The 72,089-nt window shown below is 43.2% G+C and overlaps 4 protein-coding genes across 18 annotated transcripts in view; 3 read left to right on the top strand and 1 right to left on the bottom strand.

Annotated features, from left to right (window-relative positions):
• LOC124040958 overlaps positions 1 to 242 on the top strand; it is a 9,480-nt gene extending 9,238 nt beyond the window's left edge. For all 3 annotated transcript variants that reach the window (XM_046358090.1, XM_046358091.1, XM_046358088.1), the window contains one exon: positions 1 to 242. This exon is cut by the window's left edge and continues 544 nt beyond it. The gene's annotated coding sequence lies outside the window, so the exon portion shown is untranslated.
• Positions 243 to 27,362: 27,120 nt separating this feature from the next.
• On the top strand, positions 27,363 to 58,680 carry LOC124041933 (period circadian protein homolog 2-like). 13 transcript variants are annotated; one of them, XM_046360127.1, is made up of 21 exons: positions 27,363 to 27,498; positions 31,945 to 31,994; positions 34,739 to 34,989; positions 35,143 to 35,264; positions 35,557 to 35,758; positions 36,295 to 36,346; positions 36,730 to 36,872; positions 37,022 to 37,100; positions 38,423 to 38,529; positions 38,674 to 38,827; positions 39,027 to 39,321; positions 39,629 to 39,740; positions 40,005 to 40,200; positions 40,667 to 40,785; positions 41,935 to 42,165; positions 42,860 to 43,126; positions 50,038 to 51,044; positions 55,018 to 55,237; positions 55,556 to 55,724; positions 56,784 to 56,934; positions 57,173 to 58,680. In XM_046360127.1, exons 2-21 carry the CDS (start codon positions 31,990 to 31,992, stop codon positions 57,350 to 57,352), a joined length of 4,062 nt encoding a protein of 1,353 aa, XP_046216083.1. In that variant the 5' UTR covers positions 27,363 to 27,498; positions 31,945 to 31,989; the 3' UTR covers positions 57,353 to 58,680. The 13 variants fall into 13 exon arrangements, 12 of the variants coding, with proteins under 12 accessions (XP_046216083.1, XP_046216078.1, XP_046216076.1 ...); XM_046360122.1 differs by having other exon boundaries at positions 31,945 to 32,567; positions 39,632 to 39,740; positions 40,008 to 40,200; positions 42,860 to 43,114; XM_046360120.1 differs by having other exon boundaries at positions 31,945 to 32,567; positions 39,632 to 39,740; positions 40,008 to 40,200.
• Positions 58,681 to 63,349: 4,669 nt separating this feature from the next.
• On the bottom strand, positions 63,350 to 65,598 carry LOC124040957 (transcription cofactor HES-6-like). The gene is made up of 4 exons (XM_046358087.1): positions 65,231 to 65,598; positions 65,047 to 65,133; positions 64,850 to 64,931; positions 63,350 to 64,479 (listed from the first exon to the last, which is right to left on the bottom strand). The coding sequence occupies exons 1-4, from the start codon at positions 65,306 to 65,308 to the stop codon at positions 64,016 to 64,018; spliced, it is 711 nt and encodes a 236-aa protein (XP_046214043.1). The 5' UTR covers positions 65,309 to 65,598; the 3' UTR covers positions 63,350 to 64,015.
• Positions 65,599 to 69,657: 4,059 nt separating this feature from the next.
• LOC124041932 (integral membrane protein 2C-like) overlaps positions 69,658 to 72,089 on the top strand; it is a 7,395-nt gene continuing 4,963 nt past the window's right edge. Inside the window, exon 1 of the mRNA XM_046360116.1 lies at positions 69,658 to 69,880. Coding sequence (XP_046216072.1) covers positions 69,788 to 69,880 — 93 coding nt within the window. The 5' untranslated portion in view covers positions 69,658 to 69,787. The remainder of the gene's footprint in view (positions 69,881 to 72,089) is intronic.

The raw sequence follows: 72,089 nt of genomic DNA, 5'->3' as shown, positions 1-72,089 counted from the left end.
CCTACCAACGGAGCACTTGGAACACATGTCAAGCATTTGGATGCAATCAGATAATGGTCCACTCTTAGTATTTTTTATTTATTGTTCACTGTAAATTACATTACTTTTATAACTGTATTTTTTTATTAATTCATTAATCAGGCTATATAAATATGATTATATTTGTATGTCATTATTAAAATTAAATCCTCAAAGGAAATTATAACTGTCCTCAAAATGTCATTATACACGTTTTAATTAAACTTTTCTGAAAGTAATACAAATATTGTCTGAAACCAATTAGCTGTGTCAACAGTTTTGGGGTCACGAGGCCAAGGAGGAAGCATAACTGATTGGATTAACAAGCGAAACATTACAAATGGCGCACAGTCAAAAAAAGATTGAGTGATACAATGGAGAATCTCAATTGTATACTCCTCATGTCCTCTCTCCTTGCCGCCTCCTCAAAACCCATTGGATGAGAAAGCCAGAGGTGCCACCCCTTTCACATTATCCTCCAATGGGTATACAATTTACATTTACATTTAAGTCATTTAGCAGACGCACTTATCCAGAGCGACTTACAAATTGGTGCATTCACCTTATGACATCCAGTGGAACAGTCACTTTACAATAGTGCATCTAAATCTTAAAGGGGGGGGGTGAGAAGGATTACTTATCCTATCCTAGGTATTCCTTAAAGAGGTGGGGTTTCAGGTGTCTCCGGAAGGTGGTGATTGACTCCGCTGTTCTGGCGTCGTGAGGGAGTTTGTTCCACCATTGGGGGGCCAGAGCAGCGAACAGTTTTGACTGGGCTGAGCGGGAACTGTACATCCTCAGTGGTAGGGAGGCGAGCAGGCCAGAGGTGGATGAACGCAGTGCCCTTGTTTGGGTGTAGGGCCTGATCAGAGCCTGGAGGTACTGAGGTGCCGTTCCCCTCACAGCTCCGTAGGCAAGCACCATGGTCTTGTAGCGGATGCGAGCTTCAACTGGAAGCCAGTGGAGAGAGCGGAGGAGCGGGGTGACGTGAGAGAACTTGGGAAGGTTGAACACCAGACGGGCTGCGGCGTTCTACAATTGACATTCTCTCATTGTAGCCACCATCCATTTATGAAACTCCAATTGACCGAGTATACAGGTGGTTGTAAACTTCCCAGAAAGAGGATACAGGTGGAGGTTGTAAACTACTCAGAAAGAGGATACAGGTGAAGGTTGTAAACTACTCAGAAAGAGGATACAGGTGGAGGTTGTAAACTACTCAGAAAGAGGATACAGGTGGAGGTTGTAAACTACTCAGAAAGAGGATACAGGTGGAGGTTGTAAACTACTCAGAAAGAGGATAAATCAAATCAAATCAAATCAAATTTATTTATATAGCCCTTCGTACATCAGCTGATATCTCAAAGTGCTGTACAGAAACCCAGCCTAAAACCCCAAACAGCAAACAATGCAGGTGTAAAAGCAGGTGAAGGTTGTAAACTACTCAGAAAGAGGATACCGGTGGAGGTTGTAAACTACTCAGAAAGAGGATACAGGTGGAGGTTGTAAACTACTCAGAAAGAGGATACAGGTGGAGGTTGTAAACTACTCAGAAAGAGGATACAGGTGGAGGTTGTAAACTACTCAGAAAGAGGATACAGGTGAAGGTTGTAAACTACTCAGAAAGAGGATACAGGTGGAGGTTGTAAACTACTCAGAAAGAGGATACAGGTGGAGGTTGTAAACTACTCAGAAAGAGGATACAGGTGGAGGTTGTAAACTACTCAGAAAGAGGATACAGGTGAAGGTTGTAAACTACTCAGAAAGAGGATACCGGTGGAGGTTGTAAACTACTCAGAAAGAGGATACAGGTGGAGGTTGTAAACTACTCAGAAAGAGGATACAGGTGGAGGTTGTAAACTACTCAGAAAGAGGATACAGGTGGAGGTTGTAAACTACTCAGAAAGAGGATACAGGTGAAGGTTGTAAACTACTCAGAAATAAATCTCAAACTTATGTCTAGGCCTACACATTACATGCATATGTAATAATAGCTCAAACTTAAGTTTAGTTTCTTTGACTTAAAGGAGGTGGCTTGTCTTGCAAATGTCTTTTGTGTGATGAGTATATTATGTTTGTCAAAAGCATATGTATTAGCCCAGAAAAATAATCAACCCTTTATTAGTAGTTGTGGGGCAACTTTTACTTGCTTTGCATCCATACTCTAACTATAATCAACCAGACATGATCAGTCGAGCTCTGGGGCCAGTCTGGACGCAGCATTGGCATCATGTTCTTCTATGACAACGTGTGTGGCAGTGCCCTGTATGTGCTAGGCCTAGTCAAAGCCATCATCGACCCACCCCCCGCCGTGCGCTTCCTGTATGTGCTAGGCCTAGTCAAAGCCATCATCGACCCACCCCCCGCCGTGCTCCTCCTGTATGTGCTAGGCCTAGTCAAAGCCATCATCGACCCACCCCCCGCCGTGCGCTTCCTGTATGTGCTAGGCCTAGTCAAAGCCATCATCGACCCACCCCCCGCCGTGCGCTTCCTGTATGTGCTAGGCCTAGTCAAAGTCATCATCGACCCACCCCCGCCGTGCGCTTCCTGTATGTGCTAGGCCTAGTCAAAGCCATCATCGACCCACCCCCGCCGTGCGCTTCCTGTATGTGCTAGGCCTAGTCAAAGCCATCATCGACCCACCCCCGCCGTGCGCTTCCTGTATGTGCTAGGCCTAGTCAAAGCCATCATCGACCCACCCCCGCCGTGCGCTTCCTGTATGTGCTAGGCCTAGTCAAAGTCATCATCGACCCACCCCCGCCGTGCGCTTCCTGTATGTGCTAGGCCTAGTCAAAGCCATCATCGACCCACCCCCGCCGTGCGCTTCCTGTATGTGCTAGGCCTAGTCAAAGCCATCATCGACCCACCCCCGCCGTGCGCTTCCTGTATGTGCTAGGCCTAGTCAAAGCCTTCATTGACCCACCCCCAGCCGTGAGCTTCCTGTATGTGCTAGGCCTAGTCAAAGCCATCATCGACCCACCCCCGCCGTGCGCTTCCTGTATGTGCTAGGCCTAGTCAAAGCCATCATCGACCCACCCCCGCCGTGCGCTTCCTGTACGTGCTAGGCCTAGTCAAAGCCATCATCGACCCACCCCCCGCCGTGCGCTTCCTGTATGTGCTAGGCCTAGTCAAAACCATCATCGACCCAACCCCCCGCCGTGCGCTCCTGTATGTGCTAGGCCTAGTCAAAGCCATCATCGACCCACCCCCGCCGTGCGCTTCCTGTATGTGCTAGGCCTAGTCAAATCCATCATCGACCCACCCCCGCCGTGCGCTTCCTGTATGTGCTAGGCCTAGTCAAAGCCATCATCGACCCACCCCCAGCCGTGCGCTTCCTGTATGTGCTAGGCCTAGTCAAAGCCATCATCGACCCACCCCCCCGCCGTGCGCTTCCTGTATGTGCTAGGCCTAGTCAAAGCCATCATCGACCCACCCCCTGCCGTCGCTTCCTGTATGTGCTAGGCCTAGTCAAAGCCATCATCGACCCACCCCCCGCCGTGCGATTCCTGTATTTGCCCCGCACTCCGGCGGACACGAGGCGTTACTCCTCCTACCTGCACCAGTTGGATCTGAGTAGAGACCTGTGACCCACCCTGCTCATCCATGGGGTCATGCCTGTCATCACCACTGACCTCTAACCCCTGAGCCCTCACTTCTAACCCCATCACCGGTTAGATCTGCTGGGTAGAGACCTGGGACTCACCCTGCTCATCCACGGGGTAATGCCAGTTGTCACCACTGACCTCTAACCCATCACCTGGCTCTGACCTTATCACCAGCTGGGCCTGCTCAACAGAGGCCTGGGCCCGACCATACCCAGCCATGGGGTTACACCTGTTATCAATATTGATCTTTAACCCCTTACCTCTCACCTGTATCCCCTCACCACATCCAGTGGGTTATGTTCCTATGAACATTCTTTGTGAATGACACCAGGCACTTTTATAATGTAAGCTGAGGGGCAAGAGGATGTGTGTATGTTTGTCTTGTTTTTATTATAGATGTTGGTTGACTGAAGCACTCCTGCTGTTCTGGTGTGGATGTTCTGATTACTGCACACTGGGCTTTACTAGAGGTGTGGGCCGGATCCATGAGGTCACAATTTATTACGTATTTATGTAACATTGGCACAATTCTCGTCTTTTCTATGTACCACTAAATTAAAATACATTATAAATGGTATTGTCAATAACAGAATCCTTTTCTCCATCCAATGTGCAGAACATGCATGCTGGTGTGAACTATTTCCAGACCAGAAGGGGGCGATATATGCTTTGCAACGTCACCAGAGCTGCAGTGATTGAAGGGGAACAGCCGATGCAGTGCTTGAGCCAGTGACCGTACAGTTACAGGGCACTACATCATGTGCCATCTGTGTCCTGACCTCTCAATGAAGGCTGTCAAATCCTAGCATCCAGGGAGGCTAGCCGCTAGTCTTTTCCCACTCAATCCCTACATTACTATGCACTCTATATAGGCAAGCCAGATGACTCAGTGATTCAAGGAAACCAGCTACACATAAACGTCACAATATAGTTTCTGTTCTCACCAAGGAAGACCCCCAAATAATTACTAATCTTTTGGGATTCTTTTTTACCCTACTTGTGATTAGCAGGTTTTTCTCCACTATAATGATTAACATAAGGAGAGTCTCTAGTCTACACACCCATCATCCACAGTGTTTAATGCCACATTGGAGGTTACTGTAAAACATTTGCTATTCCACAGACTGACTCAACTAGCACTTCTGTGAAGTTAACCCTATGTGGGATCCAACCATATTAATTGAATGGTAAGTAATACACTACTCAATGTGATGTGTGTCTAACCCATTCGCAAAATATTCGCTACCACATCTCATCTGACGTTTCCATTGGTTTACAACCTACAGTCATTTTACACAACATGATGGTAAGTATCAGAAATACCCAGTTGATGCACGTCACTGGTTAACACATGGTGGGTGGGTGACTGGGCAGTGGGCATTGATGCCTCCAGCAGGCAGTAATGGTGCCAAGCCTGGCTGCCTGTGCCAGCGAGACGCGACACCAAACTGCGTCACGTTTGCTATAGAAAACCTCTGAGTTCACATATGTGGGTGGTCGCACCCACCACTGCCGTTGCCAATGCAGGAAGACAACCAAGCCAATGCAGGAAGACAACCAAGCCAATGGAGGAAGACAACCAAGCCAATGCAGGAAGACAACTAAGCCAATGCAGGAAGACAACCAAGCCAATGCAGGAAGACAACCAAGCCAATGGAGGAAGACAACCAAGCCAATGGAGGAAGACAACCAAGCCAATGGAGGAAGACAACCAAGCCAATGGAGGAAGACTTCCAAGCCAATGGAGGAAGACAACCAAGCCAATGGAGGAAGACAACCAAGCCAATGGAGGAAGACAGTCAAATTGTTATTCCATTTCTATGGCTTCCGTTTGACGGGATGAATACCACAGTGCAGTTGGTTTCTTAGTCATGGTGATGATGACGTTTGTGATAATGATGATGGTGATAATGATGGTGATAATGTGACTATACTGATTATCATGAGGATGATAATGGTGATGGTTAGGATGATGATAATAATGATGGAGAGGATGATGTAAAAATACTAAACTTCTTTTGATAACTTTTCTATTGTTATGATCTGTGTAGCCCTAGGATCATATACTGAACACAAATAGAAAGGCAACGTGTAAAGTTTTGGTACCATGTTTTCATCAGCCGAAAGAAAAGATCCCAGAAATTTTACATAACCTCAAAAAGCTTATTTCTCTCAAATTGTGTGCACAAATTTGTTTACATCCCTGTTAGTGAGCATTTCTCCTTTGCCATGAAAAATCATGCACCTGACAGTTGTGGCATGTCAAGAAGCTGATTGAACAGTATGATCATTACACAGGTGCACCTTGTGATGGGGACAATGAAAGGGCACTCAAAAAATGTGCAGTTTTGTCACACAACCCCATGCCACACATGTCTCAAGTTTTGAGGGAGTGAGAAATTGGTATGCTGACTGCAGGAATGTTCACCAGAGCTGTTGCCAGAGAATTGAATGTTAATTTCTCTACCATAAGTCACCTCCAACATCGTTTTAGAGAATCTGGCAGTACGTCTCACAACCACAGACCACGTGTAACCATGGCAGCCCAGGACCTCCACATCCGGCTTGTTCACCTGAGGAATCGTCTGAGGGGGGAGAAGGGGTGGTGAGGAGTATTTATTTCTGTAATTAAACCCTTTTTGGAGGAAAAACCCATTCCAGTAAGCTGGGCCTGTCTCCCATGTGGTTAGGCTTATGGCTGCGCCCCTGCCCGGTAATGTGAAGTCCATAGATTAGGGCCTAATTCATGTATTTCAATTGACTAATTTCCTTAAATTAACTGTAACAAAATCATTGGAATTGTTACCTGTAGTGTTTATATTTTTGTTCAGTGAATGTACTGTCAGGATTTGGCCAGGGTTGTTCCGGGTTTTGGTCACTAGATGCCCCCATTGTGCTTTTTGACCTTTTGTTTTCCCTTGATCCCCATTATTATTTGCACCTGTGCCTCGTTTCCCCTGATTGTATTTAAACCCTTAGTTTTCCTCAGTTATTTGCTCTGTGTTTGTATGTTAGCACCCAGCCCTAGTATTCTGTGTACTCTTGTTGATCCCGGTGGACTCTCTTGTGGAATTCTGTTTTTTGTTCTTGTTTATTTATTTTTGAGTATCTTTTGAGGCTTTTTATGCTATACCTACCACCTTGTGGATTTTCCTTTTTGTCTTGGAGGATTACCTTTGTTTTTGTGGAATTCCTTTTGAGGTTGTGGAGTTACATGTTTTCCTGAAGGACTTCACTTTTTTACTTCATTAAATACACTGTCTCAAGTACTGCTGTGTCTGCCTCATCTTCTGGGTTCTGCCGACTATTCGTGGCTCAGTTGGTTAAGTGACTGTTTCTCACTCCGGAGACCCAGGTTTGTAACCGGGTCCTGACAGAAACACAGAGCCAAAAATGAACCCAGAGGCAGCCAGTTCCCAGGACCTTGTTGCCATGCTGTCCCACCACCAGGAGACTGTCCAACGCCACAAAGCCGCCCTGGTTCAGCAAGAGGCCTTAATGGCTAGACATTCTCATCTTCTGACGGAGATGCTGACTTCCATAAAGCAGATATCTGATCGACTTACCCCGGCAACAGTTCCCGTCCCAGTACCTCAGATTCACGTACCCATGGCAGTTAACCCCCTGGCTGAACCTCGTCTTCCACCTCCCCAACGGTTCTCAGGTGATCCAAGTGCTTGTAAAGGGTTTCTCACCCAATGTTCTCTCTCCTTCGAGCTGCAACCCTTGTCGTTCCCCACCGACCGGTCTAAGATCACATATATCATCACCCTGCTGTCGGAAAAAGCCCTGGCCTGGGCTACTGCTGTGTGGGATGCCCATAGTTCCTGCTGTGCCAGCTACTCTGCTTTTGCTGAGGAATTCAAACAAGTGTTTCAAGGCCCAAGCAGTGGTCCTGACTCAGCCAAACAGCTCCTGACTCTCCACCAAGGTCGGCGCAGCGTGACGGACTATGCCATCCAGTTCCGCACGGTGGCAGCAGCGAGTGGCTGGAACAACGAGGCGCTCACGGTGTGCTTTCTGAAAGACCTTTCCGACACTATCCAAGATGAACTGGCCACTCGGGAACCACCGGACAATCTCGAGTCCCTGATCAAGTTGGCCTCACGCATTGACCAGCGTCTGAGAGAGAGAGAACTCAACCGTAGACCTCTAGCCCCTATCAGTCCCAGCTCCGAGTCCCCACCTTTATCCTCGCTGGCTCCACCGGAACCCATGCAGATTGGACGCATCTCCCAGGCTGAGAGAGACCGCCGGATGAGGGAGCGACGCTGTCTATATTGCGGCAAACCGGGCCATTTCCGTTCCACGTGTCCTGGGCTCCAGGGAAACGCTCTGTCCCGTACAGACCGGGGGGAACTGTAACGGGAAACATAACCTCCTCCCATCCGTCCAACTCCCGTCTGCTCATTCCAGTCAACCTTTCCTGGGACAACCACAAGCTTCACCTTCAAGCCTTGGTAGACTCTGGAGCCGCAGGTAACTTCATGGATGGTGTCTGGGCGAAGGAGAATGGCGTTCCCTCTGAACCTCTAAGTGACCCCATGAGGGTTACTACATTGGATGGAAGCCCTTTGGGATCTGGACTTGTCACTCATGTCACTACCTCCTTGCGACTTTCAGTTTCACAACACCAGGAATTGATGAACTTTCATTTGATCTCCTGTTCCGAGTTCCCTCTCGTGCTTGGATACCCCTGGCTTCACAGCCATAACCCTCACATCGACTGGTCTGTGGGCACTATCAAGCAGTGGGGTCCTACGTGCCAAGCTACTTGTATTTTCCCGAATTCCCCGAGTTCTACTCCCGAGTCTTTAGAATCCATCGACCTGACCCGAGTTCCCGAGTGTTACCATGACCTCAAACTGGTATTTAGCAAACAGAGGGCCACCATGCTACCACCCCATAGACCTTATGATTGCCCCATCGAATAGTTTCCGGGCACTTGCCCCCCCCAGGGGTCGGATCTTTTCCCTATCTCCACCCGAACGAGCTGCTATGGATACCGACATCAAGGACGCTCTGGAAGCAGGCCTCATGCCTCCATCCACCTCCCCGACGGGAGCAGGGTTTTTCTTTGTGGCCAAGAAAGACGGTGGATTACGTCCTTGCATCGACTACCGGGGACTCAATGCCATAACCGTCCGTAACCGTTACCCGCTACCCCTTATGGCCACAGCCTTCGAGCTGCTCCAGGAAGCAGTTGTTTTCACTAAGCTTGACCTGCGGAACGTATACCATCTTGTGCGGATCAGACCTGGTGACGAGTGGAAGACTGCTTTCAACACGCCTACTGGTCACTATGAATACTTGGTGATGCCCTTCGGCCTGACCAATGCCCCAGCGGTGTTCCAAGCGCTCATAAACGATGTGCTTAGGGATATGCTTAACATATTTGTGTTCGTTTACTTGGATGACATCCTCATCTTTTCGAGCTCTCTTCAAGAACACACTAAGCATGTCAGACAAGTACTCAAACGCCTCATAGACAGCCATCTGTACGTTAAGCCGGAAAAATGTGAATTCCATTCATCCCGAGTACAATTCCTGGGATTTGTAGTGGAACCTGGTCGAGTCCAAATGGACCCCAGGAAGGTAGGGGCGGTAGCGGATTGGCCCACCCCCAAATCCGTTAAGGAAGTTCAGCGTTTCCTGGGCTTCACTAACTTTTACCGCAAGTTCATCAAGAACTTCAGCTTGGTGGCAGCCCCTCTCTCAGCTTTAACCAAGGGTGGCAATGCAAGGTTTTTGTGGGGAAGAGAAGCTGAGACGGCCTTCCAAGGACTCAAGCAGCGCGTCCTCTCTGCTCCCATCCTGATACTACCGACTACGGATGAACCGTTTGTGGTGGAGGTAGACGCCTCAGAGGTTGGTGTTGGAGCTGTCCTGTCTCAGAGGGGTGAAGACAAGAAGGCCTTCTGCCAACTCATGGGGGCTTCTGCCAGTCTATCTTCAGGGTACCATCCGGAGTCCAACGGCCAAACAGAGAGGATGAATCAAGAGCTGGAAACCACCCTCCGATGTATGACTCGTAACAACCCGTCCACATGGTCGTCCTTCATTGTTTGGGCCGAATACGCGCACAACACCTTGCGCTCCTCCTCCACTGGTATGTCCCCGCACGAGTGTCAGTTTGGCTATGCCCCTCCATTGTTCCCGGACCAGGAGGCAGAAGTCAGAGTGCCTTCAGCCTTGAAGTTCGTCAGACGCTGTCAGCTTATGTGGAGGAAGACCCGTCTTAATCTTATGCGTTCCTCACAGAGGTACCAACGACAAGCCAACAGATGTCGCCGTCCCGGGCCTACCCTGCGCCCCGGCCAGAGAGTCTGGCTCTCCACAAGAGACTTACCACTACGGGTGGAGTCTCGCAAGCTGTCCCAAAAATACATCGGTCCCTTTAAGGTTGCCAGGAGATTAACCCAGTTTCTTATCGCCTACACTTACCCAGATCCCTTAAAATTAATCCCACGTTTCACATTTCCTTATTAAAACCTGTTGTTTTTTCTCCCCTTGTCCCGGCAGACAGACCTCCCCCTCCGCCTCGTGTCATTGGAGGCCAGCCGGCTTATACCGTCCATCGGATACTGTATTCCCGCCGGGTGCAGCGGTCCTGGCAGTATCTGGTGGACTGGGAAGGCTACGGTCCCGAGGAGCGCTCCTGGGTTCCTGCCAAAGACATACTGGACTCTGACCTCATTCGTCAGTTCAGGGCCGTCCACCCCGAGAGAGCTGGTAGGAACATCAGAAGCCGTTCCTAGGGGGGGGATTCTGTCAGGATTTGGCCAGGGTTGTTCCGGTTTTTGGTCACTAGATTCCCCCATTGTGCTTTTTGACCTTTTGTTTTCCCTTGATCCCCATTATTATTTGCACCTGTGCCTCGTTTCCCCTGATTGTATTTAAACCCTTAGTTTTCCTCAGTTATTTGCTCTGTGTTTGTATGTTAGCACCCAGCCCTAGTATTCTGTGTACTCTTGTTGATCCCGGTGGACTCTCTTGTGGAATTCTGTTTTTTGTTCTTGTTTGTTTATTTTTGAGTATCTTTTGAGGCTTTTTATGCTATACCTACCACCTTGTGGATTTTCCTTTTTGTCTTGGAGGATTACATTTTTTTTGTGGAATTCCTTTTGAGGTTGTGGAGTTACATGTTTTCCTGAAGGACTTCACTTTTTACTTCATTAAATACACTGTCTCAAGTACTGCTGTGTCTGCCTCATCTTCTGGGTTCTGCCGACTATTCGTGGCTCAGTTGGTTAAGTGACTGTTTCTCACTCCGAAGACCCGGGTTCGTAACCGGGTCCTGACATGTACAATATATTGTTCAGTTTAATTCTATACCGGGGCTCTCGGATGACCTGGTTTTTGAGAGTGAAATCCATAATCAATGCCAAAGATTTTTATAACTAATCCAAGATAGTCCAGAGCCTGTTTCCAATGGGAGCAAATTAATCATAGTGGGCAGAACAAGCAAGGAGCTGGGCAGAGCCAAGCACCAGTTATTGAGATGCTATTGGCGCGTTCTAATTTTTTTTTGCAAATGTGCGTTAGGGAACATCTACTCTGTGTGCGCTTGTGCAATAACTCAATACACCCTTGCACTCCTAAACAACTTTATTTAAAAAACTTTGGCAAAGAGTAAAGTCTACAAAACGCAGTATACTCTTTCTGTTACATATTCTAGTTTTGGAAACAGAATACTGTATGGAGATCAAATTGAGAAAATTTGCAGAATGTTAGCCAAAATCCATATTGATACATCTTCTCCCACTGCCAGCCACAGGGCTTCCTCTCACCACCATATTTGGTAGTGAGTGGAAACGCCAACCGGATGCTTCACATTTATACATCTGGTGAAATATCTGGCTCATTGTTCTATCTGTGCTATGGTCTTGCTGAAGCCTTATGTGGCCATGGAACTCCTTGGCAGAGAGATGAGAGAGAGAGAGAGCGCACTTGAGGCTGCCCTGATGAGTGTACCCACCTAAACAGACAAGGGAAGATCCGCTGATGTTTGAGGGTGATCCCTCCATCCCTCTATCTCTCCATCGCGGAGGAGAAGTGAAGGATAGTGTGACTCACTTCCGACTGGTCATTACATCGTAGGAGGGTGTAGAAACATTAGTGTGGAAACAGGGTGAATATCAATTGCATACTCCTCGTGTCCTCTCTCCTCGCTTCCTTCTCAAAACCCATTGGATGAGAAACCCAGAGGTCCCTCCCCTTTGTCCTTCTCCTCCAATGGGTTTTGAGAAAGATGCAAGGAGAGAGGACGTGAGGAGTAAGCAATTTAGATTCTCCCTGTTTCCACACTAATGTTTCTACACCCTCCTACGATGTAATGACCAGTCGGAAGTGACTCACACTATTCTTCTCTCCTCTGTCTTTCTCTCTCTTTCAGGTTTGGGGACACTCAGACTAAGTGGTGCAGTGTGGAAGTAATTTCCATAATGGAAAAGTAGAGGAAGCAAAGGTCCACTGTACTATTGAGCCATGTTTGAAATGGAAGAACATGTTAGTTGTTTTCACCTTAATTATTTCAAGTTCCATGTACAGTACCACCTCTTAGACATTTACATTACATTTAAGTCATTTAGCAGACGCTCTTATCCAGAGCGACTTACAAATCTTAGCATTTCTACAAGGACGCAGGTTTTTTCCCTTACTTCATTACCATAAAGCAACAGAGGAACAATTCCTAGGAAACATTGAACATTCACAGAAAAATTTTACATTCACAGAATAGAACATTGATTTCGACAGTGTGTTTGTACTTTGTACTGTATATATAATACCATTATAGTAAGAATATATTTTCACATGATATTGTAATAGCGAACTTCCATAGGGAAACAAAAGTTATTATATTCTATGCTGTTAATTAATTCACTCTTAATTATCAAACAATTGATCCTCTATACAACAACCCTTAACAAGTTAGAAGGAGAAAGCAAATATCAAATAAAATATGGGAAATTCATAGAATGGCAGTATATTTGTAGGCCTACTCTGTTTGAACGGTATATTATACCATTAATAGATACATTTTACATAAAGAGATACTGAAGTTCCATTGGGAATAATAAAGTTGTTCTATACTGTGCTGTTACTATATTCACCATCAAACCAGTTATCACACCATCTATTCCTGGTTATCAAACCATCTATTGTCATGTAAGACAGAGCTCAGGGACACCACAACAGTAGGAAGTCCAGCAATGACAGGAAAGGAAAGGGGGATACCTAGTCATTTGTTCAACTGAATGCATTCAACTGAAATGTGTCTTCCTCATTTAACCAAGCTGATGGAGTGATAGTGAGTCCATTTATAGCCAGGAGGAAGGTGGAGGGATGGCTGGGTAGCACAGCAGGGTGATGGAGAAGGGACAGAGCATGATGGCTTGATCACAGGGGAAGAAGCCAAGTGGGCGGGTCAGTGGGTGGACAGGTATCTGCATCTGGGGCTGGTTGGGTGGTATCTGGATCTGGGGCTGGTTGGGTGGTATCTGGATCTGGGGGTGGTTGGGTGGTATCTGGATCTGGGGGTGGTTGGGTGGTATCTGGATCTGGGGAATGGTTGGGTAGTGTCTGGATCTCGGGCTGGTTGGGTGGTATCTGGATCTGGGGAATGGTTGGGTAGTGTCTGGATCTCGGGCTGGTTGGGTGGTATCTGGATCTGGGGAATGGTTGGGTAGTGTCTGGATCTCGGGCTGGTTGGGTGGTATCTGGATCTGGGGGTGGTTGGGTGGTATCTGGATCTCGGGCTGGTTGGGTGGTATCTGGATCTGGGGAATGGTTGGGTAGTGTCTGGATCTCGGGCTGGTTGGGTGGTATCTGGATCTGGGGAATGGTTGGGTAGTGTCTGGATCTCGGGCTGGTTGGGTGGTATCTGGATCTGGGGGTGGTATCTGGATCTGGGGCTGGTTGGGTGGTATCTGGATCTGGGGAATGGTTGGGTAGTGTCTGGATCTCGGGCTGGTTGGGTGGTATCTGGATCTGGGGAATGGTTGGGTAGTGTCTGGATCTGGGGGTGGTTGGGTGGTATCTGGATCTCGGGCTGGTTGGGTGGTATCTGGATCTGGGGAATGGTTGGGTAGTGTCTGGATCTCGGGCTGGTTGGGTGGTATCTGGATCTGGGGAATGGTTGGGTAGTGTCTGGATCTCGGGCTGGTTGGGTGGTATCTGGATCTGGGGGTGGTATCTGGATCTGGGGCTGGTTGGGTGGTATCTGGATCTGGGGAATGGTTGGGTAGTGTCTGGATCTCGGGCTGGTTGGGTGGTATCTGGATCTGGGGAATGGTTGGGTGGTATCTGGATCTCGGGCTGGTTGGGTGGTATCTGGATCTGGGGAATGGTTGGGTAGTGTCTGGATCTCGGGCTGGTTGGGTGGTATCTGGATCTGGGGAATGGTTGGGTAGTGTCTGGATCTCGGGCTGGTTGGGTGGTATCTGGATCTGGGGAATGGTTGGGTAGTGTCTGGATCTCGGGCTGGTTGGGTGGTATCTGGATCTGGGGAATGGTTGGGTAGTGTCTGGATCTCGGGCTGGTTGGGTGGTATCTGGATCTGGGGAATGGTTGGGTAGTGTCTGGATCTCGGGCTGGTTGGGTGGTATCTGGATCTGGGGAATGGTTGGGTAGTGTCTGGATCTCGGGCTGGTTGGGTGGTATCTGGATCTGGGGAATGGTTGGGTAGTGTCTGGATCTCGGGCTGGTTGGGTGGTATCTGGATCTGGGGAATGGTTGGGTAGTGTCTGGATCTCGGGCTGGTTGGGTGGTATCTGGATCTGGGGAATGGTTGGGTAGTGTCTGGATCTCGGGCTGGTTGGGTGGTATCTGGATCTGGGGGTGGTATCTGGATCTGGGGCTGGTTGGGTGGTATCTGGATCTGGGGAATGGTTGGGTAGTGTCTGGATCTCGGGCTGGTTGGGTGGTATCTGGATCTGGGGAATGGTTGGGTGGTATCTGGATCTCGGGCTGGTTGGGTGGTATCTGGATCTGGGGAATGGTTGGGTAGTATCTGGATCTGGGGAATGGTTGGGTAGTATCTGGATCTGGGGGTGGTTGGGTGGTATCTGGATCTCGGGCTGGTTGGGTGGTATCTGGATCTGGGGAATGGTTGGGTAGTATCTGGATCTGGGGGTGGTTGGGTGGTATCTGGATCTGGGGGTGGTTGGGTGGTATCTGGATCTGGGGAATGGTTGGGTAGTATCTGGATCTGGGGGTGGTTGGGTGGTATCTGGATCTCGGGCTGGTTGGGTGGTATCTGGATCTGGGGAATGGTTGGGTAGTGTCTGGATCTCGGGCTGGTTGGGTGGTATCTGGATCTGGGGAATGGTTGGGTAGTGTCTGGATCTCGGGCTGGTTGGGTGGTATCTGGATCTGGGGGTGGTATCTGGATCTGGGGCTGGTTGGGTGGTATCTGGATCTGGGGAATGGTTGGGTAGTGTCTGGATCTCGGGCTGGTTGGGTGGTATCTGGATCTGGGGAATGGTTGGGTAGTGTCTGGATCTCGGGCTGGTTGGGTGGTATCTGGATCTGGGGAATGGTTGGGTAGTGTCTGGATCTCGGGCTGGTTGGGTGGTATCTGGATCTGGGGAATGGTTGGGTAGTGTCTGGATCTCGGGCTGGTTGGGTGGTATCTGGATCTGGGGAATGGTTGGGTGGTATCTGGATCTCGGGCTGGTTGGGTGGTATCTGGATCTGGGGAATGGTTGGGTAGTGTCTGGATCTCGGGCTGGTTGGGTGGTATCTGGATCTGGGGAATGGTTGGGTAGTGTCTGGATCTCGGGCTGGTTGGGTGGTATCTGGATCTGGGGCTGGTTGGGTGGTATCTGGATCTGGGGAATGGTTGGGTAGTGTCTGGATCTCGGGCTGGTTGGGTAGTGTCTGGATCTCGGGCTGGTTGGGTGGTATCTGGATCTCGGGCTGGTTGGGTGGTATCTGGATCTGGGGAATGGTTGGGTGGTATCTGGATCTCGGGCTGGTTGGGTGGTATCTGGATCTGGGGAATGGTTGGGTGGTATCTGGATCTCGGGCTGGTTGGGTGGTATCTGGATCTGGGGAATGGTTGGGTAGTGTCTGGATCTCGGGCTGGTTGGGTAGTGTCTGGATCTCGGGCTGGTTGGGTGGTATCTGGATCTGGGGAATGGTTGGGTGGTATCTGGATCTGGGGGTGGTTGGGTGGTATCTGGATCTGGGGAATGGTTGGGTAGTGTCTGGATCTCGGGCTGGTTGGGTGGTATCTGGGGGCAACAGAAGATGAACAGCAGAAGGACTAAGAATCTTAGAGATGGGGAAAGGGCCGATAAAATGGAGGGAAAGTTTGCGAGACTCCACCCGGAGGGGCAGATCCCGAGTGAACAGCCACACCCTCTGCCCGAGACAATAGCAGGGAGCCGGGGTCTGGTGGAGGTCCGCCTGTCGTCGATACCTGGAGGTGGTCTTAAGAAGAACAGACTGGGCTCTCTTCCAGGTATGACAACAGCGGTAGATGAACATATGGGCCGAGGGTATGCTGACCTCTTCCTCTTGCTCAGGGAAGAGCGGGGGCTGATAACCCATTGAACACTCAAAAGGCGAGAAACCAGTGGCTGAGCAGAGGAGGGTGTTCCACCCACACAAGTTGCTGGCTCCAGGTGGTGGGTTTGTGGAGACGAGGCAGCGAATAGTCGTCTCCAGGTCCTGATTGGCTCGCTCCAGCTGGCCTTTGGCTGTGGAAAACGAACGCGGAGACGTCAGGGACCATGGTTGCGTTGTCGAACAAAGGCCAGGGTCCGATGGGAGCTAGGGTGACAGGCAAGCCTGGAGGAATGAGCACATTCCAGGAGCGGGCAGCGTCTGGGACAAACATCCGCTTAGCCCCCCCCTTAATTTACAATAACTTTGCTTATCAAACAGAGTGCCAGATTTATCTGCTACTTTTAAGGCATTATAACGTTGAATCATTAAATCTCTCAGCTTATCATCAATCCATGGGGCACCGTTTGACCTCAGTGCATTTTCTTAAAGGGGCGTGCTTATCAGCTAAACTCAATTAATATTTTCATAAACAAACTTAGTGACATTTCAGGATCATCCTTACTACACACTTCTAACCATTGCACATTCTTAATCTCATCCACAAATGAGTCCTGATTGAACCCTCTGTAGGACCTCGCTAGACTACCTTAGGGGCAGCCTTTGGTATTTTAGTTTTCCGAGTGAGTGAGTTCTGATTGAACCCTCTGTCGGACCTTCGCTAGACTACCTTTGGGGCAGCCTTTGGTATTTTAGTTTTCCTAGTGAGTGAGTTCTGATTGAACCCTCTGTAGGACCTCGCTAGACTACCTTAGGGGCAGCCTTTGGTATTTTAGTTTTCCGAGTGAGTGAGTTCTGATTGAACCCTCTGTAGGACCTCGCTAGACTACCTTTGGGCCAGCCTTTGGTATTTTAGTTTTCTTAGTGAGTGCAACCAAGTTATGATCACTGCAACCTAGTGCCACTGATACAGCTATAGAACAGCTATAGAACAATGTTCAGCCATGTCAGTAAAAATGTGATCAATACAAGTTGATGATGTGATACTGGACCTAATAGTAAACGCTCTGGTTGGTAATGTCACAACTTGGGTCAGGTTACATACATTGGCAACAGAAATCAATTTATTTCTCATTGGATAGTTGGTTATAAAAAATGCATTTCCCTATTTTCTTCAGATACCTTATCCAACATTTTGCAAATTCCATCAAGATATTTCACATCAGCACTAGGTGGCCTATAGCAGCAACCAACTACTATAGGTTTGAAATGTGGTAAATGCACCTGTACCCAGAGTGCCTCTAATCCATTCAACATTAAGTCATTACGTTGTTTTGCTGGAATATGACTCTGGATGTAGACTGCAACTCCACCCCCATATCTATTTCTGTCCCTTCTGAACAAATTGTATCCATGTATAGAGATCTCAGCATCCTCAAAAGAAGGATCAGAGTGAGTCTCTGATATTGCAAATACATTAATATTGTTTGACTGCACTAGACAGCATATTTCATTAATTTTGTTCCTTAAACTGCATATATTCAAGTGAGCAAATAACAGACCTCTTTCTTTGGTAGATTTACGGTATTTTTATGTCCATAATTGTGTCTGTCGCTCCTCCTAGGGTGAACAATCAGTTTGTCATACCTCAGATATGCTATGTCACCTTGTTCTCTTGCAGCCTTCATGGCTGGTTTTAGGTTCCTTTCTTCTTTGACTGACTGCATCTGACAAATCCTCATTGATGAAGACGAAGGACCCTTTAAGGCGTTTGGCTTTTTCAAGGACTGAAAGCTTATCCTTGAACCTGAGGAATTTCACTACAATTGGCCTGGGTCTGGTTCCATTGGCACCCCCATTGGCACCACCAGTGCCACCGCCATTGGCACCGCCATTGGCACCGCCAGTGCCCCCTGGTTTCCCAGACCGGTGAGCACATTCCAGCTCAACCTGTTGATCCAATTGTAGCTCCTCAGAAAACAGCTTTCGAACTTTGTCCTCTGATTCAGCCCATGTCCCACTTTGGCTCTCCTGGATATCATCTATTACAAGATTATTTCTCCTTGATTGTCCATCCAGGTAATCAACCTTCCCAGACATGTTCTGGGGGCCTTCCCTGACTGTGGTGATTTCATTCCACATAGAGGAACAGTTTATGGAAAGTTTAACTTGTGTGGTCTTCAATACATCCACATCCTTCTGTGTGAACTGAAGGCTTGTTTTAATGTCTTGTACATCTTTATTCAGGTCGTCCACCCGTTTGTTGGTAGACTCCAGTTATTTTCCTGCTGAAGTATAATTTCCTTATAGAAAACTTTCTGCTTCTCCAAGAGTGCACGTACCTGCCCAGCAGAGATGTGATCCTCGTCTTTTTTCGGAGGCATGATAGTACTAATAGTAGGATGAGCCCACTATTCGCTCTGTGAAATGAGAGATGCCGACAGTAGAAAACTCTGGAAATCGGTAGCCCTAAAACCGAAACAGATAGAAGTGTGGCCCTAGCCACAAGGGCTAACCGCTTAGCGTGCTTGGTATCCGGCAATAGTAGACCAGGTGGCCAAGCTAGATAGCTAGCAGCTAAGCTAGCTGCTTTGCCAATGTAGTACCACCTTGTCTGAGCAAGGATCCTGACACATATAGCAGCGGTCCCAGCGTTAACACTAACTGCGTCCCAGGATCCAGATATGAAAAGAAAAACTATTGTAGACTTTTATTAGCTAACTAGGTAGCTTGTTGTTAAAGTAAAACAAACTGAGTCTCTAGTTTTGCACTGCACATGTTGATGACGTATCAATGACTTATCAATGTCTTTGTGATGTCATTGAGGCCCTGGTAGTCGATCACGGGTGCAGGGTTTTGCCCCTCTTCTCCACAAAGAAGAACCCTGAGCCAGCAGGGGAGGCAGAAGGACGGACACCCTGCAGCCAGGGAGTCCTCCATGTATGTTTCCATAGCCTTGGTCTCCGGACCGACAATGAATACAGCCATCCCCGTGGTGGTGTAGTGCACGGGAGAAGGTCGAACATGCAGTCATAGGGTCGATGCAGAGGTAGCGAAGTGGCCCGGGCCTTGTTGAAAACCTCCCAGAGGTACTGGTGATCCGCGGGAACGGCGAAGAGGTCCGAGGCTTCTTCTGAGCCCACAGGAAGAAATCCCGGGGCAGGTTGCGCCAACTTCAGGCAATGAGCGTGGCAAAACGGGCTCCAGCCCATGGTAGCACCAGCAGTCCAGTCGATGAGGGGATTGTGACGCTGGAGCCATGAAAACCCCAATACCACGGGTACCTGGGGAGATGTAATGAGCATGAGCAGCATAGTCTCACTGTGGTTCCCTGACACTTGCAGGTTGATAGTATTGTGGGTGACTCATGGGAATGGGAATGGAGAGGGGCTGAGTGGGGATGACCAGATCTGACACCAGGGTAGTGTCCATGAAACTCTCTTCGGTCCCAAAGTCAATGAGTACCAGGAGAGATTTTGACTGGTAGACCCGCAGCAGGATGGCATGGAGAGGGGTACAAGTACAGGGAGAAGGAAAATTCTCTGTATGGCCCACCAGAGTAGTCGTACCTACCAATGAGCCTGTTTTTTTAATGGACAGGGAGACACGTAATGACCAGGAGTCCTGCAATAAAGATAACTCTTTGTGTTAAGTCTGTTTATAGAGATCCTGATTCGAGTTCAGGCTCTGTCGCAGGAAGGCCGCGACCGGTAGACCCATGGGGTGGCGCACAATTGGCCCAGCATTGTCTTAGGGGAGGGTTTGGCCGGCAGAGATGTTCTTGTCCCATCGCGCTCTATCAACTCCTGTGGTAGTCCGGGTGCATGCACGCTGACACGGATGCCAGGTCTACGGTGTTTCCTCTGGCACATTGGTGTGGCTGGTACCTGGGTTAAGCGGGCGTTGTATCAAGAAGCAGTGCAGCTTGGTTGGGTCTTATTTCGGAGAACAGATGGCTCTCGACCTTTGCCTCTCCCGAGTCTGTACGGGAGTTGCAGCGATGAGACAAGACTGTTGGATGCCACAAAATTGGGGAGATCAACTGATTAATCATGTAACTAATTAACTAGGAAGTCGGGGCACCAAGGAAAAATATTCAGATTACAAAGTTATAATTTCCTAAAATAACTTTTCAGATATGTTATCTGATCAATTAGTCTTCAAATTAATGAATTATTTACTTTACCTCACGTTAGTCTCATTCCAAACGTCTTAAATTGTTGGTTATCTGCACGAACCCAGTCTTAACTATGAGTCATCCATACATTAATTGTCTTAAATAATTTATTTATTACTAACTAGTAATTCACAGAAATGCATAAACAAACAAACAAGGTAAATGTAATGATAGGAGAATGTTCCCTAGTGGGCTAAACTGGCATGGGGGCTTGTTAGACAAAAGGGGAAGTGGGGGTCGACTAAGAAGCCACTACAGTTAATGATTATAAAAATTGAAATGCTAATCCTTTACACATAAATGCTCACTCATTTGGGAACAATTGCAATCAATATATATATTTACGCTCAGTGTGTCATCTTGATCGCTGGTGAAAAGTTTGTGTCTTTCGTAGAATTGTCCGTCTCTCTCCCTTTCTCTCTCTGTCTTGGATAGAGGGGTTAGTTCAAAGTGACATTCATTATAGAATGGATGTTTCGGCGGTTTTTCGTCCTTCGCGTTCAATGATACTGAATTCCTAGCTGCAGACTAGTAATTAATATCAAAGACTTCTGTCGGTATCCAATTCTGTCGGTATCGATAGTCTAAGAGTTTAACCATGTGGTATGGTTAAAAGATTCAGCAATGGTCTACAACCTTTGTCCTCCTAATGGAGAAAAACATGGTCTGCAACCTTTAGCCATCTCGTAATTGAGGTAAGCGTGGTCTGCTGATCAAAAACCTGAGTGGGTTTTTTATTGGGAATGGCAGAAAAGGCTGTCCCAGGATGTCTGATCCTAACTGGGCTCAGGGGCGGTCCTCTAATTTAGTTCAAATCAAAAGGGAATTGTATTTTTCTTCATTAAACAGTCCAAAATCATTTTACACAATTATACAAACAGTATCATACTCACTCATTCATCTTATACAACAATTAGATGTAAACCTCATATCTGAGGCTATTATATAAACATTGTTATGGTAATGTGGCCACACCGTCTCCCATGAGCTTTCCCAAGTTGTGACAAACGGACCAGTTCGTAGCTAGATTCTTCACCGATCTTTTGTACTTTCTCCGGAACATGAAATATGTTCGTACCTCAAGTTCTGTGAGGTGGAAGGATTTCCTTTGTCCTCTATGAAAGTTTACTCTCTCTCTACTATGTGTCCATGAGGAGATCCTCTCAGGAATTTACAAACTCTGACCACAGCGGCCTAGTAGAAGGAGGCAAGGGGGAGGCAGGGAGAGGGGGATGGGGTTGCTATACCCAAAGACGCCAATGTCTTGACACATAGTTCAGACATAAAATAAATAGTTAGGTTCAGTTATGACAGTTCAGGGAGACTGTCTATTTCCATCTTAAAATAAACCGACCAGAACCGTCCACCATTAACCAAACATTAGCTTTCTTCTTATCATATAAATTCAGGAGAGGAGGAGGTGGTAGAGGGATGCAACTTTAGAAGTCTCCCAGCAGGCAGAAAACATTCCGTATTGCTGTAGGATTGGCTCATGTCTGTCTGTGGCTGCAAAACATACTGCATGTGACACAACAATGGAAGTAGTCTATGAAGCTTGAACGGTGACGTCTGAGCTTGGACATTTGAGTCAGACTTTGCTTATGTTTCCATGCTCTTAATTGCATCAACTGTTCATTCCTCCACACTGAAGTAGTTTAATTTAAAGAGTATAATCATTTTAGGAAATGCCAGTCTGCCTAGATTGAGGCACACGTGTGTTTGGCAGGTTAGACAGCCACTTCCTGTCTGGGTCCACTCCTAACTGTAGTCCATAGTGCTGCATCAGATGACCTGGGCTCCACAATCACCTGACCTCAACCCAATTGAGATGGTTTGGGATGAGTTGGACCACAGAGTGAAGGAAAAGCAGCCAACAAGTTGTTCAGGATATGTGGGAACTCCTTCAAGACTGTTGGAAAAGCATTTCAGAGGAAATGGATTGAGAGAATGTCAAGAGTGTGCAAAGCTGTCATCAAGGCAAAGGGTGGTTACTTTGAAGAATCTAAAATATGAAATGTATTTTGAATTGTTTAACACTTTTTTGGTTACTACATGATTCGATACGTGTTATTTCATAGTTTTGGACACACTTACTCATTCAAGAAAAACACTTGAATGTGCAGGTGTGTCCAAACCTTTGACTGGTACTATATATACTCAGGCGGTGTAATAGGATGGCCCAAAAAAATTGGTCAATGACTCCAGTCACCTAATTCATAGACTGTTCTCTCTGCTACCGCACGGCAAGTGGTACCAGAGCTCCAAGTGTAGGTCTAAAAGGATATTTAACAGCTTCTACCCCCAAGCCGTAAGTCTGCTGAACAATTAAAGGCTCCTTAACAGTCCATCCATGTAAGGGTTTTCTCCTGGTGAAAGAGAGGCGGACCAAAATGCAGCGTGGTGGTTATTCATGTTTTTAATAAAGACGACTATACATGAACAGACTATACAAAACAAGAAAAGTGAAAACCTAAACAGTCCTATCTGGTGCAAACACAGATACAGGAACAATCACCCACAAAACCCAACACAAAACAGGCTACCTAAATATGGTTCCCAATCAGAGACAATGACTAACACCTGCCTCTGATTGAGAACCATATCAGGCCAAACATAGAAATAGACAAACCAGACACACAACATAGAATGCCCACCCAGCTCACGTCCTGACCAACACTAAAACAAGGAAAACATACGAACGATGGACAGAACGTGACAATCCACAATAACATGCTGACCCCTCTTGACTCCCAATGCTTTCAGCACTGTGTTGCCCTTTAACCTGTTGAAGCCTTACTATCACTTCTGGTGATGGTTTTGGGACGTGTGCAACACACACACACACTTCTGAGTGTCTTCTGCAGCAAAGTGATGGGTCATTAGAAAGCCTCCAAGCCAGAACCAGGGGCTGATGTGCGTCATTCTCACACTGCCACAGACAAACATAGACACAGGGAGACAATAATAAACACTTCAGCCTCATATTGCCCTACATTCAGAGATAGAGACACCGTCAGCCGAGCACCAAAACGTGTGTTTGGGGAGACTGGTGCACTTTGGGTTGGTGAGTCACTAGGACTTCTACGTCATTGAATGTGCCGATTCAAAGCAGCTTCCGTTAAGCCATGAGGATGGGGGCTCTTTCCCCAAAGTCCCGTGTTACAAACAATTCCAGAATGTTCTATTTGAAAAGAGGTTAGCTAGTAGTTTTAATCATCCATTAGTGACTTTGGTCAACCGGTTTTGAATTAGATCAAACTTAATAGTAAACCTTTCAAGGAAAAGAAGAGCGAGACCCATTTTGGAAGCCAATAATGGGTTTATTTTAGAAGGGTCAGGCACTTATTTTCTTACTGATTAAAAATGTTCTATTCTAAATAGTATTTTCATGTTGGTACTAAAGGCCAAAGAAAGGATATCAGGCCCTGTGGCTCTATAGTAGTACATTAGGAGAGTCAGGTGTATTAGTACGTGTGCGTGCAGATGCATGCTCTTGGCGTCAGACAGGACTACTTTCTCACATTGTCTGCACGGATGGGACGGATGCATAGCAACGGCCTGCGATAGCAGTTAAGAATGGCTATTCTTGACTACCATCTGCTGCTATTCTGTTGATTTGGTGAAAGTGTGTGTGTATGTGTGTGTGTGTTTTTTAACCATTATTTAACTAGGCAAGTCAGTTAAGAACAAATTCTTACTTTACAATGACGGCCTACCCCAGCCAAACCCTCCCCGAACCCGGATGACGCTGTATCAATTGTGCGCCGCCCTATGGGACTCCTGATCACTGCCGGTTGTGATACAGCCCGGGATCGAACCAGGATCTGTAGTGACGCCTCGAGCACTGAGATGCCTTAGACCACACGGGAGCCCTAAGGATGAGATTTAAACACACTGCATTATGTAAACAACACCTGCTCCTTAATCAGTGCCATGTCTACTGTGTTTTCCCTTAAGCTTGTGCTGACAAATGCACACAGGAAAATATAGATTTATGATGTATAATGGTGAATACTGTACTTCTTATTCAGGAACTTAGCTACATCGGCTTTTCAGTTCGCTGCAACTAGCGACTGGAACGAGCTGCAACAAAACCTCAAACTATAGTTTTATCTCGATCTTTTCATTCAAAGACTCAATCATGGACACTCTTACTGGCAGTTGTGGATGCTTTGCGTGATGTATTGTTGTCTCTATCTTCTTGTCTTTTGTGCTGTTGTCTGTGCTCAATAATGTTTGTACCATGTTTTGTGCTGCTACCATTTTGTTGTCATGTTGTGTTTCTACCATGCTGTGTTGTCATGTTGTGTTTCTACCATGCTGTGTTGTCATGTTGTGTTTCTACCATGCTGTGTTGTCATGTTGTGTTTCTACCATGCTGTGTTGTCATGTTGTGTTTCTACCATGCTGTGTTGTCATGTTGTGTTTCTACCATGCTGTGTTGTCATGTTGTGTTTCTACCATGCTGTGTTGTCATGTTGTGTTTCTACCATGCTGTGTTGTCATGTGTTGCTGCCTTGCTATGTTGTTGTCATGTTGTGTTGATAACATGCTGTGTTGTCATGTGTTGCTGCCTTGCTATTTTGTTGTCATGTTGTGTTTCTACCATGCTGTGTTGTCATGTTGTGTTTCTACCATGCTGTGTTGTCATGTTGTGTTTCTACCACGCTGTGTTGTCATGTTGTGTTTCTACCATGCTGTGTTGTCATGTTGTGTTTCTACCATGCTGTGTTGTCATGTTGTGTTTCTACCATGCTGTGTTGTCATGTTGTGTTTCTACCATGCTGTGTTGTCATGTTGTGTTTCTACCATGCTGTGTTGTCATGTTGTGTTTCTACCATGCTGTGTTGTCATGTTGTGTTTCTACCATGCTGTGTTGTCATGTTGTGTTTCTACCACGCTGTGTTGTCATGTTGTGTTTCTACCACGCTGTGTTGTCATGTTGTGTTTCTACCACGCTGTGTTGTCATGTTGTGTTTCTACCACGCTGTGTTGTCATGTTGTGTTTCTACCACGCTGTGTTGTCATGTTGTGTTTCTACCATGCTGTGTTGTCATGTTGTGTTTCTACCATGCTGTGTTGTCATGTTGTGTTTCTACCATGCTGTGTTGTCATGTTGTGTTTCTACCATGCTGTGTTGTCATGTTGTGTTTCTACAATGCTGTGTTGTCATGTTGTGTTTCTACCATGCTGTGTTGTCATGTTGTGTTTCTACCACGCTGTGTTGTCATGTTGTGTTTCTACCACGCTGTGTTGTCATGTTGTGTTTCTACCATGCTGTGTTGTCATGTTGTGTTTCTACCATGCTGTGTTGTCATGTTGTGTTTCTACCATGCTGTGTTGTCATGTTGTGTTTCTACCATGCTGTGTTGTCATGTTGTGTTTCTACCATGCTGTGTTGTCATGTTGTGTTTCTACCACGCTGTGTTGTCATGTTGTGTTTCTACCATGCTGTGTTGTCATGTTGTGTTTCTACCATGCTGTGTTGTCATGTTGTGTTTCTACCATGCTGTGTTGTCATGTTGTGTTTCTACCATGCTGTGTTGTCATGTTGTGTTTCTACCATGCTGTGTTGTCATGTTGTGTTTCTACCACGCTGTGTTGTCATGTTGTGTTTCTACCACGCTGTGTTGTCATGTTGTGTTTCTACCACGCTGTGTTGTCATGTTGTGTTTCTACCATGCTGTGTTGTCATGTTGTGTTTCTACCATGCTGTGTTGTCATGTTGTGTTTCTACCATGCTGTGTTGTCATGTTGTGTTTCTACCATGCTGTGTTGTCATGTTGTGTTTCTACCATGCTGTGTTGTCATGTTGTGTTTCTACCATGCTGTGTTGTCATGTTGTGTTTCTACCATGCTGTGTTGTCATGTTGTGTTTCTACCATGCTGTGTTGTCATGTTGTGTTTCTACCATGCTGTGTTGTCATGTTGTGTTTCTACCATGCTGTGTTGTCATGTTGTGTTTCTACCATGCTGTGTTGTCATGTGTTGCTGCCTTGCTATGTTGTTGTCATGTTGTGTTTCTACCATGCTGTGTTGTCATGTTGTGTTTCTACCATGCTGTGTTGTCATGTTGTGTTTCTACCATGCTGTGTTGTCATGTTGTGTTTCTACCATGCTGTGTTGTCATGTTGTGTTTCTACCATGCTGTGTTGTCATGTTGTGTTTCTACCATGCTGTGTTGTCATGTTGTGTTTCTACCATGCTGTGTTGTCATGTTGTGTTTCTACCATGCTGTGTTGTCATGTTGTGTTTCTACCATGCTGTGTTGTCATGTTGTGTTTCTACCATGCTGTGTTGTCATGTTGTGTTTCTACCATGCTGTGTTGTCATGTTGTGTTTCTACCATGCTGTGTTGTCATGTGTTGCTGCCTTGCTATGTTGTTGTCTTTAGATCTCTCTTTATGTAGTGTTGTCTCTCTTGTCGTGGTGTGTGGTTGTAAATCATATTTTGTTCTGGCTTAACGTACTTGCTCGCTAAATAAAGGTTAAATACATATGAGGACATCGAGGTCCGGACCTCTGTACGTTTTTCGAATAAAAAATACATCATAATATTTTTTTTTTTTTCTGAACACAGTCGAGGTCTCAACTTGCTGTTAGGTGTTAGAATAATAAAACACACAAGGTGCAATTTCGAAAACAGCAGTTTTCATTTGCTATTACCATGCAAGGATTTGGTTAAACAATTCACCCACATTGACAATACACACACTTGTATAACCGTTAGATAACAGCCAGTCGCTTGAACCTCTATGAACCAACCACCGACAGCGCTCCATTCACCTACAGTATCTCGAAGTGCTTCAACCTCACTCCCAGCACGCTGGTTGTGGCCATGGGATTCCACGTGAAATCATTTTATAAAGAGACTGACATCGTTTTTCACCAATGGTCGTACGTCTCGGGCTGTTTCCATATACTTGCCATGGAAACACAATTACCGGAGCCAATAAACGCAGGGTAGAGGAAGGAGGTCGACGGTGCTAAGGGCGGAGCTCAAAATGAGGTCACTCTGAAGTGCTAGGGATATGACTATGACGAAACTTGAACGCTAGGTGTAGAGTAGTGTAGTGTGTCAAACCAAAGCCTGAATGACCGAGAAGCAAAATAAAACGATTCGTTTTGCAAACCAACAGAAGTCGTTGAAATCACAGAAAAGAGACGATAATCTACTTTAACTGGCAGGTTGGTGAATTTGTGATATTTTTGTTGGCTCCTATGGTTTGGTGTTTGTGGGGGATTTTCAACTGTATCGCGAAAGCCTACTTCTTCGAAACTCTGGGAGTGGTCAGAGCATATATACATCTTTATTATAACAGGCCTTGGTGGGTTTTACAAAAAAATATATATATTTAAAAGGAGTTAGAAAGTTGCGTTGCATGACTGTCAGTGTGCGGGTCATAGTGGGACAGTAAACCCTGCCCACTGACTGTCAGTGTGCGGGTCATAGTGGGACAGTAAAGCCCTGCCCACTGACTGTCAGTGTGCGGGTCATAGTGGGACAGTAAGCCCTGCCCGCTGACTGTCAGTGTGCGGGTCATAGTGGGACAGTAAGCCCTGCCCACTGACTGTTAGTGTGCGGGTCATAGTGGGACAGTAAGCCCTGCCCGCTGACTGTCAGTGTGCGGGTCATAGTGGGACAGTAAGCCCTGCCCGCTGACTGTCAGTGTGCGGGTCATAGTGGGACAGTAAGCCCTGCCCGCTGACTGTCAGTGTGCGGGCCATAGTGGGACAGTAAGCCCTACCCACTGACTGTCAGTGTGCGGGTCATAGTGGGACAGTAAGCCCTACCCACTGACTGTCAGTGTGCGGGTCATAGTGGGACAGTAAGCCCTGCCCACTGACTGTTAGTTACGCTCCTTACATGTCTACTGCTGGACTGTACGCAGCCTGTGCCATAGTCATAGAAACAATACAGAGAAACAATTATGCAAAACAATAACAAATGTTTGCCCTCTGTATGATCAAGCTTGAGTGAGGATGAGTGATCAGTCATCATTGCATGTGTCAGAGATCTTTCAAAAACATGCTTAGTGTATTGAAAGGGCAGTCTATTGCGGTGTTTTCTGGCAGTGAAACATTGGTACAAAACATTATTAACTGATCAGGCGGCTGGTTCGATTGTTTCAAGCCAGACAGTGGCTGGGTGCCTTGCGCCGCTGTTTTATAACACGTCGATTAGGCCTAAATGAAAAATCGCCACCGCATGGAGCCGGTGTTGTGTCCTGTTTTTAGTCATCTTTAGCCGACTAAACAATAATCGCTGTGTGTGATTTTCCAATTTGATGAGATTTTTCTTTGCTAGAGAGACACAATCATAAGGTCAATGGTATGGAGGAGGATTCATTTTTTTTGTTCATCCGAAATTAGTCTTCAGTAATAATAGCCTACTTACTAAGATGTCTAACATGTACAAACAAGTTAGATTATTTGTACATTTTGAAATAAAAATGAAGTGTTTAAACTACATATGTAAATGCTACAGTGGCCTCACCTCACCTACTTATTTATATTATTTATAATATTATGTATACACAATGTATAAAATGAACCTCCTAATCCAAAATGCTTGTGAAAGGCATATGGATTCACCTGGTCAGTCTATGTCATGTTCCTAAGGTTTTGTACACTCAGTGAATATGTAAACAGGGCTGGAAAGTGACTGACTGGTAGCAGGAATATATAAATGCCTATGGTAATATACAAGTGGTAATATATACATTAAACATGAGTAACAGTGACCAGTAGCAAGATAAAATAGATAGGTACTAATGGTAATGGCAATTAATAATCAATGAGCAGCAGCGTAGTGGTAGTCATGTATCTAATCAATAATCAATGAGCAGCAGTGTAGTGGTAGTCATGTATCTAATCAATAATCAATGAGCAGCAGTGTAGTGGTAGTCATGTATCTAATCAATAATCAATGAGCAGCAGTGTAGTGGTAGTCATGTATCTAATCAATTATCAATGAGCAGCAGTGTAGAGGTAGTCATGTATCTAATCAATAATCAATGAGCAGCAGTGTAGTGGTAGTCATGTATCTAATCAATAATCAATGAGCAGCAGTGTAGTGGTAGTCATGTATCTAATCAATAATCAATGAGCAGCAGTGTAGTGGTAGTCATCTAATCAATAATCAATGAGCAGCAGTATCTAATCAATAATCAATGAGCAGCAGTGTAGTGGTAGTCATGTATCTAATCAATAATCAATGAGCAGCAGTGTAGTGGTAGTCATGTATCTAATCAATAATCAAAGAGCAGCAGTGTAGTGGTAGTCATGTATCTAATCAATTATCAATGAGCAGCAGTGTAGAACAAGTGTGCTTATCTTTGTCATCCCAAAACACCAGTAGTTGTTCTTTCCATGTTCTTCTATTTCAGGCTCCTGTAGTCAGGAAGTAATGTAATAAAGATATTGTGGAGGAAATGGGTCAGTAGTCTGAGTTTTGAAAACGTTCAACCTCGTTAAGTTACAATAGTCCCATGATGACAGCACGTCTCCTGTCCCCAGCACGGCGTGGTTCAATTCAATAATGCTTTATGGTTTAAGTTACTTTATTGACTACTAATGCAACACCATAAAGTTATGCTGATTATGTTTATGACCTTATAGTAACAGTGGTAGATTCAGCCAGAGGACATTGGCAAGCAGCCCAATGCGTTACATGACTGATTGGGGGCATTGTGTCGTTCATGACTGATTGGGGGCATTGTGTCGTTCATGACTGATTGGGGGCATTGTGTCGTTCATGACTGACTGGGGACATTGTGTCGTTCATGACTGATTGGGGGCATTGTGTCATTCATGACTGACTGGGGCATTGTGTCATTCATGACTGATTGGGGGCATTGTGTCATTCATGACTGACTGGGGGCATTGTGTCATTCATGACTGACTGGGGGCATTGTGTCGTTCATGACTGACTGGGGGCATTGTGTCATTCATGACTGACTGGGGCATTGTGTCATTCATGACTGATTGGGGGCATAGTGTCGTTCATGACTGACTGGGGGCATTGTGTCGTTCATGACTGATTGGGGGCATTGTGTCATTCATGACTGACTGGGGCATTGTGTCATTCATGACTGATTGGGGGCATAGTGTCGATCATGACTGACTGGGGGCATTGTGTCGTTCATGACTGATTGGGGGCATTGTGTCGTTCATGACTGACTGGGGGCATTGTGTCGTTCATGACGGATTGGGGGCATTGTGTCGTTCATGACTGATTGGGGGCATTGTGTCGTTCATGACTGACTGGGGGCATTGTGTTGTTCATGACTGATTGGGGACATTGTGTCATTCATGACTGATTGGGGGCATTGTGTTGTTCATGACTGATTGGGGCATTGTGTTGTTCATGACTGATTGGGGACATTGTGTCATTCATGACTGATTGGGGGCATTGTGTTGTTCATGACTGATTGGGGACATTGTGTCATTCATGACTGATTGGGGGCATTGTGTTGTTCATGACTGACTGGGGGCATTGTGTCGTTCATGACTGATTGGGGACATTGTGTCATTCATGACTGATTGGGGGCATTGTGTCGTTACATTACTGATTGGGGGCTTTGTGTCGTTCATATGATGCTACTCAGGGCAAAGCAAGGAGAGTGATACATCACTAACAGGGGGGGTTGGCTTTGAGGGCCAGTTTCCTGGACACAGGTCAAGTCTAGTCTTGGACACTGTTGTATTGTGTGCATGTGGTGAATAAACATTGAAACTTAAAACTTGAAATATTACTAATAGCCGGCCAGTTATCTGCCACCTCTTCACACCTGCCATTGTGCCCATTACTCAACAGAGCAAAATAATACACAAACAGGAGTAGCCACCTCGCATACTGTCTGTTAGAACCAGTCCCTGCAATAACAGACAGACAGTCCGTAGTGCATTTTACTACTGCCTCCTGCGAGTCTCTCTCTGGGTCACCACGTTACTCTGGGAACACACACACACACACACATACACACACATACACACACACACACACAAGGCCGTAATTCAATTGGTCAAATACAGAGAGGACAGTGTGTTGCGTGAAGGCATGTGGACTTAGTGCAGAGGAGTTATTTTCCACCGCGGCCGTGCCAACTGCTGTTTACAGGACACAATGGCTTGGTTTGGCACGTTTCATGTCTGTCAGGGACTGGGAGTCCCTTTGAAAGGATAGTGGAGTAGACTCATACACTGAGCTGGCCTGACTCAAGCCCTGCCTAGACAAGTTACAGGTTCAACTGAGCTCCCCAGAGGGGGGAGAAAGGGCAGGGGGCTACCCCAATAAGGAGAACTGTCGGGTGGTTCCGCTTTGATGGACCATCCCTTGACCTGGCCCTCACTTGGGTGGATCCCAGAGGTCTAGATAGAACTGATATAGGTACTGGGATAGCCAATGTCTAGCTAGCTCTGTTGTGTTACAGGGCAGAGGACAGGGGCAGGTGACACCTTTGGGGGTCTTGGCTAGGTGTTTCTTGTCTGATAGCTTCAGAGGAATTCTACTGTATCAAATTATATATTTGTTCCTGGGATTTATTTAATTGTGCGCTTAAATGGTTTTAACATTGTAAGAAATTGTCACAACTAGTGTAGCTAACTGACCCTCCTCTTCCTCTCTTCCAGAAAACTGCAGCTCATCCATCCATTCTCTTTGGCATCCTGTGGACAATGGGGTGATTAAGTTTAGCTTCCTCCATCCTCTACTCAGCACTTCTCTGGTTTAAACCCTCAACACACCACACCTCCCTTCCTCTAATGTCAGATAATTCAGACCCAGACTGCAGCTCCATGGCTAGGGGGGCCTCAGGGTGCAGGTCCATGGCTAGGGGGGCCTCGGGGTGCATGTCCATGGCTAGGGGGGCCTCAGGGTGCAGGTCCATGGCTAGGGGGGCCTCAGGGTGCAGGTCCATGGCTAGGGGGGCCTCAGGGTGCAGGTCCATAGCCCAGCTTCGTTGTAGGAGCAGCTATAGCCAGGTTGGTCCAGGCCTGGGTCTAGCCTCAGAAGGCAGTGACAGCAGTTGCCAGGACCCCTCGGCCTCACCCCACATTGGCCGTAGGAGCGCCTGCTCACGTTCCTTCCACGACGACGTGGACATGAAGAGCAGTGGATCCAGCGGGACCGAGTCACACGGCAACGAGATCCACGGAAGCCATGGAAACGAGAGTCACGGCAACGAGTCAACAGGTAGCTCCAATGGCAACAGCAGAGACTCGGCTCTCGGGGGGTCGTCTGGGAGCAACAAGCGGTCAGTGAGCGGATGTGCTTTAGTTGGTTTATGGGAGGGGTTAGACTAGACAACATTTCTAGATGGGTACCTTTTTACCAGTCTTATTTTGCCGGCAGCCCATCAGACTAGGAAGAGTTGACATTATTAGTTGATCCAACACCACACATCATCAACATCCCATCTAAATCCAAGGCTACATGATGATGCATGTCCTTTTTATCATCCTCTGTTGTTGTGTCTGTGTCCCCCTTTGACGTAGGTTGACATCAATATGCCTCACTGGCAGCACATTCTGAGGCCGTTAGAGATGGTGGCTGTCTTTCATGTTGTATCAGGGTCCCTCCATCCCTCGATCTTCCTCTGTTGGCACAGGCTGGTCCACATCTGACATGCCCTAGATACTGACAGCGGCACCCTGTCTCTCATTTCTCTCCCCATGGTGCCCATGCAGGCTGCTCCATAGACAGGAAATGATGGACCACATATTGGAAGTGAGACCCTCACAGAGAGAAGTGAAAACCCCGTAGAAAGTAATAATGGACCCCATTGAGAACTTATGGAAGCTGACAATGGAGTGGCTGTAATTGGATGGCGGTGCCCACTTCACCACCCTAATGACACACTCTGCCCCCTCCTTATTTCTCAGCAGCTGGGCTGAAAACACCTGAAAACACTCTTTGAAGAGAAAGGCACTGGAGCACATCTTGATTGTGTGGAACTTCTCGTTAAAAGCAAAGAGTGATCGAGGTATTTTTTTGCTGAGAGGTCGCAGTACTTGTGTGTCATAGGGTGAAGTTGTCTTTCGCTTTCTGTCTCCACTCTGTGACAATACAGTATGTACCTGTCAGCTCCACTGCAACAGTGGGGAGGCCTACAGCTGCTCTTATTATCATTATATAATTAGCTTATTCTATTTACCTACCTCTATAATTAGTTGCAACCGTTTGCCAGACCACTCTGTTAATGCCAATAGGAGATACCGCTGATACTTTAGGTGGCTCTCTTTTATATAATTAGATCTCTAAATGCTTATATTATATTCTGAGCTACTATTTAAATACACCTGAGTTATATTTCATGAGTTGGCTGTCTTCAGCAGCTGTTTATAGCTTTTGGATGTATTAGCGCTCTTGCTTAGCCTTTAGGCTGATGCCTGTGACACAAAAACACACATTGGCTCATACTTACTACAGATTCTCACACACACATTAACGCACACACACAATCCAGTTTACCTGTGCCATGGTCCCGTCTTTGCTTCAAAAAGACACAATAGAGTACCACAGAGTCATAATACCCATAAAACCTTGTGGTCAAACTAGAAAATGGTTGTAATCGGTTTTCCACCATTCATTTTTCCCATACTTTGATGCTAATTAGCATTTTCAAATCTGAGAGTAAATATATTGATATAAGTCACCTTGTCTGAGAGAGATTTACATGGTTATCAAAACATCACGCCAGGGTGATCCTAAACGAAACACAAAAATGAATGGTGGAAAAACGATTGGAACCATTTCCCTGTTTGACCACTAGGTGATGTAATTATGCTCTTTCAAAGACAGAGGAAAGTCAGACTGACCTGAGATTGAAACAGCATAGAATTCCCATGGCATCCTCTGTGGAGTTAGCGTGGTTGCCAGTCTTTGTTCAGCTATTACATTCCACTCAAGGTGTCATTTGCCAAAGATGGCACATTTTACGGAGTACAAAGAGTGGAATGTTACAGAGACAGGAACACAGACAACTGCAGAGTGGATGGGGAAAACAAAAAGGCAAATATCATTTTTAAGAGCTGCTCTGGTATCCATGTACCATTGTATCATTGTACTCTCCTGAACACAATAAAAGTAGAGCAAACTCCAAGCCATTGTACCAGATGGGCAAAGAAATGGATCCACTCATTTCATGCTAAACTCAAGGACTTTGTTTTGCTATTTCATTTAAAACATTTTGGAAAATACCCTCTTCGTCATAAACATGAAATCCACTTATTGTCCACGATTGAGGAATTAAATCATTCATCAATGGTTGCATATGTCTATATGGTAGTAGCTTTGGAGTCTATTTTTAGTGTATCACTTTTGCTTATAACAATTTAATTCTAGTGGTTTGAAACAATTCTCAATGAAAACATGTTACTTTATGTCATTAATAATCTCTGTCTGTCTGTCTGTCTGTCTCCCCAGCTCTAACTCCCACAGCCCCTCTCCTCCCAGTAGTTCCAATGCTTTCAGCCTGCTGAGTTCTGAGCAGGACAACCCTTCCACCAGCGGCTGCAGTAGTGAGGAGTCAGCTAAGGCCAAGACCCAGAAGGAGCTTCTCAGGACCCTGAAGGAGCTCAAGCGCCACCTTCCTGCTGACAAGAGGAACAAGGGCAACAAGTCCAGCTCCCTCAACACTCTGAAATACGCCCTGCGCTGTGTCAAACAGGTGGAAGGTAAGAGATAACTCAACCGCAAAGCATTCTGGGTAGTAAGCCTGAACATGTGATTTGATTATGTATTTAGCATTACATTATAGTTTGTTGTTGTCTAATGCATCTTAAAAGGCAAATAGGAAACCAATGTGGGTTTGTGTTGTTGTGTTTCAGCCAATGAGGAGTACTACCAGCTGTTTATGACCAATAGCATTCAGCCATCCGGCCTGGATGTATCCTCTTACACCATCAAGGAGATAGACAGCATCACCTCAGAGTACACCCTCAAAAACAATGTAAGTTACTAACCCTTTTTCCTCTGAATACACCTTCAAAGCATGAAAAAGAGACAATTTTACCTTAAACACATAAAGCAGTTGCAAACAGAACCCAACAATACCAAAGTACATTGATAGCGTGACTCATAGTCATACCCACACCTGTGTCCATCTCTGGCCTTATTTGACATACAGTGTCTGAACAACAACAGATCAGATATCCCAGCGATTAGGAATAATCCACGCTTGCAGCTGTGTGTGTACTGTATATGCATGTTTTTCTCATACGTATTCCTGTGTGTTCCTCCAGGACAACTTTGCGGTAGCGATATCTCTGATCACGGGGAAGATCGTCTACATCTCAGACCAGGCTGCCTCTATCCTCAACTGTAAAAGGGGTGTCTTCAAGGACGCTAGGTTTGTGGAGTTCCTGACTCCCCAAGACGTCAGTGTTTTCTACAGCTTCACCACGCCCTACCACCTGCCCTCCTGGAGCATGTGCCCCGGAGCAGGTAGCTAACACCCTCTTTAACGTATAACCTCTTATAGACAGTCTATAAACAGTTTTAGATACATCACAAGGTGTGCACAAAAATGTTTAAGGTAGGGTGGAAAAAGAAAACATGCATGTTTACCCATTACATCTGGCTTTACGAGTGGTCCCCCGTCCTAATGATAGTGAATCATTATTTTGAAATCTATAGCACCCTTTTGAGACACTCACAACTCTTTACACGCAAATCCCATGTAGTTATAATGATCGGAAAACAAATTCATTTAAAACAGCACACGCTGAACTGTTGCTAGGAAAACATGAAAACATTTAACTGGATTTGAGTCTAGTCGCCCTACCCTCGTCAGCCATGCTAAACAATACAAATCAATGACAGAGTCCCTAAAGCCAGGTAACGCAGAGGGATTAATAAGAGCTTGGGAAACATGCGTAGTGTAGGCATGGAAACACTGAGGCGAGGGTCGGCAGTAAGCCGATGAAGTAGAGGCTTCTTTTGAATTAAAAAATGTTCCCCTTCCCCTCTTCTCTTTTCAGAGTCCTCCCCGTCGGATTGCATGCGGGAGAAATCCTTCTTCTGTCGGATCAGGTGTGTGTAGGGCTATGACCGTGTGCCAGCTTCTCTTTGCATTTCTATTCATTCCCTTTTTCCACTTTGGATAGATTTAAATTAGTTTGAGTCTCGAGCTGGTCTCTTCTCGCTCCTCTCTGACACACACGTACACGTATAGATGCACACACTCACTATTCATAGTTGTTGTTAAAGTAAAACTACGGCTCAACTCTGCTCCCAAGAGGCAGGTAAAAACACAAGTAGCGTAGTAGAGCTGAACTCTGTGAAATAGCTGCTGAAGAAGGGAAATCCACTGACACAAACCGTCAATCATTATCATACTATAGGCTATATTTTCATGGTTTTGTTGCTGCTTTAGTGACTTGCTGACTTTGTCCACTCTCTCCTGTGTTCTGTAGTGGAGGTAAGGAGTGTGAGGGGGACATACAGTACTCTCCGTTCCGTATGACCTCCTTCCTGATGAAGGTGCAGGACAAGGTCCATTCTGAGAACCAGCTCTGCTGCCTCCTACTGGCTGAAAGGTTGCATTCCGGATACAAGGGTAAGGACCAATCAAAATGCCATCACAACACCTGAGTTGTGCCTGTTTGAATACTTTTGAAACTGCATCTTTAATAGTGTATAACAGTGGATAGTATGCGATTGGTGTGTGGGAACAGTGGTGTTAACAGTGTTTTAATTTGCCTACAGCTCCCAGAATTCCTAGCGACAAGCGCATCTTCACCACCACACACACTCCTAGCTGCGTGTTCCAGGATGTGGACGAGAGGCAAGACACCAAACATTTTTCTGATACTGTGTTTGTATTGGGATTATGATCTAGTAATCAGTGTAGGCTGCTGAGGGGAGGACGGCTCATAATAATGGCTGGAACAGAGAAAATTGAATGGCATCCAACACATTGAAACCATGTGTTTGATGTATTTCAAATCAAATGTTATTTGTCACAAGTGCCGAATACAACAGGTTTAGATCTTACCATGAAATGCTTACTTACAAGCCCTTAACCAACAATGCAGTTCAATAAATGTTTGCTAAATTAACTCAAGTAAAAAATTAAATAAAAAGTAACACAATAAGATTACATAACAATAACGAGGCTATAAACAGGGGGGACAGGTACAGAGTCAATGTGCAGGGGTACAGGTTAGTTGAGGTCATTTGTACATGTAGGCAGAACTATGGCTGTGCGGTAGCAGAGAGAGCAGTCTATGACTTGGGGGGCTGGAGTCTTTGACCACCGTCTAGTATATACACTAGGTCCTCGATGGCAGGAAGCTTGGCCCCAGTGATGTATTGGGCCATACGCACTACCCTCTATAGCGCCTTACGGTCAGATGCCTAGCAGTTGCCATACCAGGCGGTGATGTAACTGGTCAGGATGCTCTCGCTGGTGCAGCAGTAAAACTTTTTTTAGGATCTGGGGACACATGACAAATCTTTTCAGTCTCCTGAGGGGGAAAAGGTTTTGTCATGCCCTCTTCATGACTGTCTTGGTGCGTTTGCACCATGATAGTTTGTTGGTGATGTGAACACCAAGGAACTGAAACTCTCGACCCACTCCACTTTAACCCCGTCGATATGAATGGGGGCGTGTTCAGCCCTCCTTTTCCTGTAGTCCACAATCATGTCCTTTGTCTTGATCACGTTGAGGGAGAGGTTGTTATCCTGGCACCACACGGCCAGGTCTCTGACATCCTCCCTATAGGCTGTCTCATTGTTGTCGGTGATCAGACCTACCACTGTTGTGTCGTTTGCTGACTTAATGATGGTGTTGGAATCGTGCTTGGTCACGCGTTGTGGGTGAACAGGCAGTACAGGAGGACTAACATCCCTGAGGGTCCCCAGTGTTGAGGATCAGCGTAGCAGATGTATTGTTGCCTACCCTTACCACCTGGTGACAGCCCGTCAGGAAGTCCAGGGTCCAGTTGCAGAGGGAGGTGTGTAGTCCCAGGGTCCTTTTTTATACCATTCCACTGATTGCACTCCAGCCATTACCACGAGCCTGTCCTTCCCAATTAAGGTACCACCAACCTCCTGAGGTAGGACTACTGTACGCTGATTCATAATGTCATTGTGTGTGTGTTCCAGGGCTGTTCCTCTCCTTGGTTACCTCCCCCAGGAGCTGATTGGCACCCCAGTCCTTCTTCTCATGCACCCCAATGACAGGCAGAGCATGTTGGCCATTCACAAGAGGAGTAAGTAAAACTAGAACAACACATGAACAATTATTACACTTTTAATTATTACATCACTGGGTTGCATACAAAACAAATGGAATGTCCCTTTACAGCATATTTTAGTGACATTTATACTCCCTTTTCTCTCTCTCCTATCCATAGTCCTTCAGTATGCTGGCCAGCCGTTCGACCACTCCTCCATCAGGTTCTGCACACGGAACGGAGAGTACGCCATCATCGACACCAGCTGGTCCAGCTTTGTCAATCCCTGGAGCTGTAAGGTCTCTTTCATCATCGGGAGGCACACCGTCCGCATGTGAGTGTCTGCCTAGCACAATGTTTTCCTATTTTGGAACATTTTTAGTATCTTGGCACTTCTCCCTGCTCAGCACTTTTTTTGTGTTACAGTATCTTGGCATCATTTTTTTAAATGGCAAAAAAATACTTTTTTATGCTGTGTCTATTGTTCTAGAAATGACTGCTAATAATGATAATATGGTTGTTTCCACTGGAAGGGGACCGGTGAATGAGGATGTGTTCGAGGCCCCGCTCCCTGCCCTCATGGAGACCAAGATCATGGACTCTGAAGTCCAGGAGATCACTGAGCAGATCCACAGACTGCTACTACAGCCGGTTCACAGCACTAGCACCAGTGGGTACGTGGGAAGCAACGACCACCTTGCAGCATCCCAGGGAAAGACCAGCGAGAGCAACACACATTCAACCAGAGACATCAACATCAACAGCAATGGTAGCAGCCCAAGCAGGACACGCATCGAGGAGGAGGGAGAGAGCAGCTGGGCCAAACCTGTGAGTACCCTTCTACTTCTGTTTTACCTGTCTATCTCTTTCTCGCTCTCACTTTTCCCAGTCTATTTCTCACTTTTCCCAGTCTATTTCTCCCTCCCTCCCTCCCTCCCTCCCTCCCTCCCTCCCTCCCTCCCTCCCTCCCTCCCTCCCTCCCTCCCCCTCCCTCCCTCCCTCTCTCTCCTCTCCCTCTCTCTCTCTCTCCTCTCTCTCTCTCTCTCTCTCTCTCTCTCTCTCTCTCTCTCTCTCTCTCTCTCTCTCTCTCTCTCTCTCTCCATGATAGTGAGCATGTCTCTTCTCTCCACCCCAGCAGAGGTCATTCCAGGGGATCTGTAAAGGAATCCACCTCCAGAACAGTCAGGAACAACAAATCTACAAAGCATCCTCCTCAGCCAGGTCTGAGACCAAGAAGAACCCTGGCAGTAAGTCACACAAGACAACCAAAACAGAAATATTTACAATCTGCAAGAAAAATACCTTTTGAGATATGCTTGTGTGTGCATTTGATCATGTAGAGTGGGGAGTGGATGTGTGTGGATGTACAGATATGAATGCGTGTTTATGTGTTGAGCGAGATGTATATGTGTGTGTTTAATACATGGGTGATGTTAAATGGGTGTAGTCTGGTGTAAACATAATGTTCATATTCATGCCCATTCCAGTCCTGACCGTTACCCTCTCCCTAGCAGAGTTCCTCCAGAAGAGTCCCGCGGCGGTCCGTCTCAAGGACACTGCAGCCCCCGTGGCACCTCTGAGCTGGAGGGACAGTGGGGCCACCCACCTGGAGAACTGCAGGCCTGCAGTACAGGAGGAGCAGCTGGCCGTCAACGACCAGGCGGTCTACTCCTACCAACAGATCAGCTGTCTGGACAACGTCATCAGGTCAGCTTCTAACTAGTCACTTATTTATTAATCTTGCTCATCATTTATCTGTACGCCACAGGAGGTTGGTGGCACCTTAATTTGACAAGCTCGTGGTAATGACTGGAGTGGAATCAGTGGAATGGTATCAAATACATCAAACTCATGGTTTCCAGGTGTTTGATACCATTCCATCCGCTCTGTTCCTGACATTATTATTAGCCGTCCTCCTCTCACCAGCCTCCTGTGCTGAACATCTCTCTTGTCATTAGGCAGTCATCTGTCTATTCATTTAGTTTAGTCTTTTATGGGGGAAAATAATTATAGGTAGTATTTCTGGGTAGCTACTGTATGTGGGAAGGAGAGTGGTAGGTACTACGTAGCTGCTATTTAAACTTACTGCTACCCAATTTCATGGTAGTTACATCATGGGCTATTGTTTTTGATGAAGATAGAAAGTTAAGCGGTCTCCTGTGTCTCTTGACAGATATCTAGAGGGCTGTAACATTCCCATCGCTATGAAGAGGAAGTGCCACTCTTCTGACAACACTTCCTCAGACGAGGACAAGCAGAAAGGAGGGGACAACCGCATGCAGATATCTGAAGGTACCTTGTACCAACGTTCTACTAACGTTATCTAGCTTTACTCCTTTACTTACAATAAAACATGTACAACTCTTGACTACAGTATGGTTGGTATGATGTTGCATGAAACCTATAAGTGACCTTTCCTACACCGCTATCCATTTCTACCAGTCATTGAATGCACCATGAATTGAATTACCCACCATCATTAAATCTCAGATACACAGTTTGAATTTCCTTCATTTCTTCATTCAAATTGAAGATACCTGTGGGATGAATTCAATTCAAACCAAATAATACTGCTAGATTACTAGGCACGGATACCTTTATTAGATATGGTGTGACAACGTTGATAATACATTGGTTGGGAAACATCACTGCAGATTCCATCTGGCTCCACCGATCGCCAGGGACAACGGATGAACACATACCAATTTATCAAAAGATCAATACTTATTACAGACAGCCACATTTCTCTCTCTCTCTCTCTCTCTCTCTCTCTCTCTCTCTCTCTCTCTCTCTCTCTCTCTCTCTCTCTCTCTCTCTCTCTCACACACAATTGGCTTTAATGGCATGGGAAACATATTAACATTGCCAAAGTGAGTGAGTGAGGTAGATAATATACAAAAGTGAAATAAACAATACAAATTAATAGAAACATTAACACATAAGGAAGTTTCAAAAAAGCACACAAGGGAAAATAAATATGGGTTGTATTTACAATGGTGTTTGTTATTCATTGTCTTGCTGCTGTGATGGCACACTGTGGAATTCCACCCAGTAGATATGGAAGTTTATCCAAATTGGGTTTGTTTTCAAATTCTTTGTTGATCTGTGTAATCTGAGGTAAATATGTGTCTCTAATATGGTCATACATTGGGCAGGAGGTTAGGAAGTGCAGTTCAGTTTCCACATCATTTTGTGGGCAGTGTGCACATAGCCTGTCTTCTCTTGAGAGCCATGTCTGCCTACGGCGGCTTTTCTCAATAGCAAGGCTATGCTCACTGAGTCTGTACATAGTCAAAGCTGTCCTTAAGTTTGGGTCAGTCACAGTAGTCAGGTATTCTGCCACTGTGTACTCTCTCTCTCTCTCTATAATCCACGATTATGGGACTTAATATGTGACTCTCCTAGTCACCCTCTCTCAGTCTCTCCCTGTCACCCTGGCAGACCCTGCGCTATTTAAGGCTCAGCCTGGTTTAACCGCTGTGGATGACATCATCGCATACAAAAAGACTGAGGCTACGACCACAGCCTCAGGGGTAGTGGGCTCCTCCTCCCTGGCAGCCCTCGCCGTGCCACCGTGCAGCAAAACCGAGAGTGTGGTGTCAATAACAAGCCAATGTAGCTACAGTAGCACCATCGTGCATGTAGGAGACAAGAAACTGCAGCCCAAGTCAGGTATACACTACATGGACTCGTTCTCTAGTCTTTTGCTCTTTTTTGTGGTGGTGGTGGTGGTGGTGGTGGTGGTGTGGTGGTGGTGGTGGTGGTGGTGGTGGTGGTGGTGGTGGTGGTGGTGGTGGTGGTGGTGGTGGTGGTGGTGGTGGTGGTGGTGGTGTGTGTGTGTGTGTGTGTGTGTGTGTGTGTGTGTGTGTGTGTGTGTGTGTGTGTGTGTGTGTGTGTGTGTGTGTGTGTGTGTGTGTGTGTGTGTGTGTGTCTACGTGGGTATAGATGTAGCTAGATGTTGTGTACTGAATGTTATCGCACACCATTGGTGCAGTATCATGTCTGTACTCTGAGGTCATGCATCTTCCAGAAGATACATATGCCATGCATAACCTCGCTTCCCAGAATCCCAGAGATTCACACTCATCTGGTTCAACGAGACTATACCATGATGTATGATATACAGTAGATGACACTAGCACACACTGGCGTCCTGCATGTATCTTCCTATCTGCTTCTTTGTAACGTATATCACTGTAATGTATATCACTGTATATATGTATATCCATGTTGCTGAGGGTATCACAGCTGCTCATCTCTTTTAAGACCTGAACGGTTGGATGTTTTATGTATATATTGTATCTCACTTGCACATCCATGGCTGTCTGCTGGAACTAATGTTTCTCTATCTGTTTTCTCCATGCAGAGATCATTGAAGATGTATCTGGTGGTGGGGAGGCGGTGGAGCAGGTCAGCCAGACTCCTGGGCCTCCTCCTAGTGCTGTTTCACGTCCCAGCCTGCAGAGAGAGCCCTATAAGAAGCTGGGTCTGACCAAGCAGGTCCTAGCAAACCACACCCAGAGAGAGCAGCAGGCCTTCCTGTGTCGCTTCAGGGAGCTTCAGGGAGTCCAGGTCTTCCAGGCGAACTGTTCCCAATACCTGGAGCGCCAGAAGGGACAAGGTGCTACTGATGGTAGAGTACAGCAGCGAACACGCTTTACACACAATACAGTACAATACAAAAACAATAAATTACAATACAATACGTTACATTACAATACAATACAATAAATTACATTACAATACAATACATTACATTACAATACAATACAATAAATTACATTACAATACAATACGTTACATTACAATACAATACAATAAATTACATTACAATACAATACATTACATTACAATACAATACAATAAATTACATTACAATACGTTACATTACATTACAATACAATACGTTACATTACAATACAATACGTTACATTACAACACAATACAATAAATTACATTACAATACAATACGTTACATTACAATACAATACAATAAATTACATTACAATACAATACGTTACATTACAACACAATACAATAAATTACATTACAATACAATACGTTACATTACAATACAATACGTTACATTACAATACAATACAATAAATTACATTACAATACAATACGTTACATTACAATACAATACAATAAATTACATTACAATACAATACGTTACATTACAATACAATACAATAAATTACATTACAATACAATACATTACATTACAATACAAAACAATAAATTACATTACAATACAATACGTTACATTACAATACAATACGTTACATTACATTACAATACAATACAATACGTTACATTACAATACAATACGTTACATTACAATACAATACGTTACATTCCATTACAATACAATACGTTACATTACAATACAATACGTTACATTACAACACAATACGTTACATTACAATACAATACGTTACATTACAATACAATACGTTACATTACAATACAATACGTTACATTACAATACAATACAATAAATTACATTACAATACAATACAATACGTTACATTACAATACAATACGTTACATTACAATACAATACAATAAATTACATTACAATACATTACGTTACATTACAATACAATACACATTACAATACAAAACAATAAATTACATTACAATACAATACGTTACATTACAATACAATACGTTACATTACAATACAATACGTTACATTACAATACAATACAATAAATTACATTACAATACAATACGTTACATTACAATACAATATGTTACATTACAATACAATACGTTACATTACAATACAATACGTTACATTACAATACAATACAATAAATTACATTACAATACAATACGTTACATTACAATACAATACGTTACATTACAATACAATACGTTACATTACAATACAATACAATAAATTACATTACAATACAATACGTTACATTACAATACAATACGTTACATTACAATACAATACGTTACATTACAATACAATACGTTACATTACAATACAATACGTTACATTACAATACAATACAATACGTTACATTACAATACAATACAATACGTTACATTACAATACGTTACATTACAATACGTTACATTACAATACAATACGTTACATTACAATACAATACAATAAATTACATTACAATACATTACGTTACATTACAATACAATACGTTACATTACAATACAATAAATTACATTACAATACAATACGTTACATTACAATACAATACGTTACATTACAATACAATACGTTACATTACAATACAATACAATAAATTACATTACAATACATTACATTACAATACAATACGTTACATTACAATACAATACGTTACATTACAATACAATACGTTACATTACAATACAATACAATACGTTACATTACAATACAATACAATACGTTACATTACAATACAATACAATACGTTACATTACAATACAATACAATACGTTACATTACAATACAATACGTTACATTACACAATACAATATGTTACATTACAATACAATACAATACGTTACATTACAATACAATACAATACGTTACATTACAATACAATACGTTACATTACAATACAATACGTTACATTACAATACAATACAACAATACAATACGTTACATTACAATACAATACGTTACATTACAATACAATACAATAAATTACATTACAATACAATACGTTACATTACAATACAATACGTTACATTACAATACAATACGTTACATTACAATACGTTACATTACAATACAATACAATAAATTACATTACAATACAATACGTTACATTACAATACAATACGTTACATTACAATACAATACGTTACATTACAATACAATACGTTACATTACAATACAATACAATAAATTACATTACAATACAATACGTTACATTACAATACAATACGTTACATTACAATACAATACGTTACATTACAATACAATACAATAAATTACATTACAATACATTACATTACAATACAATACGTTACATTACAATACATTACAATACAATACGTTACATTACAATACATTACAATACAATACGTTACATTACAATACATTACAATACGTTACATTACAATACATTACGTTACATTACAATACAATACATTACATTACAATACAATAAATTACATTACAATACATTACAATACATTACAATACAATATGTTACATTACAATACAATACGTTACATTACAATACAATACGTTACATTACAATACAATACAATAAATTACATTACAATACAATACGTTACATTACAATACAATACGTTACATTACAATACAATCCGTTACATTACAATACAATACAATAAATTACATTACAATACAATACGTTACATTACAATACAATACGTTACATTACAATACGTTACATTACAATACATTACAATACAATACGTTACATTACAATACATTACAATACAATACGTTACATTACAATACATTACAATACAATACGTTACATTACAATACATTACGTTACATTACAATACAATACATTACATTACAATACAATACGTTACATTACAATACAATACGTTACATTACAATACAATACGTTACATTACAATACAATACAATAAATTACATTACAATACAATACGTTACATTACAATACAATACGTTACATTACAATACAATACGTTACATTACAATACAATACAATAAATTACATTACAATACATTACGTTACATTACAATACAATACGTTACATTACAATACATTACAATACAATACGTTACATTACAATACATTACAATACAATACGTTACATTACAATACAATACAATAAATTACATTACAATACAATACATTACATTACAATACAAAACAATAAATTACATTACAATACAATACGTTACATTACAATACAATACGTTACATTACATTACAATACAATACGTTACATTACAATACAATACGTTACATTACAATACAATACGTTACATTACATTACAATACAATACGTTACATTACAATACAATACGTTACATTACAACACAATACGTTACATTACAATACAATACGTTACATTACAATACAATACGTTACATTACAATACAATACGTTACATTACAATACAATACAATAAATTACATTACAATACAATACGTTACATTACAATACAATACGTTACATTACAATACAATACAATAAATTACATTACAATACATTACGTTACATTACAATACAATACGTTACATTACAATACAAAACAATAAATTACATTACAATACAATACGTTACATTACAATACAATACGTTACATTACAATACAATACGTTACATTACAATACAATACAATAAATTACATTACAATACAATACGTTACATTACAATACAATATGTTACATTACAATACAATACGTTACATTACAATACAATACGTTACATTACAATACAATACAATAAATTACATTACAATACAATACGTTACATTACAATACAATACGTTACATTACAATACAATACGTTACATTACAATACAATACAATAAATTACATTACAATACAATACGTTACATTACAATACAATACGTTACATTACAACACAATACGTTACATTACAATACAATACGTTACATTACAATACAATACGTTACATTACAATACAATACAATACGTTACATTACAATACAATACAATACGTTACATTACAATACGTTACATTACAATACGTTACATTACAATACAATACGTTACATTACAATACAATACAATAAATTACATTACAATACATTACGTTACATTACAATACAATACACATTACAATACAATAAATTACATTACAATACAATACGTTACATTACAATACAATACGTTACATTACAATACAATACGTTACATTACAATACAATACAATAAATTACATTACAATACATTACATTACAATACAATACGTTACATTACAATACAATACGTTACATTACAATACAATACAATACGTTACATTACAATACAATACAATACGTTACATTACAATACAATACAATACGTTACATTACAATACAATACAATACGTTACATTACAATACAATACGTTACATTACACAATACAATATGTTACATTACAATACAATACAATACGTTACATTACAATACAATACAATACAAATACAATTACATTACAATACAATACGTTACATTACAATACAATACAATACGTTACATTACAATACAATACGTTACATTACAATACAATACGTTACATTACAATACAATACGTTACATTACAATACAATACAATAAATTACATTACAATACAATACGTTACATTACAATACAATACGTTACATTACAATACAATACGTTACATTACAATACGTTACATTACAATACAATACAATAAATTACATTACAATACAATACGTTACATTACAATACAATACGTTACATTACAATACAATACGTTACATTACAATACAATACGTTACATTACAATACAATACAATAAATTACATTACAATACAATACGTTACATTACAATACAATACGTTACATTACAATACAATACGTTACATTACAATACAATACAATAAATTACATTACAATACATTACATTACAATACAATACGTTACATTACAATACATTACAATACAATACGTTACATTACAATACATTACAATACAATACGTTACATTACAATACATTACGTTACATTACAATACAATACATTACATTACAATACAATAAATTACATTACAATACATTACAATACATTACAATACAATATGTTACATTACAATACAATACGTTACATTACAATACAATACGTTACATTACAATACAATACAATAAATTACATTACAATACAATACGTTACATTACAATACAATACGTTACATTACAATACAATCCGTTACATTACAATACAATACAATAAATTACATTACAATACAATACGTTACATTACAATACAATACGTTACATTACAATACGTTACATTACAATACATTACAATACAATACGTTACATTACAATACATTACAATACAATACGTTACATTACAATACATTACAATACAATACGTTACATTACAATACATTACGTTACATTACAATACAATACATTACATTACAATACAATACGTTACATTACAATACAATACGTTACATTACAATACAATACGTTACATTACAATACAATACAATAAATTACATTACAATACAATACGTTACATTACAATACAATACGTTACATTACAATACAATACGTTACATTACAATACAATACAATAAATTACATTACAATACATTACGTGACATTACAATACAATACGTTACATTACAATACATTACAATACAATACGTTACATTACAATACATTACAATACAATACGTTACATTACAATACATTACAATACGTTACATTACAATACATTACGTTACATTACAATACAATACATTACATTACAATACAATAAATTACATTACAATACATTACAATACATTACAATACAATACGTTACATTACAATACATTACAATACAATACGTTACATTACAATACAATACAATACAATACGTTACATTACAATACATTACGTTACATTACAATACAATACGTTACATTACAATACAATAAATTACATTACAATACATTACAATACATTACAATACAATACGTTACATTACAATACATTACAATACAATACGTTACATTACAATACATTACGTTACATTACAATACAATACGTTACATTACAATACAATACGTTACATTACAATACAAAACAATAAATTACATTACAATACATTACGTTACATTACAATACAATACGTTACATTACAATACATTACATTACAATACGTTACATTACAATACATTACGTTACTTTACAATACATTACATTACAATACATTACATTACAATACGTTACATTACAATACAATACAATAAATTACATTACAATATATTACGTTACATTACAATACAAAACAATAAATTACATTACAATACATTACATTACAATACAATACGTTACATTACAATACAATACAATAAATTACATTACAATACATTACGTTACATTACAATACAATACGTTACATTACAATACAATACGTTACATTACAATACAAAACAATAAATTACATTACAATACAATACGTTACATTACAATACAATACAATAAATTACATTACAATACAATACGTTACATTACAATACAATAAATTACATTACAATACATTACAATACATTACAATACAATACGTTACATTACAATACAATACGTTACATTACAATACAATACAATAAATTACATTACAATACATTACATTACAATACGTTACATTACAATACATTACGTTACTTTACAATACATTACAATACAATACACTACAAACACATTACAGTACAATACAGTACAATACAATACAAACTCAATATAGCTTGTAGACATAGGCTAGTACAATTGAACACAGACACACACAGTACCTTAATGCTTTCATACACTCAACTTCTTACAGTCAAATACATAATGTAATCTAACCTTCTTTTTCTCTCTTCCCCTGCTCTTTCCCCCTCTCCAGCTGTGCCCACTGTGCGCCCATGCAGGCAGGCCGAACCCGCTGCCCGTAGAAGCGGACGCAACAAGAAGACCAAGTCCAAGCGGGTAAAACAGAACGAGTTGTCCGATAGTTCTTTGTCCCATAGGAAGAGACAGCAGCAGCCCCGACCCCACCTCCTCTATCAGGGCCTCAACCAGACTTCCTGGTCCCCCTCCAACTCCTCCCAGTCCACCTTGCCGCCCCTGGCCTACCCCAACATAGTGCCAGCCTTCCCTCTCCAGGTCTACCCCGGGGTGGGCACCATGGCTGGAACCATGCCTACCAGCCCCGAGAATTCAATGCCAGGCTTCGGCGACAGTCAGTGCAACCAAGATCCCCAGTGCCCGGCACCAAACATCCAGCCCTCCCCCTTCTCTACTCCCATGGTGACCCCTGTGGTGGCTCTGGTTCTCCCCAACTACGTGTTCCCTCAAATGGGGAGCGGGGCTCCAGAACAGCAGCCTTTTTACCAGGTCGAGACGGCAGGCTACTCCTCCCAGCCGCAGCCTTTCCCCCTACAGACATCCCTCACCTTCCCTGCCCAGGGTCCCTTCCTGCCACAGCCGCAGCCTTTCCCCCTACAGACATCTCTTCCCTTCCCACCACAGTCATCCTCCACCATCCAGGCCCAGTTCCTGGGCCAGAACCCTTTAGCCCCCCAGACAGGCTTCCCAATTCCCACCCAGCCTTTCTCTTCCATGGCCATGGAGCCCCCCAAGCCTTCTGGGGAAACCACCCAGTCTCGGGGCTCCACACCTGGGTCCATGGATGGCAGGGACCAAGTGCCCTCCCCTCCAGTGTTCCAGTCACCATGCAGCTCACCCCTGCAGCTCAACTTACTGCAGCTGGAGGAGACACCATGCTCCCTGCAGAGGCAGCACAGCATGGTGGTAGCGCCCTCCAGTGGTGATCCCCCGGGGAATAACAACTTCCGCGATAAGGGAAGGAGTGTGGTCTGCCATGCCATGGAGAAGATCACGCTTCAGCAGGTAGGACATAACCCTGTTCGTTGTCTTTCCCCCTACTGTCTTCTCTTTCTTTAGCTTTTTGCCTCTCTCCCTCCCCTGTTTCTATTTTCTGTCCTACAATCTAAGCTCGATGCCCTCAACGCACACAAATTATCAAGGAACCCACCAGGTACAACTCTAAATCCGTCAACATGGTTACCCTTATAGATATTATCCTGACCAACTTGCCCTCCCTCCAAATACACCTCTGCTGTTTTCAATCAGGATCTCAGCGATCACTGCCTCACTGCCTGCATCCACTATGGGTCTGCGGTCAAACGACCTCCACTCATCACTGTCAAATGCTCCCTAAAACACTTCCGCGAGCAGGCCTTTCTAATCGACCTGGTCCGGGCATCCTGGAAGGTTATTGACCTCATCCCGTCAGTAGAGGATGCCTGGTGGTTCTTTAAAAGTAATTTCCTTAACATCTTAAAAAATGTAGAACTAAGAACAGATATAGCCCTTGGTTCACTCCAGATCTGACTGCCCGAGACCAGCACAAAAACATCCTGTGGCGGATTGCACTAGCATCGAATAGTCCCCGCGATATGCAACTTTTCAGGGAAGTCAGGAACCAATGCACACAGTCAGTTAGGAAAGCAAAGGATAGCGTTTTCCAACAGAAATTTGCATCCTGTAGCTCTAACTGTTTTGGAACACTGTAAAGTACATGGAGCATAAGAGCACCTCCTCCCAGCTGCCCACTGCACTGAGGCTAGCAAACACTCACCACCGATAAATCCACGATAATCGAGAATTTCAATAAGCATTTCTCTACGGCTGGCCATGCTTTCCTCCTGGCTATCCCAACCCCAGCCAACAGCTCCGCACCCCTCGCAGCTACTTGCCCAAGCCTCCCCATCTTCTCCTTCACCCAAATTCAGATAGCAGATGTTCTGAAAGAGCTGCCAAACCTGGACCCGTACAGATCAGCTTGGCTAAACAATCTGGACCCTCTCTTCCTAAAATGATCTGCCGCCATTGTTGCAACCCCTATTACCAGTCTGTTCAACCTCTCTTTTGTATCGTCTGAGATCCCTAAAGATTGGAAAGCTGCCGCGGTCATCCCCCTCTTCAAAGGGGGAGACACTTTAGACCCAAACTGTTACAGACCTATATCCATCCTGCCCTGCCTTTCTAAAGTCTTCGAAAGCCAAGTTATTAAACAGATCACTGACCATTTCGAATCCCACCGTACCTTCTCCGCTGTGCAATTCGGGTTTCCGAGCTGGTCACGGGTGCACCTCAACCACGCTCAAGGTACTAAATGATATCATAAATGAAGACAGTGCTGTGCAGCTGTATTCATCGACCTGGCTAAGGCTTTCGACTATGTCAATCACCGTATTCATATCGGCAGACTCAACAGCCTTGGTTTCTCGAATGACTACCTCGCCTGGTTCACCAACTACTTCTCAGATAGAGTTCAGTGTGTCAAATCGGAGGGCCTGTTGTCCGGACCTCTGGGGGTACCACAATGTTCAATTATCAGGCTGACACTTTTCTCTGTATATATCAACAATGTTGCTCTTGCTGCTGGTGATTCCCTGATCCACCTCTACGCAAATGACACCATTCTGTATACATCTGGCCCTTCTTTGGACACTGTGTTAACAAACCTCCAAACGAGCTTCAATGCCATACAACACTCCTTCTGTGGCCTCCAACTTCTCTTAAATGCTAGTTAAACTCAATGCATGCTCTTTAACCAATCGCTGCCCCCACCTCCCCTCAACTAGCATCAGTACTCTGGATGGTTCTGACAAGTACAAATACCTAGGTGTCTGGCTATACTGTAAACTCTCCTTCCAGACTCATATTAAACATCTCCAATCCAAAATCGGCCTCCTATTTCACAACAAAGCTTCCTTCACTCACGCTGCCAAACATACCCTCGTAAAACTGACTATCCTACCTGTCCTCGATTTTGGCGATGTCATTTACAAAATAGCCCCCAACACTCTACTCAGCAAACTGGATGCAGTCTACCACAGTGCCATCCCACCACTGCGACCTGTCTGCTCTCGTCAGCTGGCCCTCGCTACATATTCGTCGCCAGACCAACTGGCTCCAGGTCATCTATACATTTTTGCTAGGTAAAGCTCCGTCTTATCTCAGCTCACTGGTTACCATAGCAACACCCACCCGTAGCATACGCTCCAGCAGGTATATCTCAATGGTCATCCCCAAAGCCAACACCTCCTTAGGCCGCCTTTCCTTACAGTTCTCTGCTGCGAATGACTGGAAAAAATTGCAAAAATAGCTGTTGGAGTTGGAGTTGGAGACATATCTCCCTCTCTAACTTTAAGCATCAGCTATCTGAGCAGCTTACCGATCGCTGCACCTATACACAGCCCATCTGTAAATAGCCCATCCAATCTACCTACCTCATCCCCATATTGTTTTTATTTACTTTTTTGCTCTTTTGCACACCAGTATTTCTACTTGCACATCATCATCTGCTCATCTATCACTCCAGTGTTAATGTGCTAAATTGTAATTACTTCGCTACTATGGCCTATTTATTGCCTTACCTCCTTACTCCATTTGCACACTGTATATAGACTTTTTCTATTGTGTTATTGACTGTACGCTTGTTTATTCCATGTGTAACTCTGTGTTATTGTTTGTGTCGCACTACTTTCCTTTATCTTGGCCAGGTTGCAGTTGTAAATTAGAACAAATGGCCTACCTGGTTAAATAAAGGTGAAATAAAAACATTGTAATAAAAAATAACAGAGTGGGTGTGAGGTTATAATGTAATGTAATGCAGTAATGTTGAGATTCCCCAGAATCGCAGCAACACTACGAAAGTGTTGTTTTTAGCCTGGAGGTGTTAGGGTTAGGATGTATAAAAGGCTGCTTAATCCGTAAGGTATTAAGTCTATCCTATATTGTCTTCAGCTGGCAGCCAAGTGGAGGTCCGGCACATATGCTATAGATTCATTTGACATTTTCCTCAATATTTTAAGAATACTTTTACTGTGATATGATGTTATAGTTTCACCAATTCTTTTGGTCTGAAAAGGAGGCTGGAGTACGACTTTAAAGGCACAAACTATAGTTTTTAAACATATTTTGACATCAAAATCGGTCAAAACAGTGTTCAAGGGATACTTCAGTATTTTTTGGCATTGAGGCCCTTTATCTGCTTCGACAGAGTCAGACAAACTCATGGATACCATTTTTATGTCTCTATGTCCAGTATGAAGGAAGTTAGAAGTAGTTTTAGCCAATGTTAACTAGCGTTAGCACAATGACTGGAAGTCTATATTAACATGGGCTTGCGAAACTATCTCTACCTTCCTTCATACTGGACACAGAAAAAGAAAAATGGTATTCATCTGACTCTGGGGAAGTAGATAAAGGGCCTCATTGCCAAAATCCTGAAGTATCCCTTTAATCAAAATGGTCAATAATGAATTAAAATGGTAGTTATCTGACTCTGGGGAAGTAGATAAAGGGCCTCATTGCCAAAATCCTGAAGTATCCCTTTAAGTCCCAGCTCTGTCTGCTCTGCAGGTTGATGTTTATTGTTATGAATGTTGCCCTTGAGGCAGAGCTGAGAAATTTCCGCTAGATGGGCCAGCTGCAAGTCAAAATCGGCTATATCGTAAAAATTCATTTGAAAAAAGATTACTTTTGGCATAAAGGTAAATCAAATTTTGCCAACGTGTCAGGAGAAGTATGGCTGGATTGGTGTGGCTTCACTAAACTTCCAGTTCCTCCATTGTTAAAATGCACAAAAGAAAACTTACCGTAGTTACTGTAAAACAGGTCTCTGCTGGGTTCATATTTCAGGGCAATATGGTTGAGGTGCCTCTCAGATCATGATATTAAAGGAGCGGAGTAGCAAGAAAGAAAGGATGGGACTGATTAAAGAAAAAAGAGATCAATATGACTTGAGTGGACCTTCTGTTTGTTGACCTTTCCTTTGACCTCTGTCTTGCAGGTGAGTTCGCCAGGCGACGGTAATCCTTGCGACATGCCTGACATCCGGCTCCATTCAGACTCTCACTCAGCCACCTCAGGGTCCATGGGTTCAAGGTCTAATGACTGTGGAACCTCAGCTAGAACGTCTAACAGTGGAAGGTCTAATAATAGCAGGACTTCGGGATGTAGAAAGTCAGCTAGTGGAACGTCAACTAGTGGTGTATCTGGCAATGGCACAGGTCTGTACACACACCTACCATAGACCTTTTGTACGTTTGTAAGACATTTGTTTCTATCCCAGTCACTTCCACTGTACCAAACGTAACTCCTGTAACCGTGTTGAGGGGTTTTTCCCATCTAAAACTGTGAAACCTATTATTAAGCATATTTTCCGAACAAGACTGGCAGGGACAATAAAAAACATACGACAGAAGGACATGGCAGCAAGACATTACATTCAACCATTTGTTGCTTCATGTATAAAGCACTTGAGACTAGAACTCTGGTTATTCAAAAGTCAAATATCCTACCTCTGTTTTGTTATTCTCCCCTCCAAGTATGCAGCAGCCACACCAGAAAAAAGATCAGAAACTACTTTGGCAGCGTGGATTCATCCCGGAACAGCAGCCAGAAGGTCAAAGGGCACTCCACCGGCTGCGATAGTGGGAGAAGCAGTAGTGTCATGGAGGTGCGGCCAATGGAGATGGAGCAGGACCAACACGACAAGTATGTACTGCAGGACCCGCCCTGTTTGGTCACCCCCAACACTGACAACAAGGTAATGTTGACCTATCAGGGTTCCCGAGTGGCGCAGTGGTCTGAGGCACTGCATCTCAGTAGTAGAGGCATCACTACAGACCCTGGTTTGATTTCAGGCCGTATTACAACCAGCAATGATTGGGGAGTCACATAGGGCAGTGCACAATTGGCCCAGCGTCGTCCGGGTTAGGGTTTGGCTTGGGTAGGCCATCATTGTAAATAAGAATTTGTTCTTAACTGACTTGCCTACTTAAAAAAAGGTTAAATAAATAATAATAAAACATCTGATGCCCTCGTGGTGAGTTGGAGGAGACAGGAGGCAGCTCACAATGTGCCCTGGAGTAAGAGAAAGTTGCCTGTGGATGCAGATCTGGGGTCAATTTGGGATGGGGGAGGATAAACTGATCCTAGATCTGTGACTACAGGCAACTTCTACCCAGGGCATGATGAGTGGCTGTGAATGCTGGGGTTTTAAACATTTGTTGGATATTTTTTGCGAGGCCATAAGAAAATGTTTAGATGGGACACAGCACTCTAGACCTTTGGGAAATACTTTCCTAGTACATTGCACTGTACACCCTTGTTGTTTCCCACTCCCTTCCCATAATCACCTAGCATGCTGAATTAGAATTGACCATTTGTGTTAAAAGCTTTGCTAATATTAAAGTAAAATTGCAGTTCTGACTTATGTCCACCAGATGGGGCTTTCACACAAAGACCCACAGTTGTTAGGCAAGGTGGATTGAGAGGAAATGTGTGGTTTCTTAAACTCTCCAGGTACCAGACACCCAATCTAGTTAACCATGAAGATCAATTATATCAAATTGTCATCTGATACCCATGACTCCCTCATACCAAATACACATTTTCAACCACTAACCAGACCTACCTTTCCTGACACCCTAATGCCCAATACCCAATTACTTGTATGTCCAATAGTATTCTTACTGTTTGAGTATCTTTTCCCTGGTGACATAGGTCCCATGGTTCAGAATACTGAGTGTGTATGTCCCTTGGCCTACTCAGGGGCATCGAGAGGTTGCTTAGAGAAGACAGAGAGAGGCTGCGTGGGATGCAGAAGAGTCAGCCGTGCTTCACTGGGGAACAGCAGAGGGAACTGGTAGAGGTCTACCCCTGGATGAGGAGTGGAGGGCTGCCCAAGTTCATGGACGTCAAGGTGAGCTCTCTCTTTCTCTTTACGGCTCTCTCACTCTATTGCTTTCTCTTTTAACGCTCTCTCTCTTTCCTCCCTCTCTCTTTTTCACAATCACTCTCTTCCTTTCTTTTTCTCTTTCTCCTTCTTTCACTCTCTCTTACTCTCTCTCTCTTATACTATGGGCAGTCATTCATGTTTGTCAAAAGCAAGTCTAACATTAACTAACAGAAATGTGTGTGTGTGTTGTTGTTTTGTTTAGGCCTGTGTGTGCTTTGAGGAGGATGCTCCAGAGGCAGCGATGTCTGAGGAGCAGCCTGACCTAGACATGGGAGACACAGGGACTGAGACAAGTGAGGTCAGCCCCTCCAGGAAGCCCAGCGAGGAGCCCTTAAACACAGACACCTGCCCTTGTCCCTCTTCTGGCCTTGGATCATCATAGCCACATCCACACCCTGAATCCACCCACCGCTGTTGATTGTAACATCAGCACTTCCTCCCAAGACTCGTTCTCAAGCGACATCAATTATTGACCGGGTCCCACACTCAGACCAACAGCTGTCCCTGACCAGGGAATTACCATATTGGACTATCTACATTTACATTACATTTAAGTCATTTAGCAGACGCTCTTATCCAGAGCGACTTACAAATTGGTGCATTCACCTTATGACATCCAGTGGAACAGTCACTTTACAATAGTGCATCTAGTACTGCATGTGTCCTGCTGGTGGTACACACCTTTTCTACAACCAGCTAAACCTTATGGAAACTCTGCTACAGCCTGAGAGACCAACTGCCCACCTGGTCAATTCATTTTCTGTGTGTGAATGTGTGAGAGAGAGAAAAAGAAGATGAGATTGAGGTTAGGCAGGTAGCCTAGCGGTGGGCAGGTAGCCTAGCGGTGGGCAGCTAGCCTAGCACTCGGCCAGTAACCGAAGGTCGCTGGTTTGTATCGGCGAGCCGACGAGGTGAAAAATCTATCGAGGTGCCTTTGAGCAAGGCACTTAACCCTAATTCCTTTTGTAAGTCACTCTGGATACGAGCGTCTGCTAAATTACTAAAATGTCAACTCGGTGAGTTCCAGTGTGTGCAAAACACTGTTCTTTCAATTCCATCCATCTCTTTTCCTGTGTTGTTTCACTGATTAAAAGTCATGCTTTCACTGAAGTTTAAGACTTATAGTCTTGTTTTTGTGTTGATGGTAGCCAAGAATATGTAGTGGACTTGCTGTTTTTCAACTGTCTCTCAATATGAGAAAAATATATATAATTTGAAGCATCGGTAAATGGTTGGTGAAATGTTTTTTACCCCCAATGGTTTCAAAGAGATACTCTATTTTTATACCAGAGAATAATATCTGCTAGGAAAGCATATGTACAGTATATGTGTTTCTATGTTCTGAGTCTCACAATATAAATATAGAAAGAAACAAGCATAAGAGAACTAGGACCAATATACATGTGTTATGGTGTGTTTACTGACATATTCAGTCACTCCCTATCTCAGTCTGTTGTCCCCACATGCTTCAAGATGGCCACCATTGTTCCTGTACCCAAGAAGGCAAAGATAACTGAACTAAATGACTACCACCCCGTAGCACTCACTTCTGTCATCATGAAGTGCTTTGAAAGACTAGTCAATGATCACCTCCACCTCACCGGCCACGCTAGACCCACTTCAGTTTGTATACCGCCCCAACAGGTCCACAGATGATGCAATAGCCATCGCACTGCACACTGCCCTATCCCATCTGGACAAGAGGAATACCTATGTAAGAATGCTGATCATTGACTACAGCTCAGCATTCAACACCATAGTACCCTCCAAGCTCATCATTAAGCTGGAGGTCCTGGGTCTCAACCCCGGCCTGTGCAATTGGGTCCTGGACTTTCTGATGGGCCTCCCCCAGGTGGTGAAGGTAGGAAACAAAATCTCCACCTCGCTGACCCTCAACACTGGGGCCCCAAAAGGGTGCGTGCTCAGCCCCCTCCTGTACTCCCTGTTCACCCACGATTGCGTGGCCATGCACACCTCCAACACAATCATCAAGTTTTCAGACGACACAACAGTAGTGGGCTTGATTACCAACAATAACTAGACAGCCTACAGGGAGGAGGTGAGGGCACTCGGGAGTGTGGTGTCAGGAAAACAACCTCTCACTCAACGTCAACAAAACAAAGGAGATGATCATGGACTTCAGGAAACAGCAGAGTGTGCACCTCCCTATCCACATCGAAGGGACAGAAGTGGAGAAGGTGGAAAGTTTTAAATTCCTCGGCGTACACATCAACGACAAACTGAAATGGTCCACCCAGACAGACAGTGTGGTGAAAAAGGTGCAACAGTGCCTCTTCAACCTCTTCAAACTCAGGAGGCTGAAGAAATTTTGCTTGTCACCCAAAACCCTGACTAATTTTTACAGATCCACAATCGAGAGCATCCTGTCGGGCTGTATCACAGCCTGGTACTGGCAACTGCTCCTTCCTCAACCGCAAGGCTCTCCAGAGGGTGGTGTGGTCTGCACAACGCATCACCGGGGGCAAACTACCTGCCCTCCTTGACACCTACAACACCCGATGTCACAGGAAGGCAAAAAAGATCATCAAAGACAACAACCACCCAAGCCACTCCCTGTTCACACCGCTACCATCCAGAAGGCAGGGTCAGTACAGGTGCATCAAAGCTGGGACCGAGAGAATGAAGAACAGCTTCTATCTCAAGGCCATCAGACTGCTAAACAGCAATCACTAACTCAAGAGGCTGCTGCCAACATTGAGACCCAATCATTGGCCACTTTAATAAATGGATCACTAGTCACTTTAAACAATGCCACTTTAAATAATGCCACTTGAATAATGTTTACACATATCTTACATTACTCATATCATATGAATATACTGTATGTTATACCATCTATTGCACCTTGCCTTTGCCGCCCGGCCATCGCTCATACATATATTTATATGTACATATTCTCATTTACCCCTTTCAGATTTGTATGTATTAGGCAGTTGTTGGGGATTGTTAGATCACTTGTTAGATATTACTGCACTGTCGGAACTAGAAGCACAAGCATTTTGCCACACTCGCATTAACATCTGCTAACCATGTGACCAATACAATTTGATTGATTTGATAATGTGTTTGTTTTTGAAACATTTAATTTACAGGGTTCATAGTACAGCGTATTGGCTGACTAAAGAGTACAGTTGGTAGGGGAGGCTTATAGAGAAGATGTTTTTTGTTCACCATTTTCTTTCCAGCATGTGATTGATGGTTTGACCAAGCTTTGAGGAAAGAGTGTCCTATAACACTGTTCCAGGATCAGCTTTCCCAAACACAAAGCATCCTGTTATAAGCTATCAGGCTTACTGGCCTTGAAACAGTGTTAAAGAGCACACGGTAGTAGCAACACTTTCTGTATTGTAAATTGGCTGGGATAGTTATTGGGTCTAAGCATTTGTCAGGACTCCTCCTTTGTCTAATTTTTTAAATATTGTTTTTATTTTAAGCACTGGAAACACACATTGTCTACCTGCATTTTTCCTAATGATTTCTTTACAATGGGTCTTGTATGTCTCTGTATTTCTGTATTTCTTGTGTTGTTGGATAGTCACTTTAAAAAGTGTAAACACATTGGCTGTGTTAATGTTTCATTTACATTACATTTAAGTCATTTAGCAGACGCTCTTATCCAGAGCGACTTAAAAGTCAAACATTTTAACATGTAAATATATTTACGCTTCTAGCCTACTCTTTATGAAAACACAATAATCTGACATAAATGTAGTAAAATCAAGTTGGTGACATATATTTATTTCAGGACATATGTTAGGAGACCTTTTTCGTGTTTGTGTGTATTCAGGATAATGCCATTGTGGAAATACTTTCAGTGAAAATACGATCAATGTTGAAGGATATCCTAGCAAGTTCTCCTTCTGATGTCAACAGCTCCTAAAGCTTTAGACCAAAGAGCCATTTTCATGTTTTTCCCGAGATCAATTAATTGCAATTCGTAAGTGATTTCAGTTCCTAATTAATTAGGTTAATTTCGGTAGGTGGTGTAATGGACCATTAATGAATGGCACGTTCTTAATTTGGGAGGACCTGAATGACTTGAGCAGTTACAGAAAATGGACCGTTGGTGAAATGATTGGCCATATGCTCACTTCACTAACTGTTCGAATTGAATGGCAGTGTGGCATTTCAAAATAAGCCTATCAGCCAAAATAGGGCTATTAACCACCGCATGTTAGTTATTCCACCTTTTCCTGCAGTATATAACATTTAATTCCGATTTGCCTAAAAATGTAAGAGGAGAGGGTCAAATAAAATCCTAATGCTCGCGACCAAAAGCCCATGGCTAGATGTTATCAGTGGAAACTGGACAGGAAGGCAGACAGACAGTGAGAGAGTTGGAAAGATTTTTGCACGGCTTTTAGTAGCTTGGATCAAAGCGGCCACGGTCATTCACATGCCTCGCCGTTCGCACCTCTCCCAATTTGATGATCAGGTGTGAATCTGGACAGTTTCCCTCCTGCGGTGATGGTCACCTCTGGGGTTCCGCTAATCTGGAGTCGGCTACATCGTAAACTGACAACAAACAGTCTGTGAAAGTCTCCTAATAATATGGATTTCAGGTAGAGAATTAATATACAATTCATCCAATTCATTATAGTCACCTTGGCTAGGCTATATGTTATAGAGACGGTGTTGGATTGTTGATGTGTGTTATTTAAACGCTAGCTAGGGTACTCTTGCAAATGAGCCATATAACTCACTGAACGTTGCGTATAGGCTAATGAAATGGCATTATAACTTATCTTTAGACTTTTTTTCACATCGTGCATGAATATGTATTCGATTATACAATGAGAAGAACAATTATCATTGGAATAACGAAATAGTCTTTAGAAAAACATATTGTTTATCGTCTGTGGTTTGGAAAACTAAGAGAGGAATAACAGGGTCTTAACATGTTTATGTTGGTGGGAGTTGAGACGTTGCTAGTATATGGAAGTGTCAGAAGTGACACTTAGGGACATCAGAGAAACTTCTAAGGTGCCACTAGGTCGTCCACTGAACCCGAGGAGAAGCGCTTTCATATTCAGTGTAGGTATCTGTGGTGGGCTGTTGGGGGTCTGTTGAGATCTTTCATGCTCAAACAGTATACTTCTTCAAAGATTACAACACATGTGCTAGTGCTTTCTACTTTTGACTGAACGGGAGGTCATATTATCTGAGGTCATATTATCAAAGATGGTGGATGAATAAAGATGTCTTACTTGGAGTCTCGGTCGTTAACCGTTGGGGAAAAAAAGGTCTCAGTTCTGGTCTTCTTCAGGGTGGCTCTCTTGTGTCTGGTCTGCTTAGTTCATTGTCTGGATATGAACCAGAAATAAATAGGGAGTGGGATGGCTCACTTTACGTTTCTTATATTACCCCACACAACCTCGCGGTGAACTAACATCTCATGATATTGACATCTCCTTGGCATATTTCAAGGAATCAAAGCTGTCAGAATATCAATGAAGGCCCCGCCATCAAATGAACCAGCTGTCAGATCTCACACTGCATTGTAGAGAAGCCCCAAGGCAGACATTCTCACCTCATAATGGCCCACTGGACCAGCTGTGCTAAAATAGGACTCAATTAAAACTTCCAAACCTACCTTCACACACAAATGGCATACAAATGTTAATGTATGATTCAGATCTTAAAAACAATGCTACCAGTGGAAAGCTGAAATTTGATTACTGTGGAATGACTGTTTGAGTTTAGCAGGTAATAATTTTTGCCATTTCTGCTCCCTGTTTTAGAAGTGTGCTATGCAGTAGACTTCCTTGAATGGATCGATAGTCCATTAATTTGTGTTCAATTCTTCACAGCTAAGTACACTAAACAAAAATATAAACGCAACATGTCAAGTGATGGTCCCATATTTTATGAGCTGAAATAAAAAATCCCTTAAAGTTTCTATAAGAATAAAATCTTATTTCTCTAAAATGTTGTGCAGAAATGTGTTTACATCCCTGTTAGTGAGCATTTCTCCTTTGCCAAGATAATACATCCATCTGACAGGTGTGGTATATCAAGAAGCTGATTTTAAAAATATGATCATTACACAAGTGCACCTTGTGCTGGGGACAATAAAAGGCCACCTTAAAATATGAAGTTTTGTCACACAACACAATGCCACAGATGTCTCAAGTTTTGAAGGAGCCCTTTTGTGGGGAAAAACTCATTCCGATTGGCTGGGCCGGGCTCCCCAGTGGGTGGGCCTATGCCCTCCAAGGCCCACCCATGGCTGCACCACTGATTGACTGATTTCATTAAATGAACTGTAACTGAACTGTAACTCAGTCAAATCTCTGCAATTGTTGCATGTTGCGTTTATATTTTTGTTTCGAATAAATAGGATAAACTGAGTCCAATATGAAGAGAAAATGCTTTTAATAAAATTAACTAAGTCAGTGTTTGACCATTTATGTCTGAAATGAGATATGGACATGACATAATCAGGCACAAACACACGGTGTTATTACAATGTTACAGACTAATGTTACAACATTTATTTTCCTCAACCTAAACATATAAAATAATTTACACATTACTATGTGTGGTTTAATGGGACAGGTTATTTTCTATACAGCCATACTATTAACAATGACATATTTACATCTGCATTCAGGCCTACTGTACCCTCCCTTCACTGAAGGTAAATAAACCACCTATATCTGGCAAAAAGACATCTCAGATCTATAACAATGTGGAATTATTCAAAGTTGAACTATTACATACAATTCATTCATTAAATAGCTTGAATACTTATTAGTTGTTCAAACGCATTATTAGAATGGTTCAAATACAAAAAAGAGCTTTTTAAAATGATGCCACGTCTAGCCTATTTGCAACACTTTGCATTGCCAAGTGAAGTTATAGTGTCCCACTTCACATGCTAGTCCTACAAAATCTCTCATCCAACAGCCTAACAACATTCCAAGGAATTTGGTCTTCAGCATTACAGAATAAAACCCAATATACAAGAACTATTGCAGGCTATTCTTCTAGTACAGGACAGTTGTAGGCCTCATTTGGGGCTCTACCAGGGTCTCCACATGGACTCGGAATAAGCCGCTGTGGGCATGTTCAGAACATCCTGGTTCTCAGCATCCACAGAGATGTGGTTCTGCTCAGAGTCAGTCTCGTCCAGATCCGAGCACAGGTCATCGCTGGAGGTAGTGGAGGGCGCCGGGGAGAGGGCTGAGGAGCTGCAGCTGGAGATGCTCTTTCCCCCAGGGGAGACCAGTGCTGTGTATATGCCCTCAGAACTGGGCCAAGTGCTGTTACTGTTAGTGGAGCAGTCTGTCATCATATCTTGGATCATCACTTGGAATTTGTCCTCGTCGTTTAGGGGCATACATTCGAGGAGGTGGTTCAAGAGCTCTGCCGCAATGGTCACGTCAATTCCAGGGCAGTTGGACACGAAGGTGTGCACCTCATGCATGCACTGGATGTAGCCCGCAGCAAACCTTTCGCGTGCCTCCCGGTTCACAGTGTCCACCTCTGACAAAGCACAGACAGAAAGGTACATTTATAACAATCTTCATTTTATCACCCTGTTGCAGGAGAACATTACTGCAATGCATGAAATGTAACACATGCTGTGTATTTGAGGTTTAAAACGGATTCTGAAGTTTGTTATTAACGCTTTGAAATTTCAGACTTGAATCAACCTCTACAAAAATGTCCATTAATTATAATCCACATAATTCACATTTCCTGTTGCCGCTGGATTATGTTCCTGCTGTAGCAAACTGTCTTAAATTGAGATCCTACATATGTAGGCCTACACACTACTTTCCACTAGTTGTATGAAATGTCCACGTGCATAATACCATCGCGTGCATAAACCTAGCCTATGGGCCTATCTTACCTTGTGCTCGGCTTTGAATGATACTCGCCACTCGTTTCACAGTCATCTCCAGTACTTCGGCGTTCTCCATCTTTAATTGTAACTGTGAATGTCAGATTGATCAAATGTAAATAACTGCTTTACAATGTAACGATAATAGGCTACACAAAGAGAGGGAGAGTGTCAGATAACGTGACATAAAATGTGCAAAAACGTACATCTGTGTCTGCGAGCAGAACTCGGAGTTCTTGCAAACTTTCATTGATGCGAGCCCGTCTCTTTTTCTCAACCAACGGTTTTCTGGTCTGAAAAAAACAAAAACATTGACCGCACATTAATAAATTATATTAAGTTACACTAAATAACACTCAATACACAACAATCAGCGATACTTTGGCCTACCTTTCTGTCCACTTTAATGCCATAGTATTCACCCTCGTCTCTTCTCAGTCCGTTGTTATTATTGGGAGTGGGGGCCATGTTGGAGAAGTTTAACCCAGACACTGCCAAAAACGGAGGGTTGATAAATCCACACGACCGTTACACACCGTGAATGGGACAGATGGCCTCCGGTCCCTGTTGCAAACAAAGCCAAACTGTACTTGTGCAGACGGGCACTTGATTTGTTATGCAGCCTCAAGCGCAACGATAGTGCCAGTAGTAGGTATTTATAACGCCTCACCCAATTTACATGTGAATAGAGGGCCTGACTACGCGAGCAGAAGATTGTTGAGCGCAATGCGAATCAGCCAATCGCTGGTCTAGCATTTTGTCCTCTGAGCGCTATGGCAGTTGTCGGCAGAGAGAGAGAGAGAGAGGACTTGGCTCGACCGTAAGAGGGCTATTCTTTGGTCTGTGTCCCGGCCCGAAATAGTTTATTCTTTCATAACCCACCATTCTAGTAGTGCTCCTGAGACCAATATGTTTTGAAAGAGATGGAATGAAATGATGATAATAAATAGCAAAGAGACAGTATTTTATCGTCAACTTTAAAAACAGCATTATAGGCCTATAACTTTACTTAACACATAAAACCAATATTTATTGAATTAGCTAATATAAAACGCTAAGTAAAAAAAATACCTAAAGGATCATTTTGAATGTGCCCTATAAATGTTTTATATCGTAGGCCTACTCACCATACCTTACAACTCAAACAAGCACTTAGCCTCATCACAACCAATTGCCAAATGCCATTAGCCTCTTGCAACAGTCACAGACAATTCTCATGGTATGTCATTAGTCACCTTTACGTGTATTTCAAGTTTAATTGTGGGCCATTGCATATGCTGTCCAAACACAAGGCAGATAGCCCGGTTAGCCAATGTGCGGGAGCACTGGTTGGTCTGCCCAATTGAGGTAGTATGTACATGACTATGTATATATTTACATTTACATTTAAGTCATTTAGCAGACGCTCTTATCCAGATATGACAAACAGAGAGTAGCAGCAGCGTAAAAAGAGGGGTTGGGGGGGCAAACACAATGCAAATAGTCCGGGTAGCCATTTGATTACCTGTTCAGGAGTCTTATGGCTTGGGGGTAAAAACTGTTGAGAAGCCTTTTTTTTCCAAGACTTGGCACTCCGGTACCGCTTGCCATCAAATCAAATCAAATGTATTTATATAGCCCTTCGTACATCAGCTGATATCTCAAAGTGCTGTACAGAAACCAAGCCTAAAACCCCAAATAGCAAGCAATGCAGGTGTTGAAGCAAGGTCAAAACCGAGGAAGAAACCTAGAGAGGAACCAGGCTATGAGGGGTGGCCAGTCCTCTTCTGGCTGTGGAGATTATAAAAGAACATGGCCAAGATGTTCAAATGTTCATAAATTACCAGCATGGTCAAATAATAATAATCACAGTATTTGTCGAGGGTGCAGCAAGTCAGCATCTCAGGAGTAAATGTCAGTTGGCTTTTCATAGCCGATCATTAAAAGTATCTCTACCACTCCTGCTGTCTCTAGAAGGTTGAAAACAGCAGGCCTGGGACAGGTAGCACGTCTGGTGAACAGGTCAGGATTCCATAGCCGCAGGCAGAACAGTTGAAACTGGAGCAGCAGCACAGCCAGGTGGACTGGGGACAGCAAGAAGTCATCATGCCAGGTATTCCCGAGGCATGGTCCTAGAGCTCAGGTCCTCCAAGAGAGAGAAAGAAAGAGAGAATTAGAGAGAGCATACTTAAATTCACCCAGGACACCGGATAATACAGGAGAAGTACTCCAGATATAACAAACTGACTCTAGCCCCCAGACACATAAACTACTGCAGCATAAATACTGGAGGCTGAGACAGGAGGGGTCAGGAGACACTGTGGCCCCATCCGATGATAGCCCTGGACAGGGCCAAACAGGAAGTATATAACCCCACCCACTTTGCCAAAGCACAGCCCCCACACCACAAGAGGGATATCTTCAACCACCAACTTACCATCCTGAGACAAGGCCGAGTATAGCCCACAATGATCTCCGCCACGGCACAACCCAAGGGGGGGCGCCAACCCAGACAGGAAGATCACATTAGTGACTCAACCCACTCAAGTGACGTACCCCTCCCAGGGACGGCATGAAAGAGCAGCAGTAAGCCAATGACTCAGCCCCTGTAATAGGGTTAGAGGCAGAGAATCCCAGTGGAAAGAGGGGAACCGGCCAGGCAGAGGCAGCAAGGGTGGTTCGTTGCTCCAGAGCCTTTCCGTTCACCTTCACACTCCTGGGCTAGACAACACTCAATCATATGACCCACTGAAGAGATGAGTCTTCAGTAAAGATTTAAAGGTTGAGACCGAGTTTGCGTCTCTTACATGGGTAGGCAGACCATTCCATAAAATTGAGCTCTATAGGAGAAAGCCCTGCCTCCAGCTCTTTGCTTAGAAATTCTAGGGACAATTAGGAGACCTGCGTCTTGTGACTGTAGCGTACGTGTAGGTATGTACGGCAGGACCAGATCAGAGAGATAGGTAGGAGCAAGCCCATGTAATGCTTTGTAGGTTAGCAGTAAAAACCTTGGAATCATCCCTTGCCTTGACTGGAAGCCAGTGTAGGGAGGCTAGTACTGGAGTAATATGATACAATTTTTGGGTTCTAGTCAGGATTCTATCAGCCGTATTTAGCACTAACTGAAGTTTATTTAGTGCTTTATCCAGGTAGGAAAGTAGAGCATTGCAGTGATCTAATCTAGAAGTAACAAAAGCATGGATTCATTTTTCTGCATAATTTTTGGACAGAAAGCTTCTGATTTTTCCAATCTTACATAGATGGGGAAAAAGCTGTCCTTGAAACAGTCTTGATATGTTCGTCAAAAGAGAGATCAGGGTCCAGAGTAACGCCGAGGTCCTTCACAGTTTTATTTGAGACGACTGTACAACCATTAAGATTAATTGTCAGATTCAACAGAACATCTCTTTGTTTCTTGGGACCTAGAACAAGCATCTGTTTTGTCCGAGTTTAATAGTAGAAGGTTTGCAGCCATCCACTTCCTTATGTTTGAAAACACAGGCTTCTAGCGAGGGCAATTTTGGGGCTTCACCATGTTTCATTGAAATGTACAGCTGTGTGTCATCCGCATAACAGTGAAAGTTAACATTATTGTTTGTCTTCAGGAAGGCCTTTTGTCCAGATGGGAAAGGGCATTGTGGAGTGCAATAGAGATTGCATCATCTGTGTATCTGTTTGGGCGATATGCAAATTGGAGTGGGTGTAGGGTTTCTGGGATAATGGTGTTGATGTGAGCCATTACCAACCTTTCAAAGCACTTCATGGCTACAGAGGACTTGAGTGCTACAGGTCTGTAGTCATTTAGGCCAAGTTTGAATTGGAAAATGTGCCACATTTCATTCCAGTCCTATTTCAGTCTTGAATAGGCTAAAGGAATGTCTTATCTACATTGTATTCTACTGTAGGCCTGTTCATCTTTGGGCACATGGGCTCCATCCATGATTCTGTTTATTGAGAAGTGTACAATTAATTTGAGATAATATTGTTTTCTCTCCATTTGTACTCTATTCCTCTCTACAGATCTGACAGACATACAGACATCTCATACACTGCTAGAGAGGTTATTATCTCATATGAATAGTTCATTACTGCTCAGTAGGAAGATGCACATACGATATGGCCTTTATAAGAATAAAACAGCCCTTAAACCAAATAAAGTGTTACCACAACTTTTTCAACAGTGTGACATCACACCTTATATAGCTTAGGTCAGTGTACCTTATCAGTTACTATACCAACTGAATTTTTCTCTGCCTGGAGTTCCCCTAAAGTACCCCCTCATGTGTATTTTACCAGTAAGCCTGTGGTCTCAAGAGTCTTCTCAAGTACCCCTGTGGATGGGCAGAGTACCCCCAAGGGTCCTAGTATCCCTGGTGGGAACCCCTGATTATAAATGTGTGGTTACATTCACATACTCTCACATATCCAATTTCCCGTCATTAAAGAGATAATTTGAGTATCACTCCTGTATATGAGTATCATTATAGACTTCCGGAATATCAGAGCCTATTGAGGAAAATCAGCAGAGAAAAAACGCTAAAAATAAGATAAGGAAGTTATACCCATATCTGGTGCAAAACTTCAAAATAAAAGTCCCTGAACGAATCTCGCAAATTAAACCCCTATTTCTGAATCGAATTCATGCAGTGAATTCAGGTGCAAAATTGTTTTTAGTCCAGAAATATCAATACAAACATCAATCAAATTATTATAAAACATAATAACATCGACAACAGGTTAATAAAAGCAACATGTTGATCAAGCCATATGGATGTCCACTCTTACTTTGAAAAGCGATTGGGGTGTGATTTTTTTCCCGAGTCCTACACAGAATTGTTCGTCACAGCTACGCTCATCTGAGGTCAGAGAGGAGCCTGATACGACGGGGGCGAGAGAACAGTGCAACTATATAATCTACCAGTGTCGAATGAGGAAGTCAGTGTAGTGAAAAAGATAAAACATACAAAGATGGTGAAGATAACTTTCCAGCCGATCACGGCGCAGAAACCAGAGAAGGAGCTCGATGGAGACAAAGCCGAGATTCTCATGCCCTATGAACACGTGAGTTCAGCGTCTCTTTTCTTTGTTCCATGATGTATTGACAGCGTTGGGGTAAAATAGGGATGTTTTGCTGACCAATGCAATAATTAGATTATATCAGGGCTATGTTTTCTTATTTGCGTTATAGTTCAATCGTTCACTATTTGTTCATGTAGCCTAATGATTGCGTTGATGTACATTGCAAAATATAGTCCAAAAGAGCCCATAACATCAGTTGTAGACTAATTTGCACAGTAGGCTTCCACGATATCATTTAGGCTACTGTTACAGTATCATGTGTTACTACTACTGTTACTAGAAAGTATACACTGCTGCTGTGAAACGCTGGAAACACGCATACAAAGTAGCCTAACCTTTTAAAATCGATACAAGCTAGCCAGCGAAGCCCGAGGATGTTGACATTACGTCACCTCGTGAGGCTAGCTGGGGACACTGCAGATAACTCGGTGTGCAGCAGACTTAACCACGAATCGTAGGCTGGCTATCCTTGACCATGCTACTCGAGCAATTACTATGTTTATCTACAGCTTCCAAGACAACACGTTATTAGGTTGATATTGGGAAGTTGAATCTTCTCGACAGTCTGTAAATTGTGCAAACAAATGGGGACGTTATCGCTGCGTTATGGTTACGTCACCGAGGTGTTTTTCCCCAGCAAATCCAGCAGGTAGCGCGTAAGGGGCACCTGCGCAGTTGGGCTGTTTTTAGAAATAAGAGTGCATGTATTTCAATGGTGTAGTGGTATTTCCTTTCCTTGTGTCATTGCCCTCATCTATGCAGTCTGCACTGATCTAAAAATACTTCCCAGGTGCAATATGCTAGAAGAAAGTCCTACTTTGGTTGGCTTTCATCTGTTTTCTTCTTTTAAATCGGATAAAGGAGATGAGGAAAGGAAGTGACACTTGTTGAGAGAGTCATAAGAAATATGCATTTGGTTACAGCTGTCAGGGAGCTGCTAAAAGGGTGGCCATACTGCATTTGCATAGAAAGCCTCCCACACTGTTGTGTCTATATGAAGCTGCTCAATATGTTAGCACTGACATCACAGTTATAGGTCTGTCTGTCATTAGAGTGCACCTAGATGGGATATTGTCAGGCATGCTAATACAATTCATAGTAAATCTGAAACTTATGCTGAACATTGAATTGTATTTCTGCAAGTGACAGAATCCATGCATTTACAGCTTTGCAGTTGAATTGTCAATCTAAGCAACTGTGGGAGCTAGATAACTCTATCCTCATCCATCAGATTCAGAAATGGTCAACATTGACTTGGTTATGACCCCCAAATGGATGTGAGTTTCTAGGCTCTAGAAATTAGGCTGTATTTCACTAGTCAGATTAGTTAGCTCAAGTAAGATCAAATCTAGATCTGACGTAGAACTACACTGAACAGAAATATAAATGCAACGTGTAAGGTGGTGGTCCCATGTTTCATGAGCTGAAAAAAAAATCCCTTTTAGTTTCCATATGCACAATAAGTTTATTTCTCTAAAATGTTGTGCACACATTTTCTTTTATATCCCTGTTAGTTAGCATTTCTGCTTTGCCAAGACAATCCATCCACCTGACAAGTGTGGCATATCAAGAAGCTGATTAAACAGCATGATCATTACACAGGTGCACTTTGTACTGGGGACAATAAAAGGCCACTTTAAAATGTGCAGTTCTGTCACACAACAGGGAAAGGGGCTAATATTTCTGTATGTAAAACTCATTCTGATTGGCTGGCCTGGCTCCCCATCCCAAGTTTCCTCCCAGGCCCACCCATGGCTGCACCCCTGCATTGTCATGGGAAATCCATAGATTAGGCCCTAATGCATTTATTTAAATTGACTGATTTATTTATATGAACTTTAACTCAGTCAAATCTTTGAAATTGTTGCATTTATATATTTTTGTTCAGTATACATTTGTGTTTGGCAAGTCCCAATCTGAAGGTGTGAGATCGTGTACCTCAAATGAATGACATGGTTATGATTTTGACGTCATGTAGGGAGGTGGGAGACGGGATGCTCGTAAAGGAGACGTGTGGATACCAAATCTGTATGTGTGTGTATAAGGATTATTAATACCAAATCTGGCTTGAGATTCCACTTCCACGCAATCACTGTGATCACTCCCTCCCACTGGAGGTGTGTGTGATGTAACGCTGTCACAGCTACAAGTAGGGCATGTGGAAGTCGAATCCTAAGAATAGAACTCCCAG

The sequence above is a fragment of the Oncorhynchus gorbuscha genome, linkage group LG08 (assembly GCF_021184085.1).
Source record: "Oncorhynchus gorbuscha isolate QuinsamMale2020 ecotype Even-year linkage group LG08, OgorEven_v1.0, whole genome shotgun sequence".
In the NCBI taxonomy this organism is placed as follows: Eukaryota; Metazoa; Chordata; class Actinopteri; order Salmoniformes; family Salmonidae; genus Oncorhynchus; species Oncorhynchus gorbuscha.
This window is presented reverse-complemented; position numbering and strand designations above follow the sequence as displayed.

What these genes read in the sequence shown, in the direction of transcription:
- LOC124040957 (XM_046358087.1), bottom strand. Translation starts at nt 65,308, where the DNA reads ATGGCCCCCACTCCCAATAATAACAACGGACTGAGAAGAGACGAGGGT. An exon ending in GCATTAAAGTGGACAGAAAG is followed by an intron (nt 65,134 to 65,230) that starts GTAGGCCAAAGT and finishes TGTTTTTTTCAG; the next exon opens with ACCAGAAAACCGTTGGTTGA. An exon ending in CATTCAAAGCCGAGCACAAG is followed by an intron (nt 64,480 to 64,849) that starts GTAAGATAGGCC and finishes GTGCTTTGTCAG; the next exon opens with AGGTGGACACTGTGAACCGG.
- LOC124041933 (XM_046360117.1), top strand. Translation starts at nt 32,077, where the DNA reads ATGTCAGATAATTCAGACCCAGACTGCAGCTCCATGGCTAGGGGGGCC. An exon ending in CTGTGTCAAACAGGTGGAAG is followed by an intron (nt 34,990 to 35,142) that starts GTAAGAGATAAC and finishes GTTGTGTTTCAG; the next exon opens with CCAATGAGGAGTACTACCAG. An exon ending in CCAAGTTCATGGACGTCAAG is followed by an intron (nt 56,935 to 57,172) that starts GTGAGCTCTCTC and finishes TGTTTTGTTTAG; the next exon opens with GCCTGTGTGTGCTTTGAGGA.